This window comes from Lactuca sativa, chromosome 6 (genome assembly GCF_002870075.4).
Source record: "Lactuca sativa cultivar Salinas chromosome 6, Lsat_Salinas_v11, whole genome shotgun sequence".
NCBI lineage: Eukaryota > Viridiplantae > Streptophyta > Magnoliopsida > Asterales > Asteraceae > Lactuca > Lactuca sativa.
Window position 1 is genome coordinate 130,934,324 of NC_056628.2, and position 72,089 is coordinate 131,006,412.

Genomic DNA, 72,089 nt, shown 5'->3' on the forward strand with positions numbered 1-72,089 from the left:
GTGAAGCATTTGAGGCATCACACTTGGGGTGCTAGGCTCACAAGGTTTCAAGGAACATAAGCAACAACAAGGTAAGTTATTCTATCTTTCATTCAAGTTAAAAATTGTTCCCCATGTATGCTAGATAGGGATATAACCTTGGAATTCAACTTTGCATGATAATTAGACAAACATAGATCCAAGTTTATTAGGGTTACATGTACACTTAGGAAGTGTTAGAATGCTCAAAACCCATCAGTGGTATCAGAGCCTAGGTTTGTTTGTTTGTTATTTGTGCTAAATTGTTGAAAAAAGTCGATATTGTGTAATCTGCCTGATGAACTCGCCGAGTCCATGGGGGAATCGCCGAGTTCATGTGTATCTTCATCCTACTCGCCGAGTAGGTTCGTGCACTCGACGAGTAGGAGCCTCAGAATGCAGATTTTCGACTTTTGTTGCTGGAAATGGACTAGAAACATTACCCTAAATTGTTTTGGTACTTGAAAACTTGTTTTATATGGTGTAATATTCTTGCTAATCCATTTACAATGACAGTTATCAAATTACAAAGTTTTAAGTGTAATTTTTGATTCATGAAAGTGTTCATATTCATGTTCTTGATCTTATGATGTTTAGATGATCATAGGAATTGTTTGTAACCTATTTGGTAGATTAATTCTTGATCATTATGTGTTCTAATGGAGTCCATAACTTGTCCTCAAGTTATGGAAAACCAAAAGTCGCTTTGCTTTAAAACCTTTAAAAGAACACATGGGTTATAAAAATGAAGAGTCTTCATTTTTTAATACCCTAATTAACTCATATGTTACAAGAAATGAAAAGTTTTGAAAGTTTACAAAACTTGCCCTCAAGTTTTGGAATAAGTACAGTCTTGATTAAAACTTTAGTTCCAACCCTTAGAATTTTAAAAGTTAAAATTCAACCCTTATACTTATAATATTATAAGTTAATAATATATATATATATATATATATATATATATATATATATAAATATATATATAAGATCAAAGTCGTCTTACCGCTAGTATGCCTCATTCACGAAGCTAGTCTATAAGGTGGGTATAAGGTTGTTGCCTATAAAATGGCAACTTAATGGGTGTCCACTCTCACCCACCGCTTGCTTGACTGGTGGAGGGTCGTTAGCCGAACGGGTAGGACAAGGACTTATAAATTCTCATTAAAAGTATGATGAATATTATAAAGTAACTAAATGCTTTTATGAAATTTCCAATCTTAGTTACTTTAGGAAAAATGTGAATAAGGTGCTAATCCATGAAATTACACTTTACACTTTGTCTAAGTCGTTGGTGGAGCGTGTGTGGTTAACCGGCACACTAACTTGGACTTAACAAGGTAGGTAAAGGGTGACTTAAGGTTTATCATAGTATCGGTGGAGCGTGTGTGGTTTACCGGCACATCGATTGAGTGATAAAATTTAAGGGTACCAAGTGATTTGCATGGTTATTTCACACCTCGTTTTGTGATCCTCGGTATCCCAGTCACAAAACTTGGAGGGCACACTCGAGATTGAAACATGCCTTTGAAAAGTTCATTGAATCTCAAAAGAATCTAGGAATTTCTAAGAACCAATCAAAAACCTAATATTTAATATTTCGGTTTTCGTGGTGGAAATTGGTGAATCGTCATTCACCTACCTTTCAAATATGTCATAGCTTGGATTACGGCATACCTCTTCTAAGTTATAATATATTGTGATTGGACCTTGCCTTAATATTACATTTGGGTGTTTTATTAAGGACTCTCTTAATATCTAAACTAATCTTGTCCTCTTCCTTCAGATGTCTTCAAACAATGTTGCTTCTGGCTCTAATCCCAATGGCTCCTTTACTCTTATGAACTTGTGTGGGAAAGTCACTTTTGATGGATCCAACTTCAATGAATGGATCAGAAACATCAGGATGATTACCCGCTACGAGGACAAAGAATATGTCCTTGACAAGGAGCTTAGGGAGATTGATGAGACCACTGCAACTCCCCAGGAGATCACTGACTTCCAGGCACATGAAAGGGATGCTACCAAAGTGGCATGCATCATGATGGCCACAATGACAACGGAACTCCAAAAGTCCTATGAGGACTACTACCCTTTTGAAATGCACCAAGATTTGATGGAAGATACCATCAAAGTGCACGACAAGGGAGGTATGAAATCAGTTGTTCCATGATAGCAACCATGATGAAGGACGGGGAATCCGTCATGAGCCACATGCAGAAAATGCAAAGGTATGTGGATTGGTTGTTGAAGCTTAATGTGAACTTCCCTGAGGAGCTTGCAATAGATATCATTTTGCACTCCTTACCATGATGCTATGATCAATTCCGCATGACATATCACATGAATAAGGAAGAGGTCACACTCAGCAAACTTCAGGGTCTTCTCAAGACCGCAGAAACAGGTCTTAAGGGGAAGTCGGTTGTTAACACTCCTACTCCAAACTCCGCTCCGGTTTTGGCAATCGGGAAAAGTTGAGGGAAGAAGAGAAAGAGCTCTTCGAAGGGTACCAAGGCTAGGACCCTTGATGGCTCTTCTTCAAGTGGAACCAAGAAAGGTTTCGTCACTCCTTCTTCTGACCCAAAAGAGGTCGAATGCTTCTATTGCCATGAAAAATCACATTGGAAGCGAAACTGCCCAGAATACCAGCAAGATGTGAAGGATGGGAAAGTTAAACCCAACCATGCGTGTATTTACACTATCTTATCTAATAACTCACCCCATTCAAACTCTTGGGTCCTTGATACTGGTAGTGGTATTCATATCTGTTCTGATTTGCAAGGACTAAGAAGAAGTGAAAATGTGGAGCAAGGAAGAATAAACTTAATCATGGGGAATAGGAAAGCTTTACATGTCACCAAGATTGGAGTTTATACTTTATTGCTAAGTAGTGGGTTTAGTTTAGATTTGAATAAGTGTTGTTATTCGCAAGAAATGGCAAGAAATATTATTTCCCTTCATGCATTGTATAAACAAGGTTTCACATTTTCATTTGATAATGAAGTTGGTTCGATTAATGCTTTCTATAATAATGTTCTTTATTTTAAAGCATTACCTTGTAATGGTGTGTATGAAACAGTATCTGTGGTTGATAACTTAGGAAATAATGTATTGTGTATTGACTCTGTTAATAATAACTTGGACAAAGCATCATTATGGCATTGTCGTCTTGGACATATAAGAAAGAAACGCATAGGCCAACTCCAAAAGGATGGAGTCTTGGAGTCATTTGACCTAAAGTCAGATGATAGTTGCAAATCATACTTGGAAAAATGACCAAGTCACCCTTCACAGGTTCTTGTGAGAGGGGTGAAGGTTTCTTGGATCTTGTACACACGGATGTGTGTGGGCCATTCAAATATGCCACAAGGGATGTTAATCGTTATTATTTGACTTTTACTGATGATTACAGTAGATATGGATATGTCTACTTAATCAAGCATAAGTCAGAGACTTTCGAAAAGTTTAAGGAATTTAAACAGGAAGTCGAGAATCAATTGGGCAGGAACATTAAGATGCTTCGATCCGATCGAGGTGGTGAGTATCTTAGTTCAGAGTTCCTCAACTATCTTATAGAATGTGGGATTGTCTCATAATTGACAACTCCCAGGACACCGCAGTTGAATGGTGTGGCTGAGAGGCGTAATCGAACCTTGTAGGATATGGTTCGTTCCATGCTGAGTCGAGCTTCGCTAATAATCTCATTCTGGGGGTATGCCTTAGAGACTGCCGCCCATATCCTTAATCTAGTCCCTACAAAGAAAGTTTCCAAAACTCGTCATGAGATGTGGACTGGTAAAGTACCCAAACTAGACCACATCAAGATTTAGGGTTGCAAGGCTTTCGTGAGATGCTAGACTCATGATAAGCTCGAACCTCGAAGCGAGAGGTGTATTTTCATCGGCTACCCACAACAATCCTTTGGTTACCTCTTCTACAGACCTAGTGAAAATGTGGTCTTTGTAGCTAGGAGGGCTTTCTTTAGAGAGAGAGAGAGAGAGAGAGAGAGAGAGTTCATAAGCCAAGGAAACAGTGGGAGGCAAGTTGATCTTGAAGAAATTCAAGAGTCAAGCGGGGAACTTCAAACCCTAGCCCTCAACTTGAGGAGGAAACTCTTGTTGAGCCAATTGACAAGTCTGTACCTCTGAGGCGTTCCACAAGGGTTAGGAATGCACCTGAGCATTACTATGGATTCCATATTACTACAGAAGGTGATACACTTATCAGTGATGAGACACTGATAGGTCTGGATGAACCTGACAGTTACGCGGAAGCCATGGCAGGCCCTGAGTCAGCGAAGTGGAAAGAGGCAATGGACAGCGAGATACAGTCCATGTATGACAATCAAGTTTGGAACTTGATTGAGAATGTACCAGGTCGTAAGATAGTAGGGTGCAAATGGATCTTCAAGAAGAAGACCGACATGGATGGTAAAGTACACACTTATAAGGCACGACTGGTTGCAAAGGGTTTCTCACAAACTCCAGGAGTTGATTATGATGAGACCTTTTCTCCAGTGGCCAAGATTAAGTCTATTAGGGTTCTGTTAGCCATAGCTGCATTTCATGACTATGAAATATGGCAAATGGATGTCAAAACCGCTTTCCTTAATGGAAAGTTGGTTGAAGATGTTTACATGAGTCAGCCAGAAGGTTTTATCAGCAACGAGTACCCTAATAGAGTGTGTAAGCTTGAGAAATCTATTTATGGATTAAAGCAAGCACCTCGCAGATGGAATCTTTGCTTTGATGAGAAAGTCAAGGAATTTCGCTTTTCTAAGAGTGAAGATGAATCTTGTGTGTATGTCAAGGCTAGTGGGAGTATAGTTATCTTTTTGGTATTGTATGTGGTTGACATACTACTCATAGGAAATGACATCCCAACTCTGCAGGAAGTTAAGTCCTGGCTTGGGAAGTGTTTCTCTATGAAGAGCCTAGGAGAAGCTACCTATATTCTAGGGATAAGGATCTTGAGAGACCGGAGTAAAAGACTAATTGGACTTAGTCAGAGTACCTACTTGGATAAGGTGCTGAAGAGATTCAACATACAGGACTCCAAGAAAGGAGAGTTACCCATCCAGAGTAATGCCAGATTGAGTAAGACACAAAGCCCGAACACTGAGGCTGAGATAGTAGAAATCAGTCGAATACCTTATGCTTCGGCTGTAGGATCGATCATGTATGCTATGACGTGTACTCGACCTGATGTAGCCTTTGCCCTGAGCATGGTTAGCAGGTATCAGGGGAACCCTGGCAAGGCACACTGGACTGCGGTAAAGAATATCCTCAAGTACCTATGGAGGACTAAGGACTGGGTCCTTACCCTCGGTGGGAGTGATGACTTGAGGGTTGTAGGGTATAGTGATGCTAGCTTTCAGACTGATAGGGATAATTTCCGCTCTCAGTCAGGCTGGGTCTTTACTCTAAACGGAGGAGCAATTTCTTGGAAGAGTTCCAAGCAAGAGACAGTGGCTGATTCAACTTGTGAATTAGAGTATATTGCAGCTAGCGAGGCAGCAAAGGAGGCGATATGGCTGAAGAACTTCATTGGAGACCTTGGAGTTGTACCAGCTATTAAAGAGCCAATGGAAATTTTCTGTGATAATGAAAGCGTTGTTGCCTTAGCCAAGGAACCAAGGGATCACGGGAGATCCAGACTCATCGACAGAAAAATACCATTTTATCAGACATCGAATAGAAGAAGGACTCCTCGTGGCAAAGAGGGTATCATCGGATGAGAATCCAACAGATCCCCTCATGAAGGGACTGGCTCGGGTTAAGCATCTCCAGCATGCTCGGAGCATAGGGCTGAAGGATGATATTAGATTTAGTAGTTAGATAACCTCGAAATTTGTATAGTGTAATTGACATTAGATGATGAATAAAAGGTGGTTTATTTATGAGTAAAGTGTTTCTATCTCTTGTCGATCATTTACTATATTTCTTTTGCATGTTTTGACTTCCAAAATAATTATGTTTGGTATATCATATTATTCAAACCTCCACAGTCGGTCATATGTCGGAAGTAGGTATGAATCAAGACTGTCATGATTGGTTGCAGAGGTCTAAGGTGTTGGACATGGCTACAACAATCATGAGCGCTCATAAGCTCTGAGCATTGGACTCAACCCACGCTCACTGGAATCACTTCATGAAATTTATCTCGAGTGATCGTGAGACGGTAATATCATATAAGTCTTCAAACCTAGAGATATGATTTGTTACTTACGAGTTGGTTATGCATTGATTGTACGAAAACGCATTGATAACTCGATGTTATAAAACGTGCTTTTGTGTATAATTCAATGAGTGGTAGAACAAACATATGAGTCGAAGTTTATCTGTTCCTTCTTGGATTAGAAGCTGATATCTGAGCCCCTCGATGATTTTGTTTTGACCTATGTACCGGGCCCGGTTAGAACTAAGTTGATATGTTCAATTAAGTTCTTTGTCAAACAAATCGGAAATCGAGAAACAAACTGCTGGACAATAAGTAAGACATTGTTCCATGTATTTGTCCGGCTGATATCTAGAACAGAGGATTATATGATCACTTATCTTAAATGGCGTATCAACATCTTCTCAGTTCCGAGAGACCATGAAAGAGCGACGATTGCCGATCGGTTCCTGAAGTACTGTAGTAATAGTTATTAGACTTATCCAAGTGGGAGACTATTGGATAAGGTGTCTAAGTCCATAACTATTTCTGTTAAGTACTTGACCCGACCCAGCATGGTCCATTTAGGTTGCATGGCACCATGCAATTGGATAGACTAAATGAGAGAAATAACACTTAGAGATTATTAATATATTATAAGTTCTAATATATTAATAATATTATTTGATTAGTTTGATCAAGAATTAATTTAGAATTAATTAAGTGATCAAAAGATAACTAATTAAATATATGGGTTGATTATGTAAATCATCCATATCTTGTATAGTGGACTAAGAGGGTCCATGGATTATCAAGTTGGGTTCCACCCATAGGATGCTCCATGGGAGTTACAAACCCATGGGACATGGAAATGAAGAGTCATGACACATTAAGGTTTACATGGTGTAACCCTAGATGTGTCAACACTATATAAGAGTCCCATTCGCCACCAAAATCGTCTACATATATGAAACAAGAGGGCTAGGCCGATTTTAAGAAGTGTGTGTTCTCTCAAAAGTCTTTCCAAGAGCATTTGGTGTTGTGTAAAGCATTTGAGGCATCACACTTGGGGTGCTAGGCTCACAAGGTTTCAAGGAACATCAGCAACAACAAGGTAAGTTATTCTATCTTTCATTCAAGTTAAAAATTGTTCCCCATGTATGCTAGATAGGAATATAACCTTGGAATTCAACTTTGCATGATAATTAGACAAACATAGATCCAAGGTTATTAGGGTTGCATGTACACTTAGGAAGTGTTAGAATGCTCAAAACCCATCAGGAAGCCCCGAGGCTCCCGAAGCCTTGAGAAAAAGATTCTTTCGGCTCTGAAACACTACTCCAAGTGAAGCTCGATTTTCTATAAAACCTGATGTAAGTGAGCTACGCCTACGCTATTCTTAATATAGCTTTATTTAATTATAGTAACGTTATTAGGAACTTATAATAAGTACTTGGACTATTATTGTGAGTTATATAAATGTCATTATAATGTCTTTTTAACCACTCGCGGTACGGGGAATCTAGTTTAAAGGGCCGTATAGGTTTGTTGGATTTCAGAAGTGCTATATGCCAAAATGATCCTACCCTCCGGTGTTTTATGCCTGGCCCTGTCTGTACATAGTGGTTGGAAAATATTGTTTAAACGCTTATATAAAAATAATGATGCTAAGACTAATAATTAGTAGCAATGAATATTAGACGAAAATCTAGTGGTAATGATACTAGGTTTCGTTGAAGGAAAATAAATTAAGAAGCGCAACGCTGCTCGAATATTGAGTCGTCACTTTAACAAGTGAGTGCATAGTTACTTTCATCTTACACATAGATATGAAGTATTTTATATAAACTACATGCTATGTGTGCATATTATATGTAACTTGCTATCTATGATGGATGAACGATTTTATACAAGTTTTATATGATTTAAACTGTATACGTATTTATATCTACATAATATGTTGGGTAAAACATGGGTAGATGAAATATGAGTTGGACGATAAGTTGAGAGGTAATATAGACCATGAGGTAAGGGTGAGAGGTGGACGATGTGAGAAGCCTTTTTCCAAATGTTGGGCCCGTCATCTAGCAGAGTATGGATGACAACCACAGACTATTCAAGACAGTCCAGTGGAACACTATCAGGCTCACAACCTGTAGGTGTTGTGAATGATGTGTTCACCGGTGTACTCTAAAAACCCATTGACATGCATTGTTAGTGGACTCTCGAAAACGATACGGTCAATAAACAAGATAACCCTAGCAGATGTGCCTAACGGACTCTAGCGGCAGAAGTGCCTAATAAAGAACCTCATAACCCCGGTAGATGCGCCTAAAGCACTATACCGGTAGATGCGCCCCATAAAGAATGTCACAATTCTGGCAGTTGCACTTAAGTGATAATATTAGCAGCTGTGCTTGATAGATGTGTGATTAGCAATGATGGATTTTGTGCCTATTCCTTAGGATGATCCTTAGGAATGAATGAACAAGAAATAACTGATTCTTAGGGTAGATCCTTAAGAGTAAATAAGATAATGGGGATGGGTAATTGGGTTAATTGTTTGATGATTAAACATAATAATTATATTATTGTGGGTTGAAAACCCTATGTACTCACCCGGTTTCCCAACCTGACCCACTCAGTTTATTTAAGGAGATATAAATCACTAGTGATAATGAATCTATGTTCTGTTTATGCTTATGTTTCTATATTGACGATGACATCCCAAATATTTTAAAATGAATAAAAATACTTTTCTTTGGAAATGATTTGATAATGTATTTATCATGTTTTATTGGGAACAAATTCCGCAACATTTTTATTAAAAGAGGTACTCTGATTTTTATAAAGCATAAACAAAATCGGTCTATTCTGGTCGTAAAAATGGGGATGTCACAATTTCTTATTTGAACCTGAATACCCACTTGTTCAACAATGTTTTCATCCTTACTTGGTAATTTCACTAAGGAGCTAGTCGATCAGTTCTACCAAATTATCTCAACTCATCTTTCATTGGCTTTTACCAATCTATGGACCCTTTCATCTTCAAGTCATATGGAGAAGATTTTGGTTCCCCATTCACCGTCAACAGCAAGTAACTCACCAATGGAATATATATGACTAGAGGTCTTCTTTCTATAAAATATCTTTAAATGGTATGGTTTCCTAAGTCTACCTCATCTATAACTGTAATTTTAAACTCCCATTATCAACTATCCTCCCACGATCTCCAGATCTACCATACTAAGATGTCATTCTCTGTAACCCCTCAAACACCATTTTATCCTTACCCATGGGTTTCTTCTGTCCTTTAATATCTTCTCCAAGATTTTCATTATAAAAATCAATTTCTTTAAATATGACATTCCTATTTTTGTGGACCCTCCCACTCTAAGCATCCTATAACCCACCTTATTCTAAATCATACACACACACACATATATACATATATATATATATATATATATATATATATATATAGAGAGAGAGAGAGAGAGAGAGAGAGAGAGTTAGGTTCAAATGTGGATTGACATATATTGTGCGGATGTGTGAATAGTGTTATTCTGTGAAAACAAAAAAAAAATATGTTGTTTGATAATATAAATATGTTCAATCTTACATAACTATTTTCATTATCATATATTGTCAATAATTAAATCGTCTACAAGGTTATTATAGAATTTTTATTATTATTCTCATTCTGTCTCAATGTTTTATTGAGTCGTATTCTTTAAGAATGAAAATGAGTGAAAAAAGATGCATGACAACAAAATCGAATAGAATTATTAAGAATGCATGAAAATGGCGATAGTTTTGTCAGGTTGAACGTATTCTCATTACCAAACAACTTATTCTCTTAGTAATTGTCATAGAATTGCACTGTCCACACATCCGCACAATAGTTGTCCATCCACATTATAACCTAGCCATATATATATATATATATATATATATATATATATATATATATATATATAGCACAATGACGTAGAAAACCTAGCTATCAATATAGGCGAAGCATACACATAAACCCAAGCAACAAAATCACTTTGGACCTCCGTTTTGTCATCTACAAATTTACTGTGGATCGAAAAATCAACTAGATGATGGTTCATTAGTCAGCCACTTATAGATCATCTATAAATAAGGTAGCTAATTGTTAGCCAGCCAGTTGATGGTTTGCCAGCTAGCTGATATGATCAACTAGCTATTAATCAGCCGGCTCAAGTCATGTTTAACAAGTGTTTAAATCATGTTGATAATGCATAAGTACTCTATATTCTATCAATAGGCTTACAACTCAAGCTAACAATGAATATGAAATTAGAAGCTTTATATTGTACAATTGTACTTCATATTCTGAACAAGCAATTATACATGTATATACCATTGTAGCAAGTATCAAAAATGGATTTTTACATCCAACAAAACTAAATTATCATATGTAAATTACAGCTTTGACAACATTTCACAAAGAATGATATACTAACACTAGTAGAAAAACAACCTTTTACGACGCTCATTGCACGTCGTAAAACGCTCGGACGATGCGCAAATGCGCGTCAAGGAAGGCCCTGTCATAAAGAGAGACGATGCGTGTTTATGATGCGCATTTATGACACGCAATGCGTATCATTAAAGCCGTTGTCAAGAAAGGCCATGTCATAAATGAAGATGACACACATTTTTGCGTATCGTAATTTTTATTATTTTTTTAAAAAAATTATTTATAGATTTACTAATTTTCAAATTAAATTCGAATTTTCGTGTCATAAACTTTAGCAACCATTTACGATATGCGTATACTACGTGCCTTTACGATACTCTTTTATGCGTAATAAAAAATTATAGAAACACATATATCCCAAAACAATCAATTTCATCCAATAACATCATGTCAAAAAAATGTAATACATTGATATTAAAGTGTACATTGTTATTAAGAGGTTTTCCCTAACTATATAACCTAATTATAAATGGACACCTTCATGTTTGAGTAACTCGTCATTAAGTTGTCTGGAGAAACTCTAAAACCCTTCATGTATCCAAACAATCATCATGTCTCTTAGCTTCAGTATCAACCCTAACTCTTGATCAAGAACAACACGAAAATCCTACATAATTTCCAAATCATAAATCCAATTTGTCAAAAAGAAATACCTAACTAGCAATCTTATTTACTTTGAAAAAGATAAAACAATATGCATATAGATAGCTTCTGATTTTTTACTTCCCTTAAAATGTTAACAGAGGCTAGGGTAAGATACCACTTATCAAAGGGCAAGAAGCAACTAAGCAAGAGAGATTACATTGCATACCAGTTACAAGAAATGGGCCATGTGCATAGAAAAATTTATTGTTTCAAATAAAAAGTGAAGGATTTGCTCATTATTATGACTATAAAAGCAAAGAGTTTACCTTTTGAGCCATGATGTAAGGTCGTTGGGTACGCCAATGAGGTATCACAAGCCTTTGCTCCTTAAAAAGCATCATGAACTACATAGAAGCCATGTCAAATTAAGAGTTAAGCCACATGAATGTGACATTTATCATGCTTTAACTCAAGCATATTAAGAGCTACATTTATCATGCTTTAACCAAGAACTCTAAACACAGAAAGACACTGTGAGCCAAATTCATCCATGTAATGATTGGAACTATCTTTTTCACTTGAACAGTTACCAGAAGCCACAAAACAATCAAATCTACAACCTGTGATGGAATTTTGACAATTTGTTAATTGAACATGACATCAATATAAAATTAACCAAAAAAATTATAAAATAATTATGTTTCAATCAATGAAATTTAAGTACCTTGGCCATCTTCATGCATGCCATAAGATCACCATGAGGTGCTTCTACAACCTATAGAAACAAGTAAAGGTAAGCTACACTCATACACCTAAACATTCACCTTTTAATCTCAATGTAGCCTTCATCAATCAAGTAACATAAAGAACCCAAAAGTTTTATAAGGCCAATCATCCACTCATATGTTAAGGCTTTCGGGTTTTATAACGCTTATCATCCATTTAGATGTTTTATATGGCCTAATATCAAGATAAAGATAAATGCAAGATATAATAGAGCACTTTTATTTATTTGTATCTTATAATGTTTATCATCCATTCAAATGTTAAAACATTCAAAATCTAAAAACTTAATACCATGATTGATATATAATTGCAGTATTGCACTTGTGTCATATATAGAAGAACGGTAAAATGGTCATTTAGTCTCGTTTTCGGTTCAACACAGAAACTTTCAGGATGCCCATAAATTTCTGCATCTTTTTGCGATCTGAACAGCTGAAGATGTTTAATTGAGCTGCTGCTGTTGCTAAAACCTTCCCATCTGATTCCATATGTTATTAAAATACCAAGTCATGATTCATAAAAACATAATATACCCTCGAATATGAAAAATGACATAAAAACACAAATAATATCATCATGAAATCTTTTTTTGTTTAAATTGATTAAGAATTGTTGTGTTGTTATTATTAATATTTATTACCTGTTGTTTTGGGATTCCAACTATTGATGCGACATATTGAGCTGAACTTTTTTTTATCACCAGAAAGTAAGTATACATTGAAGATTTGACTGGTCAAAGATTGAATAACGTGTGCAACATCTTCTCTTATTTGATCTTCAACATAAATAAGACCTGCAAGAACACCATCTATTCCTACATACACCACTGATTGGTTTTTGAACTCTTCCATTTCCACAAATGGGTTTTCATTAACTCCATGCCTGTCATATCACAAATAGCAAGCTAATTTCATCATTTCTTCCTATTATTTACACCATAATATTTCCATTTTTTTCTCATTATACCTCCTAACCCATACCAATGTTCCAACAGAAAGTATCTTCTTCCCAACTGAAGCTACTGCACCAGAACCAGGTTCCTCCATATATGTTCCATCATCAGCCTGCATATCATTAACAAAAAAATCAATCACATTTAAAAAAAAAATAGTGATTTTATTTCGGTAAGGGCGAAAAAGTAATTTTCATAAGGTACCTTTACATTGGGACATTTAGCAACCTTAGCAGCTTCCCGAATAGCTTTTCCAATTGGATGTATTGTATTAGATTCAACAGCAGCAACTAACTTTACTGACGTTTTTATGAATCATATTACCAAGTTGTCCATGTGTTGATTCCGACTGTTCTCATATTTTTAAGTAAATTATCATCATCTCACGAGATGAATTTACTAATCTTTCTATTTTATCATTTATACAAGGTGGACACGCATTGCTCATGGTATCAAAATCTCATTCGTTTCCACACCAAAAAACCTCAAAAGACTACCCTCAATTCCCACAAATCTTTCAACCAACATCAAACTAATCAAAATCATATTACCAAAAGTCAACGGTCTACCTCAAAACTGTGAGGCCACTATTGACATCCAACAAGAAGAAACAGCTTATTTAAAAAAAAGCCCATGACAACTTGCAACAACCAGTTTTATATGAAGTTTCCAAACACCTGGACAACTTGGTAAAAAAGAAAAATTTTGAAAAAGAGGTTCAAGTACACGTCTAACAGTTGTTGCCTCCTTTGCTAAAATGGCCATATTAATTATGAAAGCAAACACTCGACCAATAAGAGGGGTTTTTGTTTGCATCCCTGTAAAATTTTCGAAAACAAAAACTGTTATTAATATAAATCTTTTAATGAGTCATAATAATTTAATATCTATATACATAACAAAACCCCACTTACCCCATGGGAACATCCGTTTGAAAGTTAACAAAATTTGTGATCATCTTGTTTACATCCAATAATGATGATCCATGGTCAGTGTTTGGTGTGTCCATAAAATTCTCCAAGGTTACTGAAACAATCTATTTTTAAAACAAAACAAGATTTTGAATATCAATTCAAATAAAAAAATAGAAAAAATTTCAAGAAAGTTGGCACAAGTGGGCCCTGTTTTATAGTGTTTGTACATACATGCTGTTGAATCATATTATTACTTATTATTACGAAATTGTACAATATTGGTGAAGTGATTGATCCAGATGAATTTACTAATCTTGTCGGTGGTTTCATTGATGGGTTTTGCTCATGGAGCTCCGGTGAAGATTCCCCTTTTCTTTTGGTTCTGGAACTGAAAATACTGAAACACTTCATCATCGGGAAGAAACCAAGAACCCTAAACGGTGAAGTGAGAAAACTGGGGTGAAATTAGGGGATATCAGAGAGATTAATTAGCAACGGAGACAGGTGGGGAAGATTATAGAATGGTGTGGCTTCTTTGTATGTTGAGAACAAACAGGTGGATGATGCTTCTAGATTATTCCGGAAGATTTCTAGCATACAAAAGAGCACCATTACATGTTTAATAGGAACTGAGTATTGAATTTATAGTAACTAACAGATTAAAACAAGTGCAGTTGTAACAAGAATCATCATGATTTTCCTTCATACAGCTTCACGATTATTGTAGTCATCTTTCACAGGTGCTAGTAACGAGCTGATACCTAAAATTAACAAACTTTAAGACAAACATAAAGTTGCAAAATAGAGATGGAACTGGAACCAGAAATATTCACATTGTTTTCTGTGTCAATAAAGAGAAAAAAGCAACTAACTTACTAACCTTCATAATATTCATTCCATCATTCAAAATTTTAAGCTTCTTATTCAGCAAACCACCAACTTGTTCAAGATCTTTTGGGCTTCATCTTTCTAGAAAAGTTCTTCCTGTAAAGAAACATTTCATCCTGCCACCCCACCACATGAACATTAATCACTAAAACTATATAAAAATGAATTTGTTACTTTCTTTCAGAGTGATCAAAATTACCTTGCAATAGAAGAAGTTGACTAGTTATATTTATATACATCACAGATAGCTAAATCACAGCCCTGTTCATGACAAGTAACAAAAAAGGGACATTTGTTTTACATGTTAAAAAGAAAAACTCAATATTTGTGAATTATTTAAGGAAATTAGAAGGGATTGAAGCAAATCTCACATGTTCCCAATTCTTTAACTCCTAAAGGCAACCTCTCTCCATTGGAGACCTGAGAATGAAAGAAGGAAAGAAATTACAGTCATTTTGAAAGAAATTTGAATACAAGAAAAAACCCTTTTTTATTTTATTTTTGAATAGACAAAAAAGCATATGGACACAATTCTCAAAAAAGAAATAAATAAATAAATGCACGACTCACTTTGATGTTGTACAAGGGATGCATTTTATTTAACATGCATTCTTCCACCATCCTCCTTACTTGTTTCAATCGTTTAAATGAACCCATTGAAGCCACTGAGTTTCCCTGTGCATCAACAAATAGAAATAAATTAGGTTTCTAAGTTTTCTTTTTTAACCCAACAAGTTATGCTTATAGGTACCTGAACAATGAAATACCAACATTTAAGGGCATATGGGTATTTCTTGATAGACTTCTAAGTAAAACAATTTATTCCAGTTCCTGTGCAATAGAAGACACACATGCATAGTCTAATGCCCTGGAAGTATGTATAGTGATAGTCTTCTTCTATAGAGAGACTGGTAGAAAATTCAACTACTTGCTCAAAAAAAAAAAGAAGAAAGAAGAAAACATTCACCTAAATGAAAATGAATAACAAACTAACATAAGAACTCCCATAAAATTCAAACCTTGATCAGCATGTATTCTAAAACAGGAGGAAACAAATTGTAAAGATAAAAAGTTGAACCCAAAACAGTGAAATATGTAAGTGTTAAAAGTGAAATATGTAAGGATAAAAAGTTGAACCCAAAAAGGTGAAATATGTAAATGCTAAAATACAGACATGAAAACAAGTTAGCTTTCTAATTTAAGAGTAACGATTTATTTACACTTGTGACAAATTTAGGGTTAATAAAAGCGGACTAATTGAGACAAAATAGTATATCACTATGTGTGGCTAATGAAATTAATCTTAAAGATGACAAATGTATTGTATATCAACCCAATAGAAAAAACATAATCAACAAAAACTTCAACCATATTGTTGATCTCGACTCATTCACCCATGGAAGAGTAAGGTCTACATTGATCCCAATTACAATTGGTACTAAGCTTATCCAGAAACAGAAAGCTAGATAAAACAAGTGATATTGCAAAACTGAACAGAAAAGTAAATTCAAGGAGAAGAGGAAACCTTGCTGGGCTTAGAAGCCCTAATTTGAAAAACACTGAGAGACCAAAGTCGGTAGCTTTCAATAGTGAGTCTTCATCGGTACTCAAGAACAAAAAGCTCTAGGTTTTAAGTGTCAATGGAACACTCCCATCATATGACAATCATCCACCACCGTCACGATCTGTCGGCAGAGGCCAGCTGCCGCATGCTCTGAATGTTGGCCTGTTTGGAGTGGCTAAAGGTATGGCATCATTAAGAAGCATGGAGATCATATCAGATGTTGTTGGGCTATCGACTGCACTCTCTTGTACACATAGAAGGGCAACATGAACAACCCTCAAGAATTGTTGTACAACAAAAGTATTTCCCAATGTAGGATCCTTCAATTCCAATGTATCCCCTTGTTGCCATAACTCCCATGTCTATATCATTAAGAGAATATTATCAATATATTTTTTTTACTCTTTACCAGTAAGTATATTATGTATAAGATGTTAAATGGTGAATTTTGCTATTCTTACATATCCAATATGATTGAAAGTACGGCCAAGATGACCGAAACTGCTATTTCTTCTTCCACTGACGATTTCCAAGATCAAGACTCCAAAGCGGAAGATATCAGACTTGATAGAGAAAGTCCCTTCCATTGCATACTCAGGAGACATATAAACACTGATACAACATGATCGATATGGCATTTCAATAAATTAACCTTCGAAACACATAACTTAATTTTAATTTTGATATTCTAAGTTTGTAACTAAGACAACTTACTATGTTCCTACCACCCTGTTAGTAATTTCCGCGGTCTCATTCTGCTTGAATATTCTTGCCATACCAAAATCAGAAATCTTGGTGTTCATACTCTCATCAAAAAGAATGTTGCTAGCTTTTAGATCTCAATGAATAACTCTCTTTCGTGAGTACTTATGCATGTATAACAACCCTTGAACAATTCCTTCAATTATGTCGAATCGTTTACGCCAATCCAACTTTGTCTTTCCGTTTTCATCTGCTAGACATCAAAAGAAAAGATTCATTTATGAATATAACGATTAAAACCATTATATACATTTATGTTACAAACACTTCATATCAAAGAGGAAGAAATCTAAGCTTTTGTTGGGCATATATTCATATATTAACATCTTTTCTTCACTGTGAATGCAACACCTAAGAACTCGAACAAGATTTGTATGATGGAGTTTAGCAATGAGTACTAGTTCATTCTTGAATTCCACGAGCCCTTGCGTCGATGTTCTCGAAAGCCTTTTGATTGCAATTTCTCGTCCACCACGTAGTCTTCCCTATTTTTATAATTTCATGATATCTCTTTTTTTCAGATTAGAGTTTCAAATGTAAAAACATAACAAGTGCATAAAATTAGTTTAAAGTAACATAGTCTTGTAAATAGGTCCAAAACCACCTTGTCTGCACTTATTCTCAATTCACTGAGAAATCATCAACGATAGCCATGATAGAGGCAATGCTAAATAATAACAAGTCATTTCCTTTCCCACCATTGTTTTCAAGCTGATTTATATCCTTGAAGCTTTCAGAAACTATTAACTCCAGGAAATATCAATCTCTATTCTGTCTCTCATATTCTACAAGCAGAATCAATGACTTAACAAAATATACAACTATATCGTACAAACAAGAGCTAGAATTTTTATCATTGCTAAATTAATACCTTTCCTTTTACTCTTTCTCTTCTTTATATACCATAATATGCCAAAACGTATGATTAACAAAGGAATGACAACGCCCATTAGTATCCATACCCAATTCTTGCTCTTTTCTGTTTTGTTACCTGCATATTGACTTGTTTAGTGTAACGTCTGGTTTCCTGGTATGCGCTTAATTAAGTATTTATATATTTATTTTGAAAGAAGGACTCGACGAGTTGGTAGCCCTGACTTGTCTAGTAGAAGGTAGTTTGTATACGGGGGTTTTAGTGAGCTACTCGACGAGTAGGATAGGCTAGATGAAACCCTAATCTTTAAGATTTGCACCCTATTTAAGCATCATATCTGGCCTCCATTCTAGCCTCGATCACCTCCAAAACCCTAACTTCGAAACCCTAATCATTCATAAGTAATATTGAACTATTTCTTGCCATTGTGAGTGTTATCTGTGCCTTTTGAAGCTTGTGGAAGAAGTAGAAGAGAGAAGACTCAAGAGGGAAGGAGTAGATCCAGGAACTACACTCTATTTGCAACATTTTATGGTAATCAAGTTTCCAACTTGATCATTCTTCTCTTAGATCTATGTGTTTCCATCATATGAAAGTTTTGGTTCAAGAATTTTGGTCCTTGGAGTTGGGACGTCCCAAGTGGCTCATACTTCAGATCTAGGATCTAGGGAGGATTCCATGGCACAAAGGTGCAAACTTTATGACCATGGAAGCCCCATACAAGCATATGAGCAGGTTTATGGGCTTTTTAGCCCTAAAAGACTATGCATGGAAGGAAAGCTCGAAACTTTATGGGTCCAAAAGATGTTAAAACCATAGATCTAGGTTTATATGCGTGGATTTGATACTCTATGACCTTTTGGACAAGATCCATGTCTTATAGGAATTAGGGTTTTGTCTAAACCCTTTTAGAAGAGTTATGGATGGGTAAAGTTCGAAACTTTACCCTTAGAAAGGCCTTTCGAGTAGGTAAACAAACTAAGAACCTTGGATCTAGAAGATAGAGGCTTAATCTGTTAAGTAGGCCAAACAGAAAGAAGGACTCAACGAGTCCATAAGGGAACTCGACAAGTCTGTAAAAGGGCTCGAAGAGTGGATGAGCCAAGTCGCGACTGAACAGCTCAATAGAACTCAGCGAGTTGGTCAACCCAGAATGTTGACTTTGACCGGAGTGTTGACTTTAAATAGGGGTAAAATGGTCATTTTACTCCATGCCTATGAATGAAGAGTTAATAGTTTTTGATTAAGTGTTATTATGGAATTTATAGTCGGAGAGTCGCCGGAGCAGCAGACAGGGATTCCTCACTCATGTTTTCAGCAGTCAGTCATACGAGGTGAGTTCCCTTTCAGTAGGAACGGGTCTAAGGCACCAAGGCCGACCCGTATATGTGATATGTTAGTAGATAAGTATGGATGGGGCCCGATCTCGTAGCAGTCTAGTGTGGGCGGGGCCCGGTTCTCATAGTATTATTCGAGTATAGATATGTGATTGTTCGGTAGATATACTTGTTGTCTGTGTGATACTTGTATGCATGTTAGTAGCGGAGTGTGGGCGGGGCCCGAATCTCTGAGACAGCAGAGTGTGGGCGGGGCCCATATGTACTAGTTGCATGATATTTGTATGATATGTGGTAGTTTGGGGAGACTCACTAAGCTTTATGCTTATAATTTTCAATTTTGGTTTCAGGTACTTCCGGTAGTAAGGGGAAGGACTCGGGTTGATTGCATGTCACACACCACAGTTCCAGCCTGGGATGTTTAGACTCTGATATTTTTCTCATATGATTTTGATATAGTACTTGTCACGATGTTTTTTTCAGATACATGATACTGGATTTTCTTTATGACTATGGATGATTTATGGTTTTATTAATGATTTTAAAACGAAATTTTTGGTATATATTTTTGGGATGTTTCATTCAGATTCTAAAACGATCAAAAGGTAGCTAAAAAATCATTGAAAATTAACATTATTACCTGTATTTGGAGTGATTGGATTTTGGTTGATCACATACTTTAAAGTGGATATAACTAAAAGTATGAATCATCCTATAATTTTACATTTAGAAAAAATTAGACTTATAGGAGAAGATATTACAAAATCAAAAGTTAAATATATTTGTAAATTTAAATTAAAAAATCTTGATATTATAATAAGAAAAGCAAATGTAGAATATATTTCTTTAGATAAAGAAGAATTTAAAAAATAAATACTAGAAATGATAGAACATGGATTAATTAGGAAATCGAAAAGTCCACATAGATCAACAACTTTTATAATAAGAAATCATTCTGAAATAAAAAGAGGAAAAGCTCGAATAGTTTATGTAACGCCCGGGTTTCAGGGCTAAGCATTTTTGTCAATGTAATAGTCTAGGTCAACTCTTGTAACTCTTTTTGAAGTAATAAAGATGAAATATTTGAGTATTATGTGAATTATATGTGTTTATTTGTTAATTATAAATGTATAATTAATAAAGAATAAAAATGAGCGTCAAAATTAAAGTGTGAGATAATCCCGATATCTCTATATAAAGTTGTAGAATATGTCTCAAGGTTTCCGTGCATATAAGGAACGCCGAAATCCGAGTTATAACGAAGAAGTTATGACCCGTCGAAGTTTCACGACAGAACCGACACGATACCGGGAAGCGTGAATAGTGAATTTACGATAGAGCGAGATTTAGCCTTAGTGATCTAAACGAAAGTCGTAGAATATGTTAAACTAAGAACATCGATAAAAAGAACGCCCAAATCTGACTTCGTATGAAGAAGTTATGAGATTTTAAACAGACCAATCATGTCCCGGCTTGTTAAAAATATAACTTTAAAAATAAAGTCAAAATTAGCCGACGGAGTCTAAACGAAAGTTGTAGAGTACGTCTTCACCTACTCGTGGATATAAAGAACGTCAAAAACGGAGTTCGTATGAACGAGTTACAAATTATAATAGCATATTTACGTATTAAAATAAAGTATAAATCATGTATACGTACACATATATATACATATGTATATATCATTAGAAAGGTATCGACGATGCGGTCATTATAAGACTAATGTTGAGTTCTTTCGACATTAGTTTAGTACAAATATCATTAAATCCATTTATAATAGTATTATAGAGGAGTGTTTAGTTGTTTATATAACTAAAAGGTCATTAAGTAATTATGGAGGGTAGTTTTTGAAAATTCAATTAGTATAAATAAGAGCCTTGGGCTCTCATATTTCTTGCACCATTCTCTTGATTCAAGAGTCTTTCTCTCCTTATCCCCCGAGCATTTCGGTCCCTCGTGATTCGACTTCTATTTCTGTAGCTTAGTATAGTAAGGTGAGCGCTGAAACGCTGCACGAATCTTTCTTACAAAGATTCAGCGACGAAGTTCTGCCCCTGCAGAGCCCGACTCCTAGCTAAAACCCCCTTGTAAGTAAGTTATGCTTACCTTATTTTAATATAGCTTGTATTTAAAATTAGTATTATTATTATGAACTTATAATAAATATTTGAGCTATTATTATAACTTATATCAGTGTCGTTATAATATTTTTTTTTAACTACTCGCGGTACAGGGAATCTGGTTTAAAGGGCCGCATAGGGTTGTTGGATTTCAGAAGTGCTATATGCCAAAATGGTCCTGCCCTCCAGTGTTTTATGTCTGACCCTGTCTGTACATAGTGGTTGGAAAATATTGTTTAACGCTTATATAATAATAATAATACTAAGACTAATAGTTGGTCACGGTAAATATTAGACTAAAATTTAGCGATAATAATGCTAGGTTTCGTCAAAGGAAAATAGAATCGTTAAAAGCAAGCGCTGCCCGATTTTGGAATCATCACCTTAACAAGTGAGTGCATAGTTACTTTCAACTTACACATAGATATGAAGTATTTTATATAAATTACGTGCTATGTGTGCATATTATCTGAATACTTGCTATCTATGCTAGATGAACGTTGTTATACATGTTTTCAATGATTTAAACTGTATATGTATTTTATATCTACGAAAATGTTGGGGTAAAACATGGGTAGATGCAATAGGTGATGTGTGATAAAATGATGAGAGACCTCGATGTTGATGTTGTTGATTCTGTCATCTAGCGGAGTATGGATGACGACCACGGACTCTTCTAGACAGTCCAGTGGAACACTAGCAGGCTCGCAACCTGTAGGTGTTTGTGAACGATATGTTTACCGGTGTACTCCATCCCCCACATGGTTGCCTTTAGGACATTTATTGCGGAGGAATCCCCTTAGCAGTAGTGTCCGTCCCGATGATGATCCTTAGGCTAGGTCCCTTATGATAGGTGTTTAAGGACGTAAAGTGAGGATAACGGGAACGGGTAATCGGGTTATTGTTGATCGATGAAATTAATAAACTTATTTATTGTGGGTTGAAAACCCTATGTGCTCACCAGGCTCCCAAGCCTGACCCACTCAGTTTTATGTATTACAGGTAGTGGCGCATGAGCATAGGTGTGATGTTTTGGACGAGGGATTACGGATATAGGCCTGTAGATATGAAATAATATAGTAAGGCTTATATTGTACTGTTTATGCTTTTGATCTATACGAACATGACATCCCGAGTCTTTTAATGAAATACATTTCTATGGAAATGCTTTTGATAAATCTTTATCATATTTTTGTTTTGGGACAAATTCCGCAACACTTTCATTTAAAATGTAACTCTGATATTTAAACAAAGCATAAACAAACCGGTCTTTTCTGGCCGTGATTTTGGGGATGTCACAGTTGGTATCAGAGCATTAGTTTAAGCGAACTAGGAATTTGTAGGATTTCTAGACTTAAACTTAGAATGTTAAGCGATGATTGTGAGGTGTGAGCACTAGCTTATTTTAGGAATTGTGCCTAAAATGCTTTTATGTGCTAAATGCTTTGTGCATAATATGCTGTTAATTGTTCGGATCTATGGTCTGTTACCGACCGGATCTGGAAACCTTATGTGTTTAGGATTCTAAACGTATGACTACGATATTAGAACTAGCATGTAAATGTTTCGGAGTGATAAGGACGATTTAAAACGTCTATCCTAAATAAAGATCTAAATTCACCTTATTCGGTGTATAGATCAAGATGGCAAGGACCCGTAGCGGAAACGTGAACGCAAATGGAGGTAGGAACCAACCCCCAGTGGTTCAGCAAATACCTGTTGTTGAAGAAGTTGCACCGGAGCCAGTCACCATGGCTGGAGTTCAAGCCATGATTCAAGCTATGCTAGCTGAACAAAGGGAAGAAATGAGACGGATGCTCCACGAAAATAAGGACGAAGCTACCATACATGTTGAACCGACGGAGCCAGTTCCCGAGCCATCTGAGGAAGGGAACTATAGCCGCCAAGTGAGTCAAGTAGGGACTCAAGGTGAGCAAAAGGATGGCCCAGAAGGGAGAAACAACAAGGATGGGCGGATGTACAAAAATTTCTTGGGTGCGAAACCACCAAGTCTCTCAGGAAGCCCAAAGCCTATTGAGATTATGGACTGGATCTCCGAGATGGAGATGGTGTTTGAGAGCTGCGACTGCAGCGAGAAGCAGAAGACTATCTTCGCTGTGAGACAATTGAAAACTGGAGTCTTGAGCTGGTGGAAGCTATTGGCAGATACAATGCCACGGGGAGAAGCTCTGAAAATGTCATGGGATGAGTTCTTGGAACAACTGAAGGCGCAGTACTGTTCAGAGATAGACCTGATTGATCTGAACAATGAGTTCCAAAATTTGAAGAAGGGGAGAATGAGCATCGATGACTATGCTGCTGCATTTACGGAAAATATGAAGTTGTTTCCATACCTAGTGCCAACCGAACTTTCCAAAATTGAGAAATTCGCAAACGGACTGCCGGCTGACTTTGGCCCAACAGTCAAGATGGCAACCACTCTGAAATCAGTTGTTCGAGCAGCTAAGAACGTGGAGACCCAAAAAAAGGAAAGAGGTCTGGAGAGGGCTGAGGTTGGTGAGAAACGGAAGTTCAATGGATCCTCGAAGTCCAACAAGAAGAGTAGATTCTCGAAGTCTGGTTCGAGGGGAGGAGGATCAGAAGCGAAGTGGTGTGACAAGTGCAAGAAGAAGAACTCTGGGAAGTGTGACGGAGGGGTCACTTGTTACAAGTGCGGAAAGCCTGGACACTACGCCAATGAATGCACCCTCAACCAGAAAGCCTGTTATGGGTGCAATGAAGAAGGGCACATTTTGAAGGACTGCCCGAAGAAGAAGGAGACAGGAAGACCCAACATACCACCGAAGCCGAAGGCGAGAGCCTTCCAGATGATGCTCGAGGCTGCAAAGGAGGCAGCAGACGTCGCTTCAGGTACCTTTTTTGTAAATGGTTTGCCTGCAAATATACTATTTGATTCCGGAGCCAACTACTCCTTTGTGTCGCATAATTTTGGTGGGAAATTAGCATTGCCTGTAGAAAAACTAGATAATGCCCTGATAGTAGAAGTTGTCAGTGGCAAATTCGTACCTGTTAGTAATCGTATTAGGAACATCGTCATTGACCTAAACGGAAACGAATTCCACGAAGAGCTATTACCCATAGAGTTAAACGGTTTCGACATCGTTTTGGGTATGGATTGGCTTAGCGCCAACGATGCTGAGATTCAATGCCGAAAGAAGATAGTAAAGGTAAACCCACCCGGAAAAGAAACATTTATGGTGTATGGGGACAAACGCAGAGCGAATTCTGGAATCATCTCCCTGATGAAAGCCAGGAAATGTTTTTCCAAAGGATGTGCATCATACTTGGCATTCGTAATCGATGTCAAGAAGGAGAAGAAAGAGGTGCAGAATATACCGGTTGTGTGTGATTATCCGGAAGTCTTTCCCGAAGATCTTCCCGGATTACCACCTGATAGGCAAGTGGAGTTTCGTATAGACTTGTTACCAGGAACAACACCGATAGCAAAGGCACCTTACCGATTAGCACAGACGGAGATGAAGGAGCTCATGACGCAACTTCAGGAGCTGTTGGACAACGGTTTTATTCGACCTAGTTCATCACCCTGGGGAGCTCCGGTGTTATTCGTGAAGAAGAAGGACGGAAGTATGAGAATGTGTATAGACTACCGAGAGCTGAATAAGGCAACGGTGAAGAACAAATATCCATTGCCGAGGATTGATGACCTATTCGATCAGCTGCAAGGTTTGAGCTACTTCTCAAAGATCGATCTTAGGTCAGGATATCATCAGCTAAAGGTGAGAAAGCAGGATATTGAGAAGACTGCATTCAGAACGAGATATGGACACTACGAGTTCTTGGTTATGTCATTCGGGCTAACCAATGCTCCCGCAGCATTCATGGATTTGATGAATAGGGTTTGTAAAACATTCCTTGATAAATCCGTGATAGTGTTCATCGACGACATTCTCATCTACTCGAAAAGCCAAGAGGAGCATGACAAGCATCTACGGGAAGTATTAGAAGTGTTGAAGAAGGAGAAGCTTTTTGCAAAGTTCTCTAAATGCGACTTTTGGATACGGGAAGTCCAATTCTTGGGTCATGTTGTTAACCAGGAGGGAATAATGGTTGACCCCGCAAAGATCGAGCCTGTAATGAAGTGGGAACGTCCAAAGAGTCCCACGGAGATTCGAAGCTTTCTAGGATTAGCCGGATATTATCGACGATTTATCCAAGGCTTTTCTTCGATAGCTGCTCCATTAACAGCTTTGACTCATAAAGGAGCTACGTATACGTGGAGTGAGAAACACGATGAGGAATTCGAGAAGCTAAAGAAGAAGTTATGTGAAGCACCGATACTTTCTCTACCCGATGGAGTCGAAGATTTCGCGGTTTATAGTGACGCTTCTGGAGTCGGTTGGGTTGTGTTCTGACCCAAAGATAAAAGGTGATAGCATACGCATCTCGACAATTGAAAGAGCACGAAAAGAACTACCCCACTCATGATCTGGAGTTGGCAGCGGTAGTTTTTGCCTTAAAGATATGGAGGCATTACCTCTACGGCACGAAGTTCAAGCTCTTCACTGATCATAAGAGTCTCCAGTATCTCTTTAATCAGAAGGAGTTGAACATGAGGCAACGACGCTGGCTAGAACTTCTCAAGGACTACGACTGTGAGATACTTTACCACCCAGGTAAAGCAAATATTGTTGCTGATGCTCTCAGTCGGAAAGTCAATCTGGAAAGGAAAAGGCCAAGAGCGTTAAGAATTGAAGTCGTCTCGACGATTGTGGAAAGTATCAGGAAAGCTCAGGAAGAAGCTTTAGAGAAAAATGACCGAAAGGAAGAACGCTTGGGAAGAACGTTAGTGTTTGGTACAAACAGTCGAGGACTGAAGGTATTCCAAGATCGAATTTGGATACCTAAGACGGGAGGAATAAGAGATCTTCTGATGGAAGAAGCACACAAGACCATGTACTCGATTCATCCCGGTAGCACTAAAATGTATAGGGACCTAAAACCCTACTACTGGTGGCCGACGATGAAGCTCGATGTTGGGAAGTATGTGGCCGAGTGCGTAACATGTGCGAGGGTTAAGGCACAACATCAGAAACCGTATGGGAGTTTGGAACCTTTACCTGTACCCATGGGTAAATGGGAAGACATCACCATGGATTTTGTGACTAAACTGCCTAGGACGAAGAACGGTCACGACATGATTTGGGTAGTCGTGGATCGTTTCACCAAGAGTGCACACTTCATAGCAGCCAACGAGAAGTGGTCTATGGATAAGCTCATAAATGCTTACGTGAAGGAAATTGTAAGACTTCACGGTGTCCTTCTTACGATTGTATCAGATCGTGATAGTCGTTTCACGTCAAGGTTTTGGAGGAGTCTACAAGAGGAGTTAGGTACAAAGTTGTGTTTGAGTACTGCTTATCATCCGCAAACTGATGGTCAGAGCGAAAGAACGATTCAGACGCTGGAAGATATGCTGAGAGCATGTACCCTCGAATTCCAAGGGAATTGGGACGAGCACTTACCTCTGGTAGAATTTTCCTACAACAATAGTTTTCACTCGAGCATCAAGATCGCTCCTTATCAAGCCTTGTATGGGCAGAAGTGTCGTACGCCGTCTTGTTGGCTTGAAGCCGGAGAGAAGCAGTTTATGGGCCCCGAGATAGTCCATGAGACTGCTGAGAAGTTGAAGGTGATTAGGGAAAGGATGTTAGCAGCCCAGGATCGTCAGAAGAGCTATGTTGCCAAGAAAAGACGACCGATAACTTTCAAAGTTGGGGATTCCGTTTTGCTTAAAGTCTCACCGTGGAAGGGACTTATACGATTTGGGAAACGAGGAAAGTTGAGTCCAAGGTTTATTGGACCGTTCAAAGTTCTTCAGAAGATAGGGAACCAACCTTACAAGCTGGAATTGCCCGAAGAACTCAATGGTATTCATAACACCTTCCATGTGTGTTATTTGAGGAAATTCACGAGAGATGTTCCCGACATAATTCCAATCTCAGAGTTAAGGATGGATGAAAATAAAAGGTTGATCGAAGAGCCTGAGGCAATTGTTGACCGTAAGACTAAGAAGTTACGACGCAAGATGGTCGACTTGGTGCTAGTCCGATGGAAACATTCGAATGGGCCGAATCTCACTTGGGAAACAGAGGATGACATGATGAGTCGCTATCCACATCTGTTTGCTGATGCATGATTCCGGGACGGAATCATCCTAAGGGGGAGAGAATTATAACGCCCGGGTTTCAGGGCTAAGCATTTTTGTCAATGTAATAGTCTAGGTCAACTCTTGTAACTCTTTTTGAAGTAATAAAGATGAAATATTTGAGCATTATGTGAATTATATGTGTTTATTATTTAATTATAAACGTATAATTAATAAAGAATAAAAATGAGCGTCAAAATTAAAGTGTGAGATAATCCCGATATCTTTACATAAAGTTGTAGAATATGTCTCAAGGTTTCCGTGCATATAAGGAACGCCGAAATCCGAGTTATAACGAAGAAGTTATGACCCGTCGAAGTTTCACGACAGAACCGGCACGATACCGGGAAGCGTGAATAGTGAATTTACGATAGAGCGAGATTTAGCCTTAGTGATCTAAACGAAAGTCGTAGAATATGTTAAACTAAGAACATCGATAAAAAGAACGCCCAAATCTGACTTCGTATGAAGAAGTTATGAGATTTTAAACAGACCAATCGTGTCCCGGCTTGTTAAAAATATAACTTTAAAAATAAAGTCAAAATTAGCCGACAGAGTCTAAACGAAAGTTGTAGAGTACGTCTTCACCTACTCGTGGATATAAAGAACGTCAAAAACGAAGTTCGTATGAACGAGTTACAAATTATAATAGCATATTTACGTATTAAAATAAAGTATAAATCATGTATACGTACACATATATATACATATGTATATATCATTAGAAAGGTATCGACGATGCGGTCATTATAAGACTAATGTTGAGTTCTTTCGACATTAGTTTAGTACAAATATCATTAAATCCATTTATAATAGTATTATAGAGGAGTGTTTAGTTGTTTATATAACTAAAAGGTCATTAAGTAATTATGGAGGGTAGTTTTTGAAAATTCAATTAGTATAAATAAGAGCCTTGGGCTCTCAATTTCTTGCACCATTCTCTTGATTCAAGAGTCTTTCTCTCCTTATCCCCCGAGCATTTCGGTCCCTCGTGATTCGACTTCTATTTCTGTAGCTTAGTATAGTAAGGTGAGCGCTGAAACGCTGCACGAATCTTTCTTACAAAGATTCAGCGACGAAGTTCTGCCCCTGCAGAGCCCGACTCCTAGCTAAAACCCCCTTGTAAGTAAGTTATGCTTACCTTATTTTAATATAGCTTGTATTTAAAATTAGTATTATTATTATGAACTTATAATAAATATTTGAGCTATTATTATAACTTATATAAGTGTCGTTATAATATTTTTTTAACTACTCGCGGTATGGGGAATCTGGTTTAAAGGGTCGCATAGAGTTGTTGGATTTCAGAAGTGCTATATGCCAAAATGGTCCTGCCCTCCGGTGTTTTATGTCTGACCCTGTCTGTACATAGTGGTTGGAAAATATTGTTTAACGCTTATATAATAATAATAATACTAAGACTAATAGTTGGTCACGGTAAATATTAGACTAAAATTTATCGATAATAATGCTAGGTTTCGTCGAAGGAAAATAGAATCGTTAAAAGCAAGCGCTGCCCGATTTTGGAATCATCACCTTAACAAGTGAGTGCATAGTTACTTTCAACTTACACATAGATATGAAGTATTTTATATAAATTACGTGCTATGTGTGCATATTATCTGAATACTTGCTATCTATGCTAGATGAACGTTGTTATACATGTTTTCAATGATTTAAATTGTATATGTATTTTATATCTACGAAAATGTTGGGGTAAAACATGGGTAGATGCAATAGGTGATGTGTGATAAAATGATGAGAGACCTCGATGTTGATGTTGTTGATTCTCTCATCTAGCGGAGTATGGATGACGACCATGGACTCTTCTAGACAGTCCAGTGGAACACTAGCAGGCTCGCAACCTGTAGGTGTTTGTGAACGATATGTTTACCGGTGTACTCCATCCCCCACATGGTTGCCTTTAGGACATTTATTGCTGAGGAATCCCCTTAGCAGTAGTGTCCGTCCCGATGATGATCCTTAGGCTAGGTCCCTTATGATAGGTGTTTAAGGACGTAAAGTGAGGATAACGGGAACGGGTAATCGGGTTATTGTTGATCGATGAAATTAATAAACTTATTTATTGTGGGTTGAAAACCCTATGTGCTCACCAGGCTCCCAAGCCTGACCCACTCAGTTTTATGTATTACAGGTAGTGGCGCATGAGCATAGGTGTGATGTTTTGGACGAGGGATTACGGATATAGGCCTGTAGATATGAAATAATGTAGTAAGGCTTATATTGTACTGTTTATGCTTTTGATCTGTACGAACATGACATCCCGTGTCTTTTAATGAAATACATTTCTATGGAAATGCTTTTGATAAATCTTTATCATATTTTTGTTTTGGGACAAATTCCGCAACACTTTCATTTAAAATGTAACTCTGATTTTTAAACAAAGCATAAACAAACCGGTCTTTTCTGGCCGTGATTTTGGGGATGTCACATATAATAAGAACAACAAATGTAGAATATATTTCTTTAGATAAAGAAGAATTTAAAAAATAAATACTAGAAATGATAGAACATGGATTAATTAGGAAATCGAAAAGTCCACATAGATCAACAACTTTTATAATAAGAAATCATTCTGAAATAAAAAGAGGAAAAGCTCGAATAGTTTATAATTATAAAAGACTAAATGATAATATAGAAGATGATGGTCATAATATCCCCAATAAAGATTCTTTAATAAACCTGATACAAAAGAAAAAAGATTTTAGTAAGTTTGATTTAAAATCTGGATATAATCAGTTGCAGCTTGAAGAAAACTTTAAATCATGGACAACATTTATATGTTCTGAAGGACAATACGTATGGAATGTTTTAAGCTTTGGGCTTAAAAACGCTCCATCTATTTTTCAAAGATTTATAGACAGTATTTTTCTTAAATACGACTTTTGTTTAGTATATATTGATGATATTTTGGTTGCCAGTGAAACAATACAGGAACATGAAAAACATTTACAGAAAATATTTGAAGAAATAAAAAGAAATAGTATTGTAATTTCTAAAAGAAAAATGGAATTGTTTAAAAGGAAAATATCATTTCTTGGATTAGAAATAGGAAATGGAAAAATTAAATTACAAAGTCATATATATATATATATATATATATATATATATATATATATATATATATATATATATATATATATATATATATATATATATATTCAAAAAATTTAGACTTCCCAGAAAAATTTGAAAATCTAAAATAGATACAAGCTTTTTTGGGCTTGGTTAATTATGCACGAAAATTTATTCCTAATCTTTCAAAAGTTAGTTGGTCCATTATATAGTAAAACAACAACTAAAATGGACAAAGACATTTCAGCCAAGACGATATTAAATTAGTTAAAGTAATTAAAGAAGCAGTTAAAAATATTAAATCATTAGAATTGCCATTAGTCACTGATTACATAATAATAGAAGTTGATGGATGCAAAAAAGGATGGGCAACCGTTATCCTTTGTAAATCTGATAAATATAGCCCAAAGGATACAAAAAAGATATGCTCATATGCTAGTGGAAGTTTTAATAAGATAGGAATGAATTGGACTTCTATAGACTATGAGATACAAGCTTTAATAAATGCTTTAGAAAAATTTAAATTATTCTTACATAAAGAATTTATAGTTATAACAGATTGTGAAGTTATAGTTCATTTTATTAAAAATGATCAAAGTAAGAAAATAAATAGGACATGGTTGATAAATTTAAAAAATACAATACTAGGAAGTGGATATAAAATAAAATTCCAACACATAAAGGGAGAAAATAATGGAATAGCTGATACGCTATCCAGAAAAGAAATATTAACAGATTATTTTCTATAGATGAGTAGTCAAAACAAAGGAAAGTACATATTAATACAGCCTACACAACAAAATAGGAGTTCCTCTTCCGTGAGCATTTCTTCAGAAGAAGAAAGAAATACAACATCAACAGAAAAATTGATGGATTCAGCAATAAAAATTGAATATCAACACAAACCCATACAACAACACTCAATTCCTTATATGGGAATAGCGAGTACTACACATAATCATAACCTCTTGCAAGGATCTAGACCACAAATGGATATTTCTCAAAATATTCAACATTCATATTGTTGGACAGGATCTTCAAAAAACATACAATATACACAGAACAGAGAAGTTATTATAGCATTTGGTAATTGCACTTTACCAATTTGCTTTGATGAGCGCAAAAAGTTTAGGCACATGATAGGAGTAAACTTGATAGAAGACCAACAATATTTGCTAAATAACTTATGACATATTCAGACAGTTCCATAGGCTTCATCATTTAAAGTTCAAATTCTTAATGCTTTAAGTTTTTATTTTCATAAACAGTCACCAATGACTCCTGAGAAACAAACAAAAAAATTCACACAATATGTTATGATCAGGGGCACAAAAGTTGGAATTTTCAATAATTGGGCAACAGTTTTAAAATATATATAGTGTCAAAATCCACTTTACAAGGGACGTTGTAGCTTCCAAGAAGCTATGAATATAGCTCGAGAACATTTTGGATTAAACAACTTATAAATAAAATAGAAAATCACTTATTACAATTTGAGCCTAAAATAAATATGTTAGAATTTTTTTACAGATAGTTAAAACAATAGTTGAAAGTTAAAACTGGAAAACTCTAAAGAATATATTAAAGCTTTAGAAGTCGTTAAAAAATATGAACCAGAAAATAATAACGAAGAAGTTACAGGATTTACTAGATATTCGGGCACATGAAAAATGATAAAACATATCCTATAGACTGTGAGATACAAGCTTTAATAAATGTTTTAGAAAAATTTAAAATATTCTTACATAAAGAACTTACAGTTAGAACATATTGTGAAGCTATAGCCTGTTTTATTAAAAATGATCAAAGTAAGAAAATAGATAGGACATGGTGGATAAATTTACAAAATATAATATAAGGAAGTGGATATAAAATAAATTTTGAACACATAAATGGAGAAAATAATGGAATAGCTGATATGCTATTCAGAAATATTAACAAATTATTTTCTATAGATGGCTAGTCAAAACAAAGGAAATAACAAATTAGTACAACATACACAACAAAAGAGGAGTTCCTCTTCCATGTGCATTTCTTCAAAAGAAATACATCAACATAAAAATTGATCGATTCAGAAGTAAAAACAAAATATCCACACAAACCCATACAAAAGCACTAATTCTTTATACGGGAATAGCGAGTACTACACATAATCATAACCTCTTGCAAGGATTTAGACCGCAAATGGACATTTCCCAAAATATTCAACATTCATATTATTGGACAGGATCTTCAAAAAATATACAATATACACATAACAGAGAAGCTGCTATAGCATTTGGTAATTGCACCTTACCAATTTGCTTTGATGAACGCAAAAAGTTTAGGCCCACGATAGAAGTAAACTCGACAAAAGACCAACATTGTTTGCTAGATAACTTATGGCATATTCAGACAGTTCCACATGCTTCATCATTAAAATTCAAATTCTTAATACTTTAAGTTTTTTATTTTCATAAACAGTCACCAATGACCCCTGAGAAACAAACGAAAAAAATTCACATCCTATGTTATCATCGAGGGCACAAAAGTTGGAATTTTTAATAATTTGGTAACAATCTTAAAATATATACAATGTGAAAATCCCCTTTATAAGGGATGTTGTAGCTGCTAGGAAGCTATGAATATGGCTCGAGAACATTTTGGGTTAAAAGATCACATTTGTGAAAAATTCTTTTGTCGTATAGAATTATTGATTCATGCTTTTAAGATTGTGTCGTCGTTTCACACTTTATGTAATAATCATGTTATTTAGGATAAAATATTAAGTCCGATATTGTGTTAGTATGAGAGTGTAATTGTTACGCTACCCTTTGCATATATAAAGGGTTAGAACCTATTGTAAAATCATCGAGAATTCATAATAAAAATATTGTTATCAAATTTCCTCATGTCTCTCTAAACAATCTCTTTCTGATTTTCTTCGCCTATCTCTTACATTCCAAGTTCCTTTCATATACTTATCCCTCATAAAAAAATAAATAATAATAAAATAAATTAATTAATTAATTTAAAATAAAAACCTCAAAAGTTGCTTTTGCACATAGCTTCTCCTAGCTTTGTAGGTGTACTCTTCTTTAATATTTAAATCTTGTTCATATTTTGTTTATGGTTTAACGGTAGACCCGGAAAAAACCCATATATATATATATATATATATATATATATATATATATATATATATATATATATATATATATATATACACACACACATTTGGATGAGATTTCAGTAAAAACCTCCAATGTCGCCGCTAATACCTTTGTACATCCTACAAAATTAAATTATCATATACAAATTACAATAGAAATAGTATTTTACAAAGAATGATATACTATTCGTACAAGAGTAGCTACACTCATAAACTATCGACCCTCTACAACAGTGATTGTCATATTGTTTATAGAGCAATCTTTTGCTTTATTTTCATCCGAAGTTGACTTCAACTCTGATTCCATTCTGGCAGTGATGATGAATGCTGGCCTATTTGGAGTGGCTAACGGTATGGCATCATTAAGAAGCATGGAGATCATATCAGATGTTGTTGGCCTATCGACTGCACTCTCTTGTACACATAGAAGGGCAACATGAACAGCCCTCAAGAATTGTTGTACAACAAAAGTATTTCCCAATGTAGGATCCTTCAATTCCAATGTATCCCCTTGTTGCCATAACTCCCATGCCTAAATCATTAGAAGATGATTATTAACATAATGTCTTTTTTTTACTCTTTACCAACAAGTATAAGATGTTAAATGGTGAAATTGACTACACTTACATATCCAATAAGATTGAAAGTCCGGTCAAGATAAACAAAGCTGCTATTTCTTCTTCCACTGACGATTTCCAAGATCAAGACTCCAAAGCTGAAGATATCAGACTTGATAGAGAAAGTCCCTTCCATTGCATACTCAGGAGATATATAGCCACTGATACAACACGATTGATACAACATTTCAATGTATTGATCATGAAAGCATATAATTCAATGGTAATTTTGATATTGTAAGTTTGTAACTAAGACAACTTACTATGTTGCAACCACCCTGTTAGTGATTGCCTCGGTCTCATTCTGCTTGAATATCCTTACCATACCAAAATCAGAAATCTTGGGGTTCATACTTTCATCTAAAAGAATGTTGCTAGCTTTTAGATCTCGATGAATAACTCTCATTCGTGAGTACTTATGCAGGTATAACAACGCTTGAGCAATTCCTTCAATTATGTCGAATCGTTTATGCCAATCCAACTCTGCCTTTCTAGTTTCATCTACAAGACAATGAAAGGAAAGAGTCTAATGAATAGAATATCACAAGTAAAACCGTTGTATAGACTTATGTTAAAAATGATAAGTACCAAAGAGAAAGAAATCTAAGCTTTTGTTAGGCATATATTCGTATATTAACATCTTTTCTTCACCATGAATGCAACAACCAAGAACCCGAACAAGATTTGTATGCTGGAGTTTAGCAATGAGTACTAGTTCATTCTTGAATTCCACAAGCCCTTGCCCTGATGTTCTTGAAAGCCTTTTGATTGCAATTTCTCGTCCATCACTTAGTCTTCCCTGTTTTTTATAATTTCATGATATCTCTTTTTGTTAGATTAGAGGTACAAATGCAAAAACATAACACATGCATAAAATTAGTTTAAAGTAACATAACCTTGTAAACAGGTCCAAAACCACCTTGTCCGAGCTTATTCTCAACTGAGAAATCATCGGTGGCAGCCATGATAGAGGCAATGCTAAATAAAAACAAGTCATTTCCTTTCCCACCATTGTTTTCAAGCTGATGTATATCCTTGAAGCTTTCAGAAGCTGTCAACTCCAGGAAATACTCATCTCTCTTTCGTTTCTCATTTTCTATGATCAGTATCAATGAATTAACAAAATAGGCAACTATATCGTACAAACAGAAGCTAGAATTATCATCATTGCTAATTTTATACCTTTCTATTTACGCTTTCTCTTCTTTATATACCATAAAATGCCAAAACATAGGAAAAAGAGAGGAATGACAACGCCAATTAGTATCCATACCCAATTCTTGCTCTTTTCTGTTTTGTTACCTGCATATTGACTTGTTTAGATTCTAAAATGATCAAAAGGCAGCTAAAAAATCATTGGAAATTAACATTATCACCTGTATTTGGAGTGATTGGATTTTGGTTGATCACATAGTTTAAAGTAGAGTTATCACGAGGATTAACCAAAAAGTTATTGCTTCCAGTCCAAATAACACAGCCAGTTCCATTAATGTTACTACTATTAAACCCTACACAAGTGCAATCATTCCAACACTTAACAAAACAATCACTAATACTTAAACTCGAGTTGTCATCAATAGCACTTCTTGTCATATCCTGAGCAAAATGTCCATACTTTTCACTAAACCTATCACTCTCTCTTCTACACTGAGGCAAACTCCACTCTACACAACCATTACCAGAATCATACCCATAACAGAAGCGTTAATATCATTTAAATTTGTCATTTGACACTTTAAAGTTAAAAAAAGTCTGAAATTTCTTGAATTAAACAATTAGCAAATAGTATATGACTAATTTCCAATCAAGAACAATTCCACCAAACATACAAACACCTATGTAGAGAAAACGTTATAATTGCATTCTCAAGAAAATAACATTAGAATTGCCAACTTCCCATAAGTATCTCTATAGAAATTGTGAGTTTGTGATTTATTCTAGTCATCCTAACAAAAGTGAGAAATTTATATATGCCCCAATCAAGAAAAGAATAGTTAGAAGTGTAATTTAATTTCTTATTTTGTTTCCTTTAACAAAGGAAGAGTCTAGACTTTCTACCAAGGTTATCAAAATCATAATTTTTATTTTACCTAGGATATCCTAGGTATAATAAACAAGTCGGATTGTATACGGATCATATCTTATCTGGGGTAAAATTGCAAGTAAGATCATAGAATCGGGATTGGATCCCACTTCCCTTGATTTTTTATTTTCTTTTTAAAAGAAAAAAAAATCAAAAACCATCAAAAAAATGAAAAAAGAGATTTTACTACATTACAACTTTTACTCTTTAGGGGTTCCATTTACCTTTTTTTTTGTTGCGAATAATATTTTGAAGTTTTTATATGTTTTGAATGGAAAACTTAATGTTGGAGATATTTTTCATGTTTTGAATTTATAATTAAGTTAAAATTGTGTTTTTTATTGGATCTTAAGATCCGGTTCCCAATCCTGATCTTGTATATAAACCCAAAAACAATCATACATAAAATCCCGATCTTGACAACTTTGATTTCTATATCATCATTTAACATATAATGTAGTGTCATCTCTTTAAATGTACCATATACCTCACATGTTCTCAGGTCAACCAAATGAAACGGGGAGTTGATAACATGCACAAAAGTAAAAATTACTTTCGCTTCAGATATTTTTAACAAACCCTTACAGTTAAATCAAGGGTTATTGTTGTAAAAACCCTCAAATTTACACAAAATAGTTGGTTATGCCCAAAGTACAAATTTATGTTCATTAATGCCTAACATTTGAGCAAAATTTACCACTTATGGCTTTTTATCAGGTTAACACCAGGTAGCCGGTCATCTACTCACTTGATCCTTCTTAACAAAATCTTTGTCGCTGCTCACCACCACCGACGCCAGGCGTCGTCACCACCACCACCTTCAGGCTTGTCTCCGGCAACATCCCCTCCCATCTCCAACGGTGTCTTCAACACCCTCTACGACTTCACCATTACAATCACCCAAAAATCGCAGCTTTATTTTCTTGTGTAACCCTAGCTACATGCTTTCACGACCTCCAATGGTCATCATCTCCAACTCCCTTTCTGCCTTCACCACCAACCCCCCAAATAAAACCCTAGCATCCTACATCAGATGAACCCGTATCCACCTCCAACAGACGAAATCCTAGCTGCCTCCATCGGAAGAACTCTGATTCGTTTAGTGCTTCTCACTCTTTCCTCTCAAACAGAGACACCTTAGCAACATTTGGCCCATCCCAGAGTAAAACTTTTGTGTTTCTTTCTCCCTCACGCAGGTATGTAACAACAATAGATTTCAATCGCACCCTTATCCCCTTCTCTTTCTGATTCGAATCGCACCATACCCTCTTCGATTTAACTTGGAGGGGCTATGGCGATGACTGGAAGTCTTTTTGTGTGTGAACAGGGTAGGGAGAAGACAATGGTAGCTGAAATGTCGATTATTGAAGGTTTGTGGAGGTTGGTGGAAATTGGTTGTAATGGAGGGTAATGGTGGTTTTAAGGTATTTGTGTGGTGGCTTATGGTATTAGGTTATCAATTTCAGGCATGTATGATAATGGATAAGCAACAGCAGGAGAAGACGATGAAAAATAGAAGTGGTTTAGGGTTTGCTTTGATCCAAAGTCTCGTTTCCAAAATCTTGTTTGATTTCTGAATTGAGTTTGAATTCTTCTTGTTTGAGTTCTGAATTGTGTTTGAGTTTTGAATTGTTGAATTCTTCTTGTTTTAGTTCTGAATTGTGCTTGAGTTTTGAATTGTCTTTAGTTCTGAAAATCATTTCCTTTTTAAGTTGTTCTAAAAATCATCTTTGAGTTTTGAATCCTTGCTTGAATGTGTGTATGTTTGTGTTTCAGTATGTATGCTTGAATGGAGAAGATGATGGTGGTGTGATGATGGGTTTATGTGATGGAAGGAGAAGGGTGGCGTTGGATGGTGGTGGATGATGGATGGTAGTGGTGGTGATGGTGAATGATGGACAATAATGGTGGTGGTGGTTTGTGTGTGGCTGATGGTAGTGTTGGTGGAAAAAGGTGGTAGTGGTGGAAAAGTGTAGTGGTGGAGGTGATAAGTAAATATAAGAGTTTTTATGACAAAGGTGACCGGCACATAAGGTAAAATCAGGCTAAGGGGTAAAAGTGAACAAAATTTCCGGTAGTAAAGGTATCTGTGGCAAAAAAAGACGGCTTTGGGCATAACCGGTTTTTTTGTGTAAAATTAGAGGTTTTTATGACAAAAACCCTTAAATCAAACCTTAATCAGTTTATTGCTTAAACCTTACCTAAAATAAAAAGTTGTTTGAAATTTGCGGAAGCATAACCCACTAATTACGAGAGAAATCGGTAGAAATAGAGCGATACATACACAGCCATGATTAAAGAATCAAACTGCTGGATCATTTTTGTCTAAGTTTCTTCTACGATTTCTCTCCTAGTTATTTGATATTGATCTGGCCGATTGCGCAACAAAAGCAGTACACACAAATTATCAGCAAAATACACAGAAGTATTACCTCTTCCAGAGTTGGACTCCTTCGGTTGCAGGCTTGCTGCTAACAAATACGAAGCAGCCTACGAACTGCAATGCGGAGAGAGAGAGAGAGAGAGAGAGAGAGAGAGAGAGAGAGAGAGAGAGAGAGAGAGAGAGAGAGAGAGAGAGAGAGAGAGAGAGAGAGAGAGAGAGAGAGAGTTTTTCTTTAATGTAGCTTCTTTTATCCTAGGGTAACGACAACCAGAACTCATAAGCCAACAAATATAGGAGAGTGACAACTATACACTGCATGGGGACACAGATAGTGTTTGATCTTCGGACCCTTATGAAATCAGCAGAGTCCAGCATGTTCAATGATCCCAAGCTCCTTCATATGCATAGCTTGAGGCAATTGAGATTGAGACTGATGAATTTGCGAATGAAGTTCCCAGTGGGAGTACTAATCCTAGCTCCATTAATGTACCCGAGAAAAGCAAAAGCCAACGAGAGTGCAAAGGCACCGATAATCTTCATAGGTGGGTCTACTCTCAAAAAAAAAGGGGTTATATGATACCACTTAATGTGGTCGAGTTCGATATCTCCTTTTTACACCAATGTGGCACCATCCATCCTTTTTACACGTAAAAAGGTTCAAATATTTGAAGAAAATATAAAAAAGGGAATAGAAACTTGTAGTGATGAACAATTATAAAATCTCTTTTCTAGCTAAAACGAAGTCAAATATTCTCCAACCTTATTGATATTAACAAAAGTGATACGTAATTTCTCTTTCCAAAATAATATATTATTTTTTTAATTTACTTTTTGACATTATTATATTATAACACGTTTGAATTACCTTGTTGAACATATTATTTAAACAAAATTACATAAATTGCTCATGCGGTTTGCCAAATATTACAACTTCAATCCTTATCTTTAAATATTATTAAAAGAGAAACTTTGTGACATCACTTTCAACAATCAGAATCATTGATTGTGTTTTATTCATATTTTTTCCACCTTTAAATCGTTATGCTGACATCATCATTTGGTCAACCTTTTTTTTGTTCACCAATTTTATGAAATCTATTAATGACAATTACTTTTAATATCAGGAAATCTATTAATAACAATTAAATCTAACCAAAAATAAAATTATTTTTAAAATTAGGAAATCTATTAATGACAATTAAATCTCACCAAAAATAAAATTACTTTTAAAATTAAGAAATGTATTAATGACAATTAAATCTCACCAAAAATAAAATTATTTTTAAAATTAGAAATTTTATTAATGATATCATCATTTGGTCAACCCCACCCCTCATTACCCGTTTTCTTTTGTTCCGGTTTGAAAATCATTAACAAAGGCATCATTTTATTTTCAATTTATTGCAGGGAAGAAAATATGAAGATCAATGGTGTTGGAAGATACATAAGAAAGACTTTCCCACTAATTTCTATAATACGTACATCTTCTTTCACAACAATTCAATCGATTCTCCCTTCTACGACCTCGAATCCATATACAATTTCTCTTCCCATGTCTCTATGCGCAGACAATCCATAATCGTATCTCTTTGACTCCTCCTTATGTAACCTCGAATCTCTTTCATCTTATCATCACAACCGTAAGCACTCATTTATTTCGTCTCCTTCCCTTTCTTCATATTTCTTGCGTTTCACCTTAGGGCTCTCCTTCTTCCAATTAGTTATTTCTTTCTCCGCACAACAACTTATAATTAATTTGTTATGTTTCAATTTCTGGTGTTTATTTCTCAATTTTGATGAAAAAAAACCTAATTTCTACACTTGCTTTTAGGAATTAAGGGAATCGTCGCTCCTTCTCTGCCTCCCTTTTTCTATCTGTTGCAGAAACTAGAAAGACGACATACACACACAGTTAACGCGTTCGTCTTTTTGATTTATTCATAGGTTTGTTTTCTACACCACTTCAACCCCTTTCTTTGCATTTTATACGATTTTTGTTATTGTTTTCTTCTTTTCCCTCATTTTTTTCACCATTTTTTGTTTATATATATATATATATATATATATATATATATATATATATATATATATATATATATATATATATATATATATATATATATAGCTTTTGGGTGCTTACTTTTTTCTTCAGGGCTATCTTGATGTTGATTTTGGGTTTTTGTTGAACACAATTATGATATGTGTTCTTGATGTCAATTGGCATTCAGTACCTCAAGAACATATAATACCATCTTGCAAATACTATTCTTTTAGGGTATCAACAGATGAAGATAAACAAAAAAGGGAATAAAAAAAGGAGTCGATTTGCATCAGGTAGCAATTCAATCTTCAAATATGTTTCTTGCTAGATTTTTTTGTTGTTAGTGATGGAACAAGTAATATGATAGTTAAATATATTTCTTTTTTGTATTTGCTTTTAGTTGTAGAAAACGATAGAATAGACAGAGAAGTTGTCGTCAAAAGATATTAGATGGGTTATTAGTTCCAGAATTCAGTTTGATTGAGTAGTTGGTAAAATAATATAAAAAAATGGTCAACATTTATGTGTATGATCATAAAAAATTGAAGTGGTCAAATAATTTTATAATTTTCTCTCTAAAATAAAATGGAACTTTTCTTTTGGACTAAAAAAGAGTATCAAAAAACTCCCAAAATAAGACGCCCAACACTCAGATGAGAACGCTCATTAAAAAAAATAAAAAATGCTTTTATTTTTTACTGAATTTTTAATATATTTTTCCTATTTTATGTAGATACCAACCGATTTCTTTCATGTTGATCATCATCCTAGAAACCTTGCAATTGGCTCGGATGAATCATGAATAATGAATCATTAATATACTATGTTTTGGTATGATGAGGGAGAGTAAATCCTTGACCACAAAAAGATTGATAGATCTTTTCATGTAATTTATGTAAAAGTTGCAAAAAAAAAGGTATGAATTTTTTTATTTATTTTTCTAATGTTGTAAAGCAGGGACACCATAATGTAGTTTTTTAGGTACTCGAATAGAATTTATGTTTGGATTAAGATTAAAAAGTATTATGTTATCATTAAAGATTATGAACAATTTCATAAGTCTTAAAGCGCTTCAACCCATTGGAGACATGCCGTCAATATGTAAAAGTTGAGAGAAGAATATATTTGAAGTTCTGGAGCATTTGATCGAGGTTATTAGGTATGTATTGTATGTAGTTCTTTAGTTTATATTCATATCCTTAAGCCGTTATTAGATGCTTAATCTATTAAGACAAAAAAAATTAATGACCGTGTACTATCAAAGTTTATCATCGGGAAAATTTGGGATTTTTATGTATAGAAGGTTGATTATCAAAACAAAATATATCCACTTCCAAGAATTTATAAAATTTATATATTTTTCAGTATAACCAACGAAAGAATGATGTTTTGCCATCAAGTTCCATTTGGCCTAAATTCTTACATTCTTAGATAATATGCCATTGAGGTAATGGGATACAATCCCCTTTATTGGAATAAAAAACCAACCGTGGGACACTATACTTGGGAATCATTGTAGTTAGGTCATTCCTAAGATTCTTACATTTGAAGACCAAACATTTTATAACCTTATTCCATAATATGCATGCTTTTTAAAAGTACAATTCTTATCTGATTTATATGGTTGTATAACTTTGTATTTTTTAACAGAAGCACGAATCGCACATGATGAGAGCCGAAGTATGTGTAAAAGGGATATGAAAGTGAATGTTACCGAAAAATGGATGTTGGAAAATTAATTCCATATCCTTCACTTTCATTAATCAATACATGTGCTTTCCAAGATCCAATATAGTTAATTCGGATGCATATGTTGTCAAAAAGGATCTCAGGTTTGGCTTATTTATTTATTTTTAATTTCCTTATAGGTAAATTGACATTTGCATTATGAAAATAATGTATGTGTGAAGTAAGTATGAACAAAGAACATTTCTTTTTTGTAGTCATCTAAAGTTTGGTAAATGACCCTTTTACACTTCTTTTTTAGGGCGTTTTATTTTCATTTTTTGTAAAATATTTTAAATTTTGCATTATAGGATTATTGATTATGGACTGCACATCTATACGAATTATTCTAACTTCTTGACAGCTCAATATGAAGTCACCTCATAAGAATTCGACATTCAAAAAGCTTTTTAACTTGCCACCAAAGGAATTTCTCATCGGTAATTTTGTCATGTTCTCCATGAGAAAATTAGCCCTTCAGGTATACGCGAACGGTTGGATTTGATTATGGAATGCACATCTACACGAACAGTTTACTTATTATGGTTTCCAATTTCATTTTTTGAAGAGTAGACTCTTCCTATATTCAAGAACTGTTGAATTTTATGCCAACTAATTGGTACACAAAACAAGGTTTTAATTGCAACTGCTTTTTTATTCTTTTATTTGTTCTTTTAGTGTATGATACAAAATTAGATGAGTTAGGTCAATGTTATGAGCTATCATTTAAGGGTTTATATGAATTGTAGCCTTGTATTCCGAATTTTTCATTTTCATTAAACGAAATTATGTTGTTTTCCCTTTTGTTTAATCCCAAAAAGAACTTAAATGAAAATGAAAAATAACAGATAATTCAACTACAAATACAACTTATAACATTTCAGATTCTAGAGGACATTTGACGGTTTTCATATCGGTCGCACTTGCGTTCTCCAGGTTAAAGTTTTTTGCCAACTTAAGAAAAAGGAGTAGTTTGCCCGTTGATTAAAATTGACTTATATTTGGAGATATTTATAAATTGATGCTAATACCCTTAAATAAATGTTATGATAAACGCACGACACACAAACACAAGGGTGTTGTCGTAACTTGAGTTAGAAATAGATTTGCTAATGTCCAATGATCGTCAACACCAGTCTTTGGTAACTTCATCACCTTAGAAAGTTGAACAATAACATTAGAGGGGAGAGGAGTGTAAACATCATATATGTATGGAACTAAAAAAATCAATGGATGCAATAAAAAAATGCAAAATAGCATGAAGGAATAATTCTTTTTGAAAGCTTATTTATTTTTATTTTTTTTAAAATAACCTGTTGCAATGAATCAAATGTAATTCTCACAAGTGTTTTAGGACCCTCCTACACTAATCATATTATTATTACAAATCAATAAAACATTAACTCGAAGAAAATATACAAAGTTGTAATTTTTTTGAAAAAAACATGAACTTACTGGAAGATCATTAACAAATCGATTAATAACACTAAACGCTTCAAATGTAGCACCAATTTGTATTGCATTAAGTAATAACACAATTGACATTGGTTCCCGAACCTAAGAAGAGTATAAATTAAAAAGATATAATATTGAAGGTACTCATATGGGACAAGGTCGTCCAACTAATAAAACAAAAAACGTTGTTTACAAAGAGGTTCTTCATCGGTTATAGATATTCAAGCATTTCATTGTTTTTTTCAATGTTACCAATAAAACTAATTCTATTTCTGTTACTTTCTTTTTAATTATTGTGCCAACTTTTTATACTTTTATATGTATTTTTTATATGTTCCCCCGCGTTTTATGCATGTCATAATCTAGTTAATTTTCTATACAAATAGTCTATGTGGTTTCTAAAATTGCATGGATGGCCCTTGTGGTTTTCAAAACTTACACAAATGGTGGTTTGAAGGTGTGAAGGTGTATCCTCTAATGATGCAACATATGATCAGGAATAGAGATGGTCATAGTCTTTATGGTGTGAAGGTGATAACCTTGTGGGGATTTTGACAATGTTTGAAAAGGGTAAAGGAGGTTGCCTCCTCCGATTCTCTAATATGCGATCTTTGTAATGTCCCGACTTTTAGAATAAAAATTTCATTCTTAAAATAAAATAAAACCCATTTTCATATAGATATATTTAATGTACAACAATTTTCATATAGATATGTTCAATGTAAAACCATTTGTTTATAAACTGTAATAGCAAATTATAGTTATAAAGAAAAGCATCGCAGAATCTTAAATCATAAAGGTGTTGATGCGTGTGTATGTAAAAAAATACATTTAATCCACAACTGTAATGTAGGTTCCCTTAATCTATGAAGGTCCCCTTAATCTATGAAGATTAATAATTGAAAGGATTGAAAGCACACAAGATGTATAACAAATGTTTTTCACTAAGAAAAGGTTCTCACTAACAGAACAAGGATAAAGCTCTCTAGGGTTCGATAATCAACTAATGATACGAACCCTAGTATATAAAAAAAAGTAAATACGTGTGAATCCCTACAAGTCAGGGATATCACCTAATCTATGTAAATAATAGAATATATCTAATATCCCTAAGATATCGGATCTGCTAACTAACTATGTATCTCTATCTGTATATACAACATGCTCAGGGTAAAAAATGAACATATGTTGAACAAGATGAACACCCACTAGAAGGGAGTTGTCAATAACGTTGATACCAAAAGGGAGTAGAAATTTAACTCCTTTGAAAGAATGTCTTTTGGGTACCAAAGTAGATGCTAAGGTTGAGGATAAATTTTTGGAAGACTTTGGTACTAAATCAAGGTCTTTAACCTTTATGATGAGATGTTCTAGAACAAGCCTTGGTTCCCCAATATATTTACCCTTTTGTTTGTTGACGAATTCTAGAAGCTACGGCCACTTTTTGTATCTAGATTTTACTAGATCTGGGACATACAAGACTTCAGTGTATTAGCCTACAGCTACACCCTTATCACCTCTGCTTGTAATATGCACTGTAAGTATCTTTTCATCTCTGAGCTTAGTTCATTTAACCTTAATTATTGGGTCAAGATCCATTCACTACAAGAAAAATCCAATATAGCTACGAAAGGATGCTATGAAACGTATACATGTTGGTATTCTGCAACAGATCATGCAACGAAATGTCGTTCCATAGCTAATTTGCTAACATAATTTCTATGGAATTAATTTTCCGTAGCAAAAATAGGAATTGCTATAGAAACTATTACCGCCTTGAAATCCGTTGCTATATTGCTACCGATATATCTTTGGAAAAACCATTCGAATCAATTTTGCAATGAAAATTTTTACGGAAATACTTTTCGTTGTAATTCTACAATGGGATTAAATATTGTGGTTAGTCAGCAATTGAATTTTGCTATGGAATAAAATTTCATAGTCGTTTTGCTATGAAAGTAGCATTCATAGCTATTTACTTACGCAATTGTGCTACGGAATTTTATTTGTTTGCTATGGAAAAAAAGTCTAGCTAAGTTGTTAGGAATTTCGTTACGAAATTAAATTCCAAAGCAATTTTGTTAAAGAGTTCAAATTTATAGTTATTTAGCCATGGAATTTGCAACGATAATAAAATTCGTGAAAGTTTAACTATAGAGCCATTATTCGTTGCAACTTTTGTTACAAATTTTGTTAGAAATTAATTTTTTGTAGCTATTTAACAACATATAGTAGCTACCAAAATCAATTATATAGATAATTTGTTATGGATTAAATGTTCATTGTTATTGTGTTTTAGTGGCACTTTTTTATAGTATCATTGTAGTTCTATTGGGATTTGGGAGTTTTTAACATAATCATAGTAATTTGAAAAATATTTACTTAAATGGGGTAGTCTGAAAATTAATTACAAAGTAATTGTAAAATCAAAATAAAAAACCTTATTCTTTTTCTAAGAAACGTACGATGCTAACACTATCTTTACTTGGTCTTTTCTATGCCTCATTCTGATAGCCATACAACCCCATATTTAATCGTCAGAAATTTCCTATAATTGCTTAACACCACCATTGTAGGTAAGTTGTCACATCGTTGGTTGTTTTTATTAGTTTGTTTAACATCCGCATCAATTTTTACTGCTTCATATTCTTTTAATCGATACTTTCTTTGAATATTAATTGTTTTCACGTCACTTTTCCAATTGCATATTGATTCTTTTAATTAAAAAGAAGTCTTGTATATTAATTGTTTTGAGTCACTTTTCCCAATAAATGGATATCTCTTTGTCTCTTTTTGGGTTACTAACTTCATATTTTTAATATCTTACTATCGATTTCCTTCGATTTTTTATTTTGTATGTATCATTAAGATTTTATAATTAATCAATGTCGTACTTTTTGCATGTGAAAGTCTTATGTTATTTGAAATTTTGTTTCTCTTTTCTTCATAATTTTTTATCAATATGGCATCAAAACTCATTTGTTATGTTATCCGTATGGAGAAATTTTGACGGAAAACAATCAATGTTCAATGTGGAATACAATTCAATGAACTGATCAACTAAATCCATATTGCGACATTGATTCACAAGGAACAATACCATATCAAAGTAATATGCAGATACACATTAATTATTAGAAAGGTAATGAAATATGTTCCACTCCCAATCAATGATGATAATGATGTTGAGATCTTGTTTGATGCGTTTAGTCTCCATCAAGAATTAAGCAACATTAATCTATATTTAGAGGCTGAAGTCAATAGAAATAAAAATCACACGATTATAACACCACACGGAGGTAACAAAATCATATTATACATTAATTTTAACTTTTACTTATACAGTTGTTTGTTAATTTTGTTTGGTATATTAACTATAAAAATGAAGAATAAGTTTTGATAGAGAAATCAAGGAACTCCAATCTGGTACCTCCTATGAATCATACTTTTGTCATACAATAAATGATTCAGAATGAGGACTTTAACACAATTTCCTAATTTACGATTGTGAACAATGGATTTGAGTGTTTGTGCCTCTCTTTAAGTATACAAGTCAATATATTCAGCAATATTACTCAATTTTGGAGTATTCTACTACTTGGCTTATCTATTTGGGCATCTGAGTTTTCACGATTCCTCATCAAGCATATTGGCATGAGGAATGCTTCCAAATTCATAGTTAAAACGGAAGGAAAAAGATCTTCCTCGCTTAACAAGTTTCGAAATGGAATGAAAATTAATGAAGGAAAAATAAATAATGCTTGTGGATTGTGTAGACAAAATGGTCATAATAAAAAACATCGCCTTCTAAGCCTAGAAAACGACATGCTGATATGTAATATATGGTGATAGATCAAATAGGAATTATTCAAGTTTTTGATCGTTTTCGTTAAATTTACTATTTTATATTAACGATGCTTGATTATATAATGTTTATCCAAGTTACATTTACATTTACACCTTTTGATGTTTATTTTATTTTTGTTATGATTTTATTCATAAAAATTATAAAAGCTTAATATAAAATGAATTGTAGATGATAAAAAAAATTAAGAAAAATTAAAAAAAATAAATAAAATTTGGTATTTTTTGTTTGATTTAGCTCTAGGTTTTTTAATACCTAGTTACTTTCTAATAACCACTCAATCAAACCAATGTAGTTGATGCGAATGATTTTTACTATAAGAAAAAGAATTAATATAATAATAATAATATTAAGATTATTTACTATTTTAATTTTATAATATAAAAAATAATTTATATTGTATAAGTATTAATAAATAGATAGTCATGTGATATTTAACATACGTTTAATTCAGTTTAAGTAAATGAAAGGTAACAAAAATAAATTTACCATGTTTTAGTAAATTAGTTAGTGGTAAATATTTTTTGAAAATACCATGGCTTAGTACAAAACTCTAGGATTTAGTGGTACTTTTCTATTATGTCACTATAACACTTGTAGGTTTTAGTGGTACTATTTTCATACCACTATTTAACTATAGAAATAAATATTAGTTTCATGGTTTTAGTGACACATTCTTTTAACACACAAAAATTATATCATTAAATTCAGTTTGATTTTTTTTATTTCAAATGGAAAATAAAATAATAATAATAATAATAAGATAAATAAGATAACAAATGGAAAACACAATATCATTATTTCAATTCAAACTTGTCTAACAACACTCAATATTTAAAACACAAATGTCTTAAAAAAAAGTTTTTTGTCGAAATAAATATATATTGGGGAATAAACATAAAACTAAATTGCCCTCCAACCAAATATTAGCATGCAACTTCAAAAGCTTCCAAGTGGGTGTGAATGCTTACTCTATAAGGATTTTCAAGTTTCTCCATTGTTTTTGCATCTTTGCACCTAAAAGCTTTACCAGTGCTCCATCTCCATGGACTTCCATTTCTTTGCTCCATCTCTTGTTCCTTACCTTTGAAACCTATAATTGTAAACGGAAAGAAAAACATTAACAAAAAAAAAAGATCCATGAAGCTATTAGTGTCTACTTGGTTAAAGTCACACACACACACAAAGAGAGAAAGACACACACACACACAAAGAGAGAGAGAGAGAGAGAGAGAGAGAGAGAGAGAAAGAAAGGGGGAGCATTAGAATAAAACATACAAATTATGCATACATGGGAGGATTTGAGCAACTATTAGGGAGGGGGGTTGGGGGGGACACATAGAGACATAATAAATTGAATATTTTCTTTTTTCTAATATTATATATTTGTAATTTTAACAAACAACAATATCTATATATATATATATATATATATATATATATATATATATATATATATATATATATCATGTAGAGGAGTAAACTTTGACAACGCATGTGGATCTACTTAATCTTGATGGTTTAACAACTTTTTCAAAATCAGCGATCCTAGATGACAACATTTTCGCGTAATCGACTAAAAGATTGGAAATCTTTGGTGACTCTCCATTGGATCTAATTATCTTTTGATTGAGGCCAAAATCTTATTTGCTTTTATTCAAAATCAAGCTGAAAAATATCAATCTATATTTTCTTTTGATTTAGCAACCCATTACTGTTCATCTGGTCCAAATTTGAGCCCGAACATTGAGTTTGAAACTGTTCACAGATTGATTCATTGAGTTCATAGCCCAATTCTATGTGATCAAATTCGATCTAATACTATTCATCTCAATCCCAATTTCTTTTAATTTAGTCCACATAATTGATTGATTATTGTTCATTTGATTCAGACTACAGCCCACACTATTCACAGATTCTCAAAATCAATTTTCATGTATGTTTCAAGATTTCGGTTACATGTAAATTGACAATCTAGAAAATAAAACTTGTGCTTAAATGTTAGATTAGGTCTTATCGATTATGTATTGATTCTTAATTCCTTATTATGTCATTTTCCATGCGATCCTACAAAGACGAGGGCAGGAATTTTAGTTGTTAAGAATAATCATGAAATGGTGAGTACGTATGGAACTTTTAACATGGGTACATGTAATACTTGCTATATTTTACGAAAATGCTTCTACTATGAATCAACATGCTATACACAATATTTTTCTATATATTGGTTAATGATTCGCGATGTTCTTTATATCTTTCTTATTGATAAGAACTTATATGACGCATACCATAAGATCTTGTGTGTGTGGATCGAACACATTTGGAAATTATATTGTAGAATGAGCATGCATCCGTATGAGTGTGCTTTCATTGGTTTGGAAGTATTTCTTCACACCAATCTCCTTAAGGGTATGATGACATTATAGTATCTAACTCGCTCTAAGAGTACGGAATTGGGACGACATGAACTCCAAAATAACTAATTCAGAGTGATACGGTCTTTTCAAATGGTAGGAAGTTAGCGTATCTGATAAGTGTATCGGGCTTTAGGGTCCGAACTACCCAAAACTCTTGTGCTTGGAAATCATGTTTTGCATTATATGATGTTGTGTTATGCATAAAAGTATGTTTATTAACTAATTCTTTATGAAAATGAATTTAAATAAATTATATTGGGATTTAAAATGACTAAATAATTTTTTTTGAAACCTTATAAATTCAAGAGATGAAAGGTTTACATATTCTTCTACCTTTTAATATGACACGTACTCATGTGCAAAAAAATATGGATTACTTTGGACACTAGCATGGATTTTTGGGACATTTGAAGGCATACTTTTTGGAACTTATAAATGGAAACTATTGCCTCATCATTTTGAAAATTATAAACATTGTAAACTTTATGAATGCTTTCCTGTGATTGTTTGTGGTAGTTTGTAAACCCTACAAATTATGTTCTCACAATTTGTGAAAAAATTATTTGGGACCAATTTCTACATTTATGAAATGTTTTATAAACCGAAACATAAACAAATATAATTTTGAAATGGTAAGAAATTTGGGGGTTATTAGCAAGCTTCGATAAACATATAGATGCAAAGAAAATAAAGAACACACATATATAATTTGGTTTATACACTGAGAGTGGTCGTCAAATCACATGACTATATATATATATATATATATATATATATATATATATATATATATATATATAAGAGAGAGAGAGAGATTATGAATTATAAATATTTCACACCCCCAAACCTGAACGTCGGAATGTTCGGGGGCGGATGACTTCATGTTGTAACGTAACAAATGAATACATAGTAAAGAAAGCAATACAACCATCATATATATAATTGAAAGTTTACATTTGTCAAAAGTTACATGTTCAAAAACAATTACAATATGATGTCAAAATATGAGATTAAACTGTCGCCGCAGCATCCCTTCTTCAAAAGCATATTGATACCTGAAATTACTGAATCCCTGGGACATACAAGTAAGTTTGAAAGAGTAGATCAGCATTTAAGCTGGTGAGTTTCATAAGTATTAAATGACAATGTTTGTATGAAATGAAATGTTTTGTCCTTGTTTGTTTGTTTCTAGAAAATCCTATATTTTCTACTAGTATAAAAGTAGCCTTCTCTCAAGACCAATGTTTGTTTCTAGAAATGTATGTAAGTGTAAAATAACCAACGTGTTTGAAAACCTCGTAAATCAATGTATTTTTAATACCCCATGTGAGTTTTATAACCATACTATTGACTCGGAATGCCTATACACAACGTTCTTCAGGCGTTGGAATGTTATGACGTTTGGCACCCCAAATGGTGGACTGTAGCTAACAGTCAAGGCGCGGGTTGTCAAGCCCGTATAGATCTATACACAAACACCATGCTCCCCCTCCAAGGGATTCTGGTATATAATACAGGACTTGAAATGTGTACTCGAACGTACGTGAAGTTAATGTCTCACAAACCGTGGTATAAAAACAGATTTACATGTTAAAAATGTTCGTTTGTTCTTTTATATGAAAGTGATTTCTTGAAAATCGTGTTTCTAGTATGTAAAAGTTAGCAATATCCTCATAAAACTATACCTATTATAGCTTTCTAAAAGTGTGTCCCGTTTGTTTAGAAATATCTAGAAAAGGAATCACTTGTTATGAAAGTATAAATTTTTGTAGAGCCTAAGATAGACACGTATACATATAATCTAAGAAAATGTTTAGTTTATACATGCATTACAACAATTTATATTTCAAAAGATAGAATGCTATTGTAACATATTTTATATACGAAAGTTCTCTATAAAGTTTATAAATCACATATGATTTGGTTAAATAAAAGCATATAATAATTCTTTATATAACACACTGTCACAACTGTAAATTTTGAGCCATGTAAATCTATACATTTAAGTTAATGTGAATCAAAAACTTCAATCAAATACAACATGCTAGAACTACAAATAGTCATCAAACAATTGGAGACCCTAGAAGTTCTTGTTAAGTCTAATTTAGGCTAGAACTTCCTTATTGGATCCAAATGGGCCAATAAGCTTCCAATTAGACTATTATGGGCTTAGAACCCTAATTGGGCTCTAATTGGACCCACACTTATTTATTTTAACATTTTAGGTCATGTTGGGCCTAGAATTAAATAAATTAAAAGCCTTGATACATGAATAACCTAAACTAGTCAAATAAAAATATAAAAATCCTACTACATTCTTTTAGACTAAAAACATACCTAAGGCTAACTCTAATATTGGGCTTAGAAGCAAAAGGCCCAAAATTTCTTTTTTTCCCTCCATGTTTCGGCCCAATACCCAAGCCCAAGAGGATTTGAAGATATTTGACTTAAGTGTGCCACCTCACTATTAACCAAAGGATTTCCATGCAAGAAAACCCATATTTCCATGCAACCATCACCTCAAATATCATTTCTTCTTCTCTCCTCTCTCACTCTCGGCCATACACACTTACACACACCAAAATATCTCCAACTTTCTCTCTAGAACACTCAAAGAACTCTCCTTCCCTCCCCTCTCCAAAAATCTCGAAATTTAGGGACTTCCAAGAGGATTTTGCAAGTAAATCATCATCTAAGGTAAGATTATGCATAGATCTATGGTTTATATTCTTTTGTTATCAAAATCTCTTCCTAATCCATGTAAAAACCGTGATCTTGCACTCTAGAAACCCCATAATCTCGAAAAGTTCATCAAGGAGTGCAAGGGCCAAAAATCACTTCATTTCTTCCAATTTTTCTTCAAGAACCGAAACTACCCACTCAAGGTGAGATTCATACCCCTATTTTCTGTTTTTATGAAGTTTTGTGGGGGGGAATACAAGTGAAAGTGTAGATCTATATGTGTTTGTATGCCTTGTATGATTTCCATGCTTATATGTATGCTTTTATGTGTTTTTATGTTAGATCTAGCCTTAAAACCCATCAAAACCGAGATATATCTTGTGTTAAATGATTTTAGCTTCAAATATATTTCTAAACACAAAGTGCTTCAAGAAAAATGGCTAAGTGGTTTAGTAATAATTTTCTTTGGGTCAAAAACACAAATTTTGGGCTTAAAATGTGAAAAATACAAAATAAAGGGCCCAAAATGACATTTTACAGATTCTGATGGTTGAAATGTGCCAAAACAGTTTCAATAAAGCTATTTCTGGAATTTTATTCATTTAGAGGATTAAAAACATAAATTTCAAGCTTATTGGGCTAAAAATGAAAATTTCGGCCCAATAAGGCCCATTATGCGAATTTTTCTGTTTTGGAGGGCCAAAACTGTAACTTTCTGTAAAACAGTGGACTATAAGTGTCCCAAATCCTTTTCAAAGGTTTAAAATGCTTTTTAAATTTAAAAAGGACCAAAGATGCAAAAATTTTCCAATTTGGGCCAAAATTGTCAAAACTGCGAAAAGAAGGGCTAAAACCGAGAAAAACTGCATTTTCAGGGGCTTAAACTGTTTTCTATGAAAAATATGCTGGAAAATGTTAATTTCAATACTTTTTGGTGTTAAAATGTCAAGAAAAATAGTTTAAGGACCAAACCGGGAAATATTGAAATAAAAGGGTTGAAAATGTAAATTTTACAAATAATGAGGGGCTGAAAACAGAAATATCTCAAGGCTGATTCATTATGTACAATTTGATCAAATAATGATACCTCGACTATCAACGAAATACAACTCATTACAATACCAAAAGTCGTTGTGAAACGAATTGGCTCGGTCTCGAGCCAATGGAAATCTACAACTACTAACTCTTCGATACATACAATTAACGATTGGTAATACATATACATACGAGTGTGCACAGACGTCTACGCACCATCTTCGGGCCCCAAAAGTGTAAAATCTTGCTTGTTGGGCCTAGCTAGCCCAATGACCTGATCTTAAGGCCCGAAGACACTTATTTTCTACGGAGTGTTGAGTTTTACCGACTCGGCACAACGTAGAGTGACTTTCAATGGCTTGTACCACTGGTCCCCAAGGGTCCATGGTATTGCTAGAAGAGTCTGCTTATTTTACGAGGCGGGTCGGGGACCCCTCGCACGCATATTTTCCCCAACCGGTTAATGGAGTCACCGGGGTCTTCGTGACCTCTTTCTCTACGGATGTGGGACTACACTTAGTCCGGGCGATTGGATAACGTGATTAGTACGGACGACGCCTTCGGGTTCGTTAGTATAACTATAAACTGGGCGTTTGTGTAACGCGGGTTTGTAGTAAATAATCAATGCTCGAGAACCTTCCAACGTCGCCTAGGACAGACACTACTATTTTCGTAATGGTTTCAACGCAACTTAATGGATTTCAAAAGAGCTAGGGGAACATCGGGTTTCCCTAGGGTTTTTATTACATACAGATTTGAACACATACATCTTCAATGAACATTTTCTTTAAGTATAGAAACAAACAAGCATACCTATGGATCTTCACAAACGTTTTCGAAAGCTTTTCTTTTCAGAAAATATCGGATTTTCTGGTGGTTTTTCAAGCAAAATAAACATTCGATTTCAAACACTACTTATGAACTCACCAACATTTCATATGTTGACGTTTTTCAAAATACTTGTATTCTCAGGGAACCAGTGAATCAAGGAAAATCATACTCAGTGACGGTTGCAGTTTATTTTTGTATGAATTGAACAAATTAATTTTTGGGGAATGTAATGTTAAAACAATGTATGACATGTAAACACTACTGGTTGTAATATGTTGATGAATGGCGACGAATGTTGTTTTGTTTCATATATATTCAATGTTATGGTATTCAATTGAGTCACGACAGCCCCCGGACGTTTCCGCCGTCTGGTTCGGGGGTGTGACAGGTTGGTATCAGAGCTTTGTTTATAGTGAACTAGCATGTCGAGCCATACATTGATATGCAACTATAAACCAAAAAGAAGGACTAACATAACTCTGAACAAAACAAATAAATAAAATACACTTGCTTGCATTAGGAGTAAGGACCTAACACTGAATCAAACACCATAATGCTGGTATCCCGGTTAACTCGGAACTGTTCTTAGTGATACCAAGGGGTGAATGTAGCCTGATCAACTACATTCTCTCCAAGGTAAAACTAACACATGTCTTGATGAGATCGGAATAGCCAGGGAACCTAAAAATTTTACCCTCTATCACCCAAAAAGAGAATATCTGCTTAGTCTGTGTAATAGTCATAGTACCCTAGGAATAATGTAGCATAATTACGTACTCGCGCAGACAGCATGGCTGGTTTTCATCACCCTGGAGACCCCTACTTCCCTAATCACGGAAACAACGGGTGGCTAGAGGAGGAGGAGGAGCCTGAGGAGGAGCAGCCGGGTATCCAGTTTCATCAGGCCTTAGTAGCTCACGGGATGCTGGTGGATGAGCCGGGGGAGCATCCAGGAGAAGCACACGACGTCGAACCCGACGAATATATAGACACCGACTACGAATTTGGAGAGGCCGACGATGACGACAAGGAGGGTCAGGTCGGGGGCCAGGACCCCATTCCACCATGCGAGGACGAGGCACAACCAGATCACCCCGCTCCACCAGTGAACCCCCCAAGGGAGAACCGTTCCCTCGAAGCTGAGATCGCCGCACTGCGACAACAGCTGTATGCTATGGAAGCTCGGGCAGTGAGAGCAGAGCACGAGAGGGATGAAGTTATAGGAGACATGGCAGAGATGGCGCAGCTACTGGCGCAACATTTCGGCATATGACTTCGGCACCACCTCCTGACGCAGCTCATCGCGGTTAGGGATAGACCTATCGTAGTAGGATATTAGTAACTATGTTATGTACTCCGGCTCTATGTTTAAGTGACTACACTACTCATGGAGCCGTTATGCTGTCGGATTAGTGTTACTTATGTATGCTCCTACGAGCAAATTTTCTTGTACTAAACGCGGATAATATAAATAAACTTTTGTGTGTTTTGCTATGATATTCTCAGTTGTTATGTGTTAAGGTGTTATGATTGTATGCTTGATGATAGTAATGTTTAGGTTCGTACCCTACACCTAGTTAGTAGGATCATAACCTTACCCGAAACCACGTACACTCAACATCTTTCCGTTTCATGACAGAAAGATGCCTCGCCCAGCTACTCGCGGAAATCCCGAACCAACCCCGCCGGAAGTTGACTCCACTGCTTTCCAGGCAGCCGTGTCTGCTGCGGTCACAGCGGCTATGGCACAACTTCACCGAGGAAACAACGGAGGAGGTAACGGGCAAGGATCCGGAAGTTCGAACAACGGGACGAACCAAGGACTCACTAAAACGTGCACCTACAAGGATTTTGCGAACGCTAAACCCCGAACTTTCAACGGCACTGGGGGAGTGATCGCCCTAAAGCGATGGATCGAGAAGGTAGAATCGGTATTCGAGATATGCGAGTGCCCCGAGCAGATGAAAGTGAAGTTCGCGGCCTGCACTTTCGTGGACCAAGCACTCACCTGGTGGAATGGTCACATAGAAGCTATGACACTCCCTGTTGCCAACTCCATACCCTGGACAGAAATGAAAGAGATGTTGACGGCTGAGTACTGCCCCCGAGGTGAAATACAGAAGATGGAGCAGGAGCTTTGGAATCTCACGGTGCAGAATGGGAACATCGATGCTTACATATCAAGATTCAGCGAGCTATCCCTGCTATGCCCGGGTATGATCACATCAGAGGGAAAGAAGATTGAACGATTCATCTGGGGACTGACATCCCCCATTCAAGGGAACGTGATAGCTGCCAACCCTGAAACGTTTGACAGCGCGAAGAGATTGGCAAAGAGGCTATATGATCATAACCACAAAAAGGGCGAAAAACCAGTGGAGACTGAGAAGAAGAAGGAGAGTGATGGTAAGAAGGGATGGAACCAGAAAAGAAAGGGGCGTCAGGGCCCCGAGACCTCAAAAAGGCAACAAACAGTGGCAGTTAATGCTGTTACGGCGCCGGTTCCAGTCACCTCACATGCTCCAGCCTCAGCTGCTTCAAATACTTCAAGACCCTATTCTGGTAGCGCTCCCAAGTGCAATAAGTGCAATTTCCATCATCATGGAGAATGTAAGGAGTTCCATTGCACCAGTTGCAACCGAAGGGGACACACTGCAAAGTTCTGCAGGACTTATCCTTCTCAGAACCAGAGTCAGGGAAACAACCAGAACAACAACAACAATCACCGCAACATCAACAACACCAATGCCGGCGGCAACAACGCAGGGCCTAGCCACACCTGTTTCGGGTGTGGAAGGACGGGACATTTCCGTCGAGATTGCCCTAACAACAACAACAACTCCGGAAACAGAGGAACAGGAAGAATGCTGACTATGGGTCAGAGTGATGCAGTTCAAGATCCCGCAGTTGTGACCGGTACGTTTCTCCTAAACCACACTTATGCATGCATCTTATTTGATACCGGAGCGGAGCGAAGTTTCGTAAGCGAAAAGTTTAAACATTTACTAAAACAACAACCCCAGAAGCTAAATGAAACCTATACGGTGGAAATGGCCAATGGGAAAACCGAATCCACTAGGGAGATCTACATCGGATGTACCCTAACCCTCAACCAGCACGTCTTTCGAATAGACCTAATGCCAGTATCAATTAGGAGTTTCGATGTGATTATCGGCATGGATTGGTTAAGCCCCCACCATGCTGAGATTATGTGCCACGAGAAGGCCGTTCGCCTTCGTCTCCCAAATCACGAAACCCTAGTAATTTACGGAGACAAACCCAGTACGAATCTCCGCCTCATCTCGTGCATCAAAGCGCAAAAACACTTGCGAAAGAACAATTTAGCGTTCTTGGCCCACATAGTGGACAAGACAAAGGAAGAAACTAACATCCAAGACATTCCGGTAGCGTGTGAATATCCGGACGTGTTTCCCGAAGATCTTCCAGGAGTACCCCCAGAGAGACAGGTTGAATTCCGAATCGACCTCGTTCCAGGAGCAACTCCTCTCGCTAAATCACCATATCGGTTGGCACCTGCTGAAATGCAGGAATTGTCCAGCCAACTCAGTGAGCTTCTGGACAAGGGATTTATCCGACCTAGCTACTCGCCATGGGGAGCTCCGGTGCTCTTTGTCAAAAAGAAGGATGGATCTTTCAGGATGTGCATCGACTACAGAGAGTTAAACAAACTCACTGTCAAAAACCGCTACCCACTCCCACGAATCGATGATCTATTCGACCAGCTCCAAGGAGCTAGCTATTTCTCTAAAATAGACTTACGGTCCGGATACCATCAACTCAAAGTCCGAGAAGAGGATATTCCAAAAACCGCTTTTCGAACCCGCTATGGACATTATGAATTCGTCGTAATGCCCTTCGGTCTAACAAATGCACCTGCCGCATTTATGGACCTAATGAATCGAATCTGTCGACCGTTCCTGGACAACTTCGTCATTGTGTTTATCGATGACATCCTCGTCTATTCTCGAAGCAAAGAGGAGCATGGCCGTCATCTCCGACAAATTTTAGAGACTCTGCGCACGGAAAAGCTTTACGCCAAACTCTCCAAGTGCGAGTTCTGGCTTCGGAGTGTGAATTTCTTAGGCCACGTAGTTAGCCAAGATGGAATTCATGTGGATCCCTCTAAGGTCAAAGCTGTGGAAGGTTGGGCAACTCCGACTACGCCCACAGAAATTCGTCAGTTCTTAGGCCTAGCAGGGTACTATAGGAGATTCATCCAAAACTTCTCAAAAATCGCGAAGCCGCTTACCTTGCTTACGCAAAAGGGCGTGCCATTCCAGTGGACAGACCGACAAGAGATTGCGTTTCGAACCTTGAAGCAAGCTCTTTGCAGCGCTCCTGTACTATCTCTACCTGAAGGAACGGAAGATTTTGTAGTTTACTGTGACGCGTCAAATCAGGGCTTAGGTTGCGTTCTCATGCAACGTGGAAGAGTGATAGCATATGCGTCCCGTCAACTAAAGACGCACGAAGTAAATTACACGACCCATGACCTAGAACTGGGAGCAGTGGTCTTCGCCCTAAAAATTTGGAGGCACTACCTGTACGGTACTAAGTGCACCATCTTCACAGACCACAAGAGCCTCCAGCACATCTTGAATCAGAAGGAGCTGAACATGAGACAACGAAGATGGGTGGAATTGTTAAACGACTACGAATGCGAGATCAAGTACCATCCAGGCAAGGCCAACGTGGTAGCTGACGCATTAAGTCGAAAGGAATACACAAATCGCCGTACGAAAACGCACTCGATAACCATTCAGTCTCATCTGACCGTTCAAATTGCAGCAGCCCAGGCAGAGGCTATGAGAGCGGAAAATAGAACTAGCGAGGCATTACGCGGAATGGAGAAGAACCTGGAAGTCAAAGAGGATGGGGTATACTACTTCATGAACCGCATTTGGGTTCCAAAAATCGGAGGATTCAGAGATACCGTCATGAAGGAAGCCCACAAGACACGATACTCCATTCATCCTGGTTCGGACAAGATGTATTTGGACATTAAGCAGCACTATTGGTGGCCTAACATGAAGGCGGAAATCGCAACTTATGTTAGTAAGTGCCTTACGTGTGCCAAAGTAAAAGTGGAATACCAGAAACCTTCCGGATTGTTACAGCAACCGGCAATCCCTGAGTGGAAATGGGAAGGGATTTCTATGGACTTCGTGACCAAGCTGCCCAAGACATCGGACGGATTGGACACCATATGGGTAATAATCGACCGACTGACGAAATCTGCCCATTTCCTGCCAATCAAAGAGTCCTACAAGATGGAGAGGCTGACGCGTTTATACCTACGAGAGATTGTAAGACTTCATGGAGTGCCAAAATCCATCATTTTGGATAGGGACAGTAGATTCACGTCACGCTTTTGGCAGTCGCTCCACAAGGCAATGGGAACTCATCTTGATATGAGCACCGCGTATCACCCATAAACGGATGGTCAAAGCGAACGAACCATTCAGACGCTTGAAGACATGCTTCGTGCTTGTGTGATAGACTTCGGAAAGTCTTGGGATACCCACCTACCGTTGATCGAGTTTTCATATAACAATAGTTATCATTCGAGCATTAAGGTGGCCCCTTTCGAAGCACTGTACGGGCGTAAATGTAGATCACCGTTATGTTGGGCTGAAGTAGGTGACACCCAGCTAGCAGGAAAACATACGTCGGATAGGGCAATGACAGGACCGGAAATCATTCGCGAGACCACAGAAAAGATTGTCCAGATCAAAGCTCGATTACAAGCATCGCGTGACCGGCAAAAGAGTTACGCTGATAAACGGCGAAAGCCCTTAGAATTCCAGGTCGGTGATCGAGTATTGTTGAAGGTTTCACCCTGGAAAGGAGTCATACGTTTCGGAAAACGAGGAAAGCTAAACCCACGGTACATTGGACCTTTCGAAATCGTCGCCCGAATAGGTCCGGTAGCCTACAGACTACAACTACCCCCGGAGCTAAATGGTGTGCACCCCGTGTTTCATGTTTCTAATCTGAAAAAGCGCCTATCAGATGAAACCCTTGTCATTCCTCTGGACGAAATCGAAATCAATGAGAACCTCCTGTTCGTCGAAGAACCAATCGAAATCATGGACAGGGAGGTGAAGCGTACTAAGCAGAGTCGCATCCCGATCGTGAAGGTACGGTGGAACGCAAAGCGTGGGCCAGAATTCACGTGGGAACGCGAAGATCAAATGAAGCAGAAGTACCCTCACCTATTCTAATAATTCTCAAATCCAGCTTTCAAACAGAATTTCGGGACGAAATTCCCTCTAACGGGGGGATGATGTCACAACTGTAAATTTTGAGCCATGTAAATCTATACATTTAAGTTAATGTGAATCAAAAACTTCAATCAAATACAACATGCTAGAACTACAAATAGTCATCAAACAATTGGAGACCCTAGAAGTTCTTGTTAAGTCTAATTTAGGCTAGAACTTCCTTATTGGATCCAAATGGGCCAATAAGCTTCCAATTAGACTATTATGGGCTTAGAACCCTAATTGGGCTCTAATTGGACCCACACTTATTTATTTTAACATTTTAGGTCATGTTGGGCCTAGAATTAAATAAATTAAAAGCCTTGATACATGAATAACCTAAACTAGTCAAATAAAAATATAAAAATCCTACTACATTCTTTTAGACTAAAAACATACCTAAGGCTAACTCTAATATTGGGCTTAGAAGCAAAAGGCCCAAAATTTCTTTTTTTCCCTCCATGTTTCGGCCCAATACCCAAGCCCAAGAGGATTTGAAGATATTTGACTTAAGTGTGCCACCTCACTATTAACCAAAGGATTTCCATGCAAGAAAACCCATATTTCCATGCAACCATCACCTCAAATATCATTTCTTCTTCTCTCCTCTCTCACTCTCGGCCATACACACTTACACACACCAAAATATCTCCAACTTTCTCTCTAGAACACTCAAAGAACTCTCCTTCCCTCCCCTCTCCAAAAATCTCGAAATTTAGGGACTTCCAAGAGGATTTTGCAAGTAAATCATCATCTAAGGTAAGATTATGCATAGATCTATGGTTTATATTCTTTTGTTATCAAAATCTCTTCCTAATCCATGTAAAAACCGTGATCTTGCACTCTAGAAACCCCATAATCTCGAAAAGTTCATCAAGGAGTGCAAGGGCCAAAAATCACTTCATTTCTTCCAATTTTTCTTCAAGAACCGAAACTACCCACTCAAGGTGAGATTCATACCCCTATTTTCTGTTTTTATGAAGTTTTGTGGGGGGGAATACAAGTGAAAGTGTAGATCTATATGTGTTTGTATGCCTTGTATGATTTCCATGCTTATATGTATGCTTTTATGTGTTTTTATGTTAGATCTAGCCTTAAAACCCATCAAAACCGAGATATATCTTGTGTTAAATGATTTTAGCTTCAAATATATTTCTAAACACAAAGTGCTTCAAGAAAAATGGCTAAGTGGTTTAGTAATAATTTTCTTTGGGTCAAAAACACAAATTTTGGGCTTAAAATGTGAAAAATACAAAATAAAGGGCCCAAAATGACATTTTACAGATTCTGATGGTTGAAATGTGCCAAAACAGTTTCAATAAAGCTATTTCTGGAATTTTATTCATTTAGAGGATTAAAAACATAAATTTCAAGCTTATTGGGCTAAAAATGAAAATTTCGGCCCAATAAGGCCCATTATGCGAATTTTTCTGTTTTGGAGGGCCAAAACTGTAACTTTCTGTAAAACAGTGGACTATAAGTGTCCCAAATCCTTTTCAAAGGTTTAAAATGCTTTTTAAATTTAAAAAGGACCAAAGATGCAAAAATTTTCCAATTTGGGCCAAAATTGTCAAAACTGCGAAAAGAAGGGCTAAAACCGAGAAAAACTGCATTTTCAGGGGCTTAAACTGTTTTCTATGAAAAATATGCTGGAAAATGTTAATTTCAATACTTTTTGGTGTTAAAATGTCAAGAAAAATAGTTTAAGGACCAAACCGGGAAATATTGAAATAAAAGGGTTGAAAATGTAAATTTTACAAATAATGAGGGGCTGAAAACAGAAATATCTCAAGGCTGATTCATTATGTACAATTTGATCAAATAATGATACCTCGACTATCAACGAAATACAACTCATTACAATACCAAAAGTCGTTGTGAAACGAATTGGCTCGGTCTCGAGCCAATGGAAATCTACAACTACTAACTCTTCGATACATACAATTAACGATTGGTAATACATATACATACGAGTGTGCACAGACGTCTACGCACCATCTTCGGGCCCCAAAAGTGTAAAATCTTGCTTGTTGGGCCTAGCTAGCCCAATGACCTGATCTTAAGGCCCGAAGACACTTATTTTCTACGGAGTGTTGAGTTTTACCGACTCGGCACAACGTAGAGTGACTTTCAATGGCTTGTACCACTGGTCCCCAAGGGTCCATGGTATTGCTAGAAGAGTCTGCTTATTTTACGAGGCGGGTCGGGGACCCCTCGCACGCATATTTTCCCCAACCGGTTAATGGAGTCACCGGGGTCTTCGTGACCTCTTTCTCTACGGATGTGGGACTACACTTAGTCCGGGCGATTGGATAACGTGATTAGTACGGACGACGCCTTCGGGTTCGTTAGTATAACTATAAACTGGGCGTTTGTGTAACGCGGGTTTGTAGTAAATAATCAATGCTCGAGAACCTTCCAACGTCGCCTAGGACAGACACTACTATTTTCGTAATGGTTTCAACGCAACTTAATGGATTTCAAAAGAGCTAGGGGAACATCGGGTTTCCCTAGGGTTTTTATTACATACAGATTTGAACACATACATCTTCAATGAACATTTTCTTTAAGTATAGAAACAAACAAGCATACCTATGGATCTTCACAAACGTTTTCGAAAGCTTTTCTTTTCAGAAAATATCGGATTTTCTGGTGGTTTTTCAAGCAAAATAAACATTCGATTTCAAACACTACTTATGAACTCACCAACATTTCATATGTTGACGTTTTTCAAAATACTTGTATTCTCAGGGAACCAGTGAATCAAGGAAAATCATACTCAGTGACGGTTGCAGTTTATTTTTGTATGAATTGAACAAATTAATTTTTGGGGAATGTAATGTTAAAACAATGTATGACATGTAAACACTACTGGTTGTAATATGTTGATGAATGGCGACGAATGTTGTTTTGTTTCATATATATTCAATGTTATGGTATTCAATTGAGTCACGACAGCCCCCGGACGTTTCCGCCGTCTGGTTCGGGGGTGTGACACACACGATGATACTCATGTGTTTTACTTGTATCCCCCCCCCCCCCCCCCCCTTGAAAGCATATAAAAGCATTTATAGAACATTCAAAAGGTTAATTAAGGGGTATGAACTCACTTGAAAGTTTGAAGAAAGCGAGATGGAAACTGAGCAGAATTTTGTCTCGGGAAATGGATTTTTCTCGGGATTCTCAGGAATCTCAGGAGTAAAAATGACCTTCGGGACTTGAGCAAAATGACCGGGGCTTCGGGTTAGAATGGGCACGGAAAACGAGGCAAGAACGCAAAAGACAAGAGAGAAATGGAGACCTTTCTTCGGAACCCTCGCATCCCTTTTATAGGGGCTAGAACCGCCTCGTTACGCGGGGCGTACGCGTACGTCATGCATGACCGAGTCCTCGACTGCCTCGGACTTCGGATGGGACAAGGCTAGTTTTGCATAGACCGGGACGTGGACGATCCGAGGCCTTGGCTTTGAGTACGCGGGGCTTACGAGGGTACGCAGGGCGTACTTCGGCCCTATCTGCTGACTCCTCTTCGGATATTACCAAGAGTTTATAATTAAATTTATATTTAATTTAATTAATAAACTTCTAAAATTCATATCTTCATACGAATTCCATTTTCGATGGTTTTTATATCCACGCGTAGGTGAGACTACGCTCTACAACTTTCGTTTAGACTCCGTCGGCAAATTTCGAAATTATTTTTATTATTTATTTTTAAAATATCGTGTTTAAGGAATTTCTCTAAAAATTCATAACTTCTTTATCTGACGTCGGTTTTTGCTAGACTTTTTACCGCTGAATTACCATCGTCGAGACCTTCGATTCTCGTTTAGGTCATTCCAGCCAAAAGTCGCTCGATCTCCGATTCGAGTTTTTAGCTGTCTGTCGCTATGCCGAACTTGGAAAAATCATAAGTTCAATATACGATGTCGGATTTGGGCGTTCTTTTTATGTACGATCACGGTTTAATGACATTAAACATAGTAGGAATTTAAATAGAAACTTTTTGGACATTTTATTATCAAAGTTAATTTCATTAACTCAAAGGTGGTTACAATACTTGACTTTTTAGGTCATTACAAAGAGTTGAAATATCGGGTTGTCACATCATCCACCCGTTAGAGGGAATTTCGTCCAGAAATTTAAAGTTGTAAAGATACTAGTGGATCAGAGAAAAAGATGAGGGTACTTTTGTTTCATCTAATCTTCGAGTTCCCATGTGAATTCTGGTCCCCGCTTGGTGTTCCAGCAAACCTTCACGATGGGTATGCGACTTTGTTTTGTTTGTTTGACCTCTTGGTCCATGATTTCTACCGGTTCTTCCACAAAGTTGAGGCTCTCGTTGATCTCGATCTCGTCGAGTGGAATAACAAGAGTCTCATTGGACAGACACTTTTTCAAGTTCCAGACATGGAAGGTTGGATGTATGTTACTAAGTTCACGCGGTAGGTTAAGTTTGTAAGCCACAGGGCCGATTCTAGCAAGAATCTCGAAAGGCCCTATGTATCTTGGATTTAGTTTCCCACGCTTCCCAAAGCGTATTAAACCTTTCCACGGTGAGACCTTCAATAACACGTGGTCTCCTACCTGGAATTCCAAAGGTTTCCTCCTTTGGTTAGCGTAGCTTTTCTTCGGTCTCTGGAGGCTTTCAACCGTTCACGAATTTGAACGATCTTCTCTGTCGTTTCTCGTATGATTTCCTGACCGGTGAGAGTGCTTTTAGGAACTCGTCCTCTAGCTAACTGGGTATCGCCAACTTCAGTCCAGCATAGAGGGGATCTGCACTTTCGACCCTAGAGGGCTTCAAACGGAGCAGCCTTTATGCTTGTATGATAACTATTGTTGTATGAAAATTCAACAAGGGGTAAATGGATATGCCATGCCTTTCCAAAGTCAATCACACAGGCTCTCAGCATATCTTCCAAAGTTTGTATCGCTCTCTCACTTTGCCCGTCTGTTTATGGGTGGTAGGCTGTACTCATATCTAGCCTAGTCCCCAGGGAACTTTGTAGTGACTGCCAGAATCTTGCAGTGAATCTACTATCTCTATCGGAGATAATGGATATCGGAACACCGTGCAGTTGCACTACTTCCCTTATGTAAGTTCTTGTAAGCTTTTCCATTTTGTCAGTCTCCTTGATTGGTAGGAAATGCGCGGATTTGGTCAATCTGTCGACGATGACCCATATGGTATCAAGTCCACCCGTCGTCTTGGGCAACTTGGTTATGAAGTCCATAGTAATCCGTTCCCATTTCCATTCTGGTATCTCCGGTTGTTGTAGTAATCCTGACGGTTTTTGATACTCGACTTTAACCTTTGCGCAAGTAAGGCATTTACTTACAAAGGTAGCAATTTCTGCTTTCATGTTAGGCCACCAGTACAGTTTCTTAAGATACATATACATTTTATCTGAACCTGGGTGAACGGAATATCTTGTGTTGTGTACTTCGGTCATGACTACGTCTCTGAAACCACCATGTTTCGGTGTCCAGATTCGGTCCATGAGATAATATGCTCCGCCACCCTTGAATTCTAGATTCTTTTCCATTCCTCGTAGGGATTCACCCGCCACATTTTCAGGTTGCAAAGCTTCCATTTGTGCCTCCTTAATTTGTGTGGATAAGTGGGAATGGATAGTCACAGTCAGAGATTTGACCCTCCGACCAGTGTATTCCTTGCCATTGAGGGCGTCAGCCACCATGTTGGCCTTGCTAGGATGATAATGAATTTCACATTCGTAGTCATTGAGTAACTCAACCCATCGTCGTTGTCGCATGTTGAGTTCCTTCTGATTAAAAATGTGTTGAAGGCTCTTGTGATCGGTGAAAATAGAACTCTTTGTTCCATATAAGTAGTGTCTCCAGATCTTCAGAGCAAATACTACTGCTCCTAACTCAATATCGTGGGTCGTATAGTTCACTTCGTGTGTCTTAAGCTGTCGGGAGGCATAAGCAATAACCTTCCCTCTCTGCATAAGAACACAACCAAGTCCTTGGTTTGATGCATCGCAATACACTACGAAATCTTCTATCCCTTCGAGGAGGGATAGTATCAGTGCGGTGCACAAGGCCTGTTGCAACATTTGGAATGCCTTCTTTTGTTTCGCTTCCCAGTCAAAGGACACACCTTTCTGGGTTAATGTAGTAAGAGGTTTCGCAATGCTAGAGAAGTTCTTTATGAATCTGCAATAGTAGCCGGCGAGACCTAGAAATTGACGAATCTCTGTAGGTGTCTTTGGTGCCGACCAGTTCTCAATGGCCTTAATTTTGGAGGGGTCCACATGTATCCCTTTCTCGCTAATAACGTGACCCAAAAATTCGACTCTTCGAATCCAAAATTCGCATTTAGAGAACTTCGCATAGAGTTTCTCCGATCGCAATGTTTTTAAGACTTTTCGTAGGTGCTGACTATGCTCTTCCTTACTTTAGGAGTAGATAAGTATATCATCGATAAAGACGATGACAAACTGATCCAAGTAAGGACGGCACACCCTATTCATTAGGTCCATAAATACTACGGGTGCGTTGGTTAATCCAAACGGCATCACTACAAATTCGTAGTGTCCATAACGAGTTCAAAAAGCTGTCTTGGGAATATCCCCCTCTAGTACTCGTAATTGGTGATATCCGGATCGTAGATCTATCTTTGAGAAGTAGTTTGCTCCTTGAAGTTGATCAAATAGGTCGTCAATACGGGGTAGAGGATAACGGTTTTTGACAGTAAGTTTGTTCAGTTCTCTGTAGTCAATGCACATATAGAACGATCCGTCTTTCTTCTTTACGAACAAGACCGGTGCTCCCCAAGGTGAGAAACTTGGTCTTATGAATCCTTTTTGAAGGAGTTCATTAAGTTGACTGGAAAGTTCTTGCATCTCTGCTGGTGCTAGACGATAAGGAGATTTTGCTACTGGGGTAGCCCCTGGAACTAAGTCGATTCTAAACTCGACTTGGCGTTGTTCTGGAAAGATATCGAGAAAGTCGCTTACTTCTGGAATGTTCTTGATGTCCTTCAGTTCCTGACTTGTATCGACGATGTGCGCTAGGAATGCTCGACAATCCTTCCGTAAACACTTTCGAGCTTGGATGCATGAAATGATGCGAAGGTTTGTACTTGATTTCTCGCCGTAAATCACTAATGTTTCGTTGTTAGGAAGATTAAGACGAACTGCTTTCTCAAAGCACATGATGTCGGCGAGAAGAAGACTCAACCAATCCATGCCAAATATGACGTCGAAACTTTTAATTTGGACCGGCATGAGATTGATTGGTAAAGAATGACCGTCTAAAGTTAACGTACAGCCCATGTATATGCAGTTAGTGTTTTCGGTTTTTCCATTGGTCATCTCTATAGTGAATGATTTTTCTAACTTGCTAGGTTTAGGTTTAAGTAAGTGAATAACGTTTTGACTCACGAAGCTTCTCTCTGCTCCACTATAGAATAATATGCATGCATATGAACTATCTAGAAGGAACGTACCAGCAACTACAGTCGGATCAGCTACAGCTTCATCGTGACCTATCGCCAAAACTCGTCCCACCCCGCCGGTATTTGCTGCCTTTGGGCAGTTCCTCATGTAGTGGCCCACCTCGCCACAACCGTAGCAACTTTGGCCTATACCCGCACTAGGAACTTGAGTGATCGGCTTTGCGGGATCCTTGTAGAAACGGACGGTGTGTCCCTTTCTGTTGCAGTTGGAGCACTGCATTTCCCGACAAGGTCCATGATGGTGGTAAGTGCATTTGGTGCACTTTGGAAGATTACCCCCATAAGTCTTTGTTGGGTAGGGATTTGTAGGGACTGTAGTAGGTACAGTGGCAGCATTCACTGAAACCAGTTGTTTCTTCGCGGATTCTTAGGAAGACCCACCCTTCCCTTTATTCCATACCCTCTTCTTGTTATTGTTGTTGTTGTTGTTGTTGTTGTTTCCCTTTTGTGGTTCTGGTGTAGCAACCGTTGAGTTCTGATGACCTCCATAATCAACAAGAGATTGTGCCAGTTCCTTGGCACTTTCAAAAGTGTCAGGTTTTGAAGCTAACACGCTTGACCTAATTTGGGGCGACAGTCCCCAAATGTATCTCTCTATTTTCTTGCTCTCAGGAGTTGTCATATATGGGCAAAGGATTGCCAGATCGCAGAACCTGTTGGTATAAGTTGCGATGTCGGTACCAACCATTCCAAGAGTCCAGAGTTCGTGCTCGAGTTTTTGAATCTCTCCTCGTGGACAGTATTCTCTCATCAGCATGACTTTTAAGCTTTTCCAGCTTATGGAGTTTGCCACTATCAGGGTAAGTACCTTAACGTGGCCATTCCACCAAGTTAAAGCTCTATCAATAAGGGTGAAAGTTGCAAATTTGACTTTGCTGTGCTCGGGACAGGAGCATATTTCAAAGACTGATTATGTCCTTTCAATCCACTGCCTCAGAGCTATCACACCACCAGTTCCATAAAACATCCGGGGTTTGGCATTAGTAAAGTCCTTATAGGTGCATTCTCGGGTTGCCCATGACTCTCGCCATGGTTTGATAGGTGTGTGCCAGTTCCCGAGCCAGTAGTACTCGAGTTATTGATCTGTGACATGGCAGCTGCTACCGCTGCGGTGACTGCTGCTTGGAACATGACAACATCAAATTGAGGTGGTGGTGGTGGTATAGGTGCTTCCCCACCGTTGTTTCGCCTTGGGTTCCTACGCGGAGGCATCCTTCAACTAAAGGTTGAAAAGATAACGATAAGAATTACTTAGTATAGAAACTGAATGTGTCTTATGAACCAAATTGCTATAGTTCGACAACAGATGATAGTATGAGTCTTAAAATAGCAGAATGAAAGTTATTTGTAAAACTGAAAATATGAATCAAGCATTTGGTTTCTCGATGACTTTTCAAGGATTTAATGAGATACTCAACGTAGTAATAATAATGCCACTTATATTAATATAATAGTTGATACAATGATCACGAAAATTTGACCCCTATAAGGGTCTTTGGTTACAAAGTTTGAGAAATTTAAAGACTTTTAGCCGAGGTCCTAACTTATAACAAAATTTGAGATTTTTGCAAGCACTACTTGCGACGTAGGTTGCGCTTGGAACTTGACTCCACATCCGATTGCTTTGACTCCATTAGACGCCTATCAAAAGCGGCTTGTTGTTCCTTCAATTCGGCGAGGGCTGCAATCATTTGCACTTGGAATGCCTCGGTTTGGAGTAGAGCATTGTCTTGCATTCTGTCCAGCCTACGGATGTCGGAAGTGTGTACCTGTACTTCCACGTTGACATCCCAAAGTCGGTTGGCTTGAACACCGGATTGATAGGATTGATTGGCTAGCTTGCCCACCGTTACTAGGAGTGCCCGATCAGCCGAACCTTCGCCGCGGACATCGTAGAAGTCCCGGCACATGCCGTAGGGAGGGCGTAGGTTTTGTTGTTGGCTCCAATGGTGGAGGTGACTTCCCCAGACGGGAGTCGGTCCTTGAAAGTTCCTTACGAAGACGGGAGGTTGTACGGGTGGTGGGTTGATCACTTCCGGCTCTGAGTCGGTACCGGAGTCATCATCCACTTCTATGGGTTCCTCGTCCTCTTCGAGATCATCTTCGACCCATCCTCCGTTGCCTTGGTTGGGAAAGTAGGGGTCGTCAGGGTGGTGAAATCCAGCCATTTGACCGTACGAGAAATAGGGTTATAAGAATTGAATAAAGTTGAAACATGCAAAACATGTAAGTTAAACTAGTTTATGTAGCAAATACTCCTATAGTATTTAAATTCTTGTGTTTGATTCTTGTGACGGTATGGTAAGTTTTGACTTGTTTCTTACTACGAGCATTCCTCGATATATATTGGTCCGATCTCGGGCAAATATAGTTGATCACGCTATATTTGTCCCAAATCTGATTATATATATCGAGTTTTAATCGTAGTACCAACTTGTCTAAATACTTGTTGTATAGTTAAAATCATGAAAATAATTTGTTGTATGCATGTATTTGTACTTAAATGAACTAACAATTGAAGTTAAACGTAACGCTGCTTAAGCGTAAAAACAAAAGAAAAATGTTTTGTCAGAGAGTATTAGTCCCATAAGCATTTATAGTTTGTATATATTATGTGGTTCGATATACTTAGTTCACTATAAACATTGCTCTGATACCAATCTGTCACACCCCCAAACCTGAACATCAGAAACGTTCGGGGGCGGATGACTTCATGTTGTAACGTAACAAATGAATACATAGTAAAGAAAGCAATACAACCATCATATATATAATTGAAAGTTTACATTTGTCAAAAGTTACATGTTCAAAACCAATTACAATATGATGTCAAAATATGAGATTAAACTGTCGCCGCAGCATCCCTTCTTCAAAAGCATATTGATACCTGAAATTACTAAATCCCTGGGACATAAAAGAAATTTTGAAAGAATAGATCAACATTTAAGCTGGTGAGTTTCATAAGTATTAAATGACAATGTTTGTATGAAATGAAATGTTTTGTCCTTGTTTGTTTGTTTCTAGAAAATCCTATATTTTCTACTAGTATAAAAGTAGCCTTCTCTCAAGACCAATGTTTGTTTCTAAAAATGTATGTAAGTGTAAAATAACCAACGTGTTTGAAAACCTCATAAATCAATGTATTTTTAATACCCCATGTGATTTTTATAACCATACTATTGACTCGGAATGCCTATACACGACGTGCTTCAGGCGTTGGAATGTTATGACGTTTGTCACCCCAAATGGTGGACTGTAGCTAACAGTCAAGGCGCGGGTTGTCAAGCC

At 36.5% G+C, this 72,089-nt stretch overlaps 1 protein-coding gene, 2 long non-coding RNA genes and 1 pseudogene across 3 annotated transcripts; 1 reads left to right on the forward strand and 3 right to left on the reverse strand.

The window, feature by feature from the left end:
• Nucleotides 1-11,891: 11,891 nt before the first annotated feature.
• On the reverse strand, nt 11,892-15,799 carry LOC111880473 (uncharacterized). The gene is made up of 9 exons (XR_006183951.2): nt 15,558-15,799; nt 15,377-15,481; nt 15,178-15,226; nt 15,006-15,067; nt 14,799-14,922; nt 13,919-14,679; nt 13,209-13,822; nt 13,019-13,116; nt 11,892-12,934 (listed from the first exon to the last, which is right to left on the reverse strand). It is a non-coding gene; the product is annotated as an uncharacterized LOC111880473 (long non-coding RNA).
• A 259-nt stretch (nt 15,800-16,058) lies between these two features.
• Nucleotides 16,059-18,432, reverse strand: LOC111880440 (G-type lectin S-receptor-like serine/threonine-protein kinase B120; annotated as a pseudogene).
• A 15,583-nt stretch (nt 18,433-34,015) lies between these two features.
• On the reverse strand, nt 34,016-37,114 carry LOC111880422 (G-type lectin S-receptor-like serine/threonine-protein kinase B120). The gene is given in 7 exon segments (XM_042895872.2): nt 34,016-34,429; nt 34,525-34,675; nt 34,778-35,015; nt 35,103-35,313; nt 35,411-35,610; nt 35,697-35,816; nt 35,891-37,114. Coding segments are annotated over 7 exon segments (1,455 nt in total). The 5' UTR covers nt 36,108-37,114; the 3' UTR covers nt 34,016-34,111.
• Nucleotides 37,115-37,653: 539 nt separating this feature from the next.
• On the forward strand, nt 37,654-38,274 carry LOC111880423 (uncharacterized). Its single transcript, XR_002846478.3, has 2 exons — nt 37,654-37,793; nt 37,925-38,274. It is a non-coding gene; the product is annotated as an uncharacterized LOC111880423 (long non-coding RNA).
• The last annotated feature ends 33,815 nt before the right edge of the window (nt 38,275-72,089 follow it).